This window comes from Calliphora vicina, chromosome 1, assembly GCF_958450345.1.
Source record: "Calliphora vicina chromosome 1, idCalVici1.1, whole genome shotgun sequence".
Taxonomy (NCBI): domain Eukaryota; kingdom Metazoa; phylum Arthropoda; class Insecta; order Diptera; family Calliphoridae; genus Calliphora; species Calliphora vicina.
The window spans coordinates 46,534,172-46,599,110 of record NC_088780.1 but is presented as its reverse complement, the minus strand read 5'-3'; the positions used below and the strand labels follow the sequence as shown (position 1 = coordinate 46,599,110).

General features: G+C 30.1%; 4 protein-coding genes across 6 annotated transcripts; 1 reads left to right on the top strand and 3 right to left on the bottom strand.

Annotated features, from left to right (window-relative positions):
* Positions 1–33,154: 33,154 nt before the first annotated feature.
* Positions 33,155–34,453, bottom strand: RpS3 (ribosomal protein S3). The gene is made up of 2 exons (XM_065510901.1): positions 34,295–34,453; positions 33,155–34,002 (listed from the first exon to the last, which is right to left on the bottom strand). Exons 1-2 carry the CDS (start codon positions 34,322–34,324, stop codon positions 33,307–33,309), a joined length of 726 nt encoding a protein of 241 aa, XP_065366973.1. The 5' UTR covers positions 34,325–34,453; the 3' UTR covers positions 33,155–33,306.
* A 1,897-nt stretch (positions 34,454–36,350) lies between these two features.
* Saf-B (Scaffold attachment factor B) lies at positions 36,351–44,930 on the top strand. Of its 3 annotated transcripts, XM_065510890.1 has the most exons (9): positions 36,352–36,614; positions 36,679–37,171; positions 39,699–39,828; positions 39,902–39,930; positions 41,952–42,425; positions 42,489–42,930; positions 43,429–43,581; positions 43,647–44,069; positions 44,127–44,930. In XM_065510890.1, the coding sequence occupies exons 1-9, from the start codon at positions 36,495–36,497 to the stop codon at positions 44,482–44,484; spliced, it is 2,622 nt and encodes an 873-aa protein (XP_065366962.1). In that variant the 5' UTR covers positions 36,352–36,494; the 3' UTR covers positions 44,485–44,930. The 3 variants fall into 3 exon arrangements, with proteins under 3 accessions (XP_065366955.1, XP_065366962.1, XP_065366946.1); XM_065510883.1 differs by having other exon boundaries at positions 36,351–36,614; positions 41,952–42,930; positions 44,130–44,930; XM_065510874.1 differs by having other exon boundaries at positions 36,354–36,614; positions 41,952–42,930.
* Positions 44,931–49,155: 4,225 nt separating this feature from the next.
* niki (nimA-like kinase) lies at positions 49,156–54,473 on the bottom strand. Its single transcript, XM_065515997.1, has 15 exons — positions 53,980–54,473; positions 53,733–53,921; positions 53,515–53,653; positions 53,329–53,457; positions 53,178–53,246; positions 52,993–53,078; positions 52,732–52,929; positions 52,516–52,640; positions 50,692–50,809; positions 50,355–50,621; positions 50,122–50,290; positions 49,871–50,059; positions 49,528–49,653; positions 49,352–49,464; positions 49,156–49,291 (listed from the first exon to the last, which is right to left on the bottom strand). Exons 1-15 carry the CDS (start codon positions 54,471–54,473, stop codon positions 49,156–49,158), a joined length of 2,547 nt encoding a protein of 848 aa, XP_065372069.1.
* Positions 54,474–58,031: 3,558 nt separating this feature from the next.
* On the bottom strand, positions 58,032–64,458 carry RabX4 (RAS oncogene family member RabX4). Its single transcript, XM_065498456.1, has 5 exons — positions 64,254–64,458; positions 58,789–58,988; positions 58,620–58,712; positions 58,415–58,528; positions 58,032–58,350 (listed from the first exon to the last, which is right to left on the bottom strand). Exons 1-5 carry the CDS (start codon positions 64,375–64,377, stop codon positions 58,237–58,239), a joined length of 645 nt encoding a protein of 214 aa, XP_065354528.1. The 5' UTR covers positions 64,378–64,458; the 3' UTR covers positions 58,032–58,236.
* Between the last annotated feature and the right edge of the window lie 481 nt (positions 64,459–64,939).

Sequence of the window (64,939 nt, the reverse complement as noted above, 5' to 3'; positions counted from 1 at the left end):
GAAAAACTAAAGGAGATGTTTTGTTCATTGTTAAATCTCACATTGTGACTCGTACTGCATTTGAACATAGAAAAATCATGTTAACATTTGTTAAGAATGCACTAAAGACACTATGTCTGTTGGTTTTATGAGTGGTATTGGGTTTTGACCAACAATTGCATGCCGAAATCTAAAACTCACATGCTCAAATTGTTGTAATTTCATAATCTTACAAATACAAATAATAAAATGTCATAAATGTTTTGTTTTGGAAAAATGAACTATAAACTAGATACTGGCATGACATAAGCAAACACATGTCTAAACATTAGAAATGGGTGTTTTAATAAAAGGAGTTATTTGTTAAACTAATATTTTAATTTGTTTTTTTTTTTTGGTATTTACAACCATTCATGAACTTATTCTACAGAAGCTTTGAGCACATAACAAACGTTACATGGAACGGTTCTAAGCCAGTTTTTTGTTCGAAATTGTCATACTTGTAACTAGTTCCAGAGAAGCTTTGGTGTGGTTGCTCTCTAAACACATTTACAACTACCCAGGAAAAAATGTATTAGTCGTTCTAGTCTAGTTCTACGACGATTCCAATGATCTTTGCTTGAAATTTCGGAACTATTTCTAGAGAAGCAGATTGCTCACGTTACTTGGAATGGTTCAGGAGCCAGTTTTTTTATCAATGATTTTTGTTCGAAATTGTCATACTTGTAATAGTTCCAGAGCTTTGATGTGTTTGGCTACACACATTTTCTTTAGAATCTTTCAAGAACTAGTTCTTCCATCAGTATTTTTTTTTTTTTAAATTTGAATCGATCGAAACCAATTGTAGTCGAAACGAACACAGTCTGGAGTATAAAGCGGGTTAGGCAAAATTTCGAAACCACTTCATTCTAAATACTTTTTTAACAGGTATTGTGATATGTGACCGAGCATTGTCATGATGGAATAGTACGGTTTCATGCCTGGCCGGGCGTTTTTCGGCCAATGCTCGCTTCAAACGAATCAGTTGCATTCGGTACAGGTTCGCTGTGATGGTCTGGTTTGATTTCAGCAGCTCATAATAGATAGCACCCTTTTGCTTATACCAAATACAGAGAATTAGGCTTTGCTGCCGATTCGTCTGGTTGGCCGGGCTTCACATACGATCTCTTATGCTTCGGGTTATCGTAGTGGATCCATTTTTAATCGCGAGTAATGGTTCGGTTCAAAAATGATTTTCTTTTATAGCGTTCAAGCATAATTTCGGACATGCAAAATCGTCTTTCAATGTCTCTAGGCTTCAATTCATATGGTACCCAATATCCCTGGTTTCGGATGAATCTTGCTGCTCGAAAACGTTTTGAAATTGCTGCTTGATTAGCTCCCAAAGATTTTGCAAGCTCTTGTTGAATTTTACAACCATCTTCATGCCTCAAATTCTTATTCTTCAAACTTTTTTGGCTGGCCAGGGGATCTTTGTCTTCCGTGTCAAAATCACCACTTCTGAACCGAACAAACCATCTTCCGAATTTGGAAATCGATGGAACACAATCACCATAAGCTTTGCTGAACAATCGGACTGCAAAGCAAAACTTTCCGCATATGACGCTTTGTTGGTACAAAATTCTATATTTTCAAAGCAAAAAAAACTTTGTTGTTTACACTATAATGTTCAATAAATAGGTTAAAATAAATGACAGATATGTACCCCTCAAAATGACACATTTTTAAGTCATTCGCCTAATATTACGATATCTTAATCCGTTTGAAATTTCTGCATCTTGAAATTTCAATTTTGTATTGTAAATATTATTCTTATCGGAAACATTTTTTCTTTAAAAAGGTAATTCTCAAGTTCTAAAGTTTTCCATAATAATTTTTTACAAACGTTGCCTTCTCCTAACAATTTTAATTTTTTAAATGCATATATGAATATATTCAAACTTCAAATCCGATACGACAAGGGATAAAGTTATCCTGAACCTAATATTTTGCAGAACGAGTTTCTACAATCCAATGAACAATTCTATTTAATCTACTATTCCTCTAGACAAAAGTAACAACTCATTTAGTAACACCCCCACGCTATACAAATAGATTTGAATACTATGTAGTCTATAAAGTGAGCCGCTTTTTGCCACCTAATGCTCATTGTTAGTACATTTGGTAGTGGCAAATGAATTTGTGTTTTTTTGTAGCAGGTTTTCCCTCCAGCATTTAGGGTTTCCAATCACCGGGAATCAAATAAATATTAAATTAACCCAAAAACTAAACAATTTTCTAATAAATGGTCTAAATAAATAGATTCTTTTAAACAAATAAATTCGCTATAAATGATATCGCTGGCTTAACATGCAAAGGCTCTAAGTCCACTTTTTTTAGAAATTGAGATTTTAATGCAGTAATGTACAATAAGTAAAAATACATTGATTACAAAGAAAAAAATTGGAGTTATCTCGCATTTTGTTGTTGTTTTGTAGTGATGAGCAAAAGCGCTTAGTCCAATATATCACAAGAAAAAGCTCTAAGTCCCTATAAAAAGTACAGTTTAACCATTTCTGTCAAATTGTTCAATGACATGTATTCAAACAAGTAAGACAAAAAAGTAAGACAAAACTAAAAGTTTTTTAAAATTTTTGTTTTTTTGTTTTTTAAAATTATTAGTGAAAAACAAACAGGAGATCTATATTTGGCTGTGCCGAACCTTATATACCCTTTTTAAAAAAGTTTTTTTTACAAATTTTGTAAAATTTTTTTTTAATTTTTAAAAAATTAAAAAAAAATTTTGGATGAAAAAAAATTCTGGTTAAAATATATTTTTCCCGATTTTGACCCATTTAAGGTCCAACTTACTATAGCCTTATATTGCAATGGACTTTTACATATCTATCATTAGATACCCATATTGTCTATATTAATGACTTAGTAATCCAGATATTGATCAAAAATAGGCCAAAAATCTAGGTTATCCTGGTATTTTCCTTATATCTCAGCCATTTGTAGACCGATGTTGTCGATTTTTAATAGCAACCGATCCGAAAGAATTCCCGATATATTGATGTATGAATCATGTATGTAAGCTATTTAAGGGCTACGGAAAGTTGATTTCATCATAGAGACTGACAGACGAACAGACGGACATGGCTATATCGATTTCGCTTTCTGCAACGATCCAGAATATATATTTTGTGGGGTCGCAAATGAAAAATGTAGAAACTACAAAGTTAATGACAAAACATGGTGAAGGGTATAAAAAGTCGTAAATAAGGAAAGACAAGTTCTAAGAAAAAGACCTAAGTCCATCAAAAATTACAAACTAAGCAATAGAAAAAGCTCTAAGTCCAAAAAACCTTTTATCTCGGCAAATACTTATTTTATCATTTGGCTTTTACGCGCATAGAAAACAAAGAAAAATACAAAAAAAAATTGCGTTTACAGAAATCAAAAATATTTACGCAAAAAAAGTTTGAATGTTTTTTGTCTCTCCTGTAAAATTTTAAAATATGGACTTAGAGCCTTTGCATGTTAAGCCAGCGATATATTAAATATAAACATATTTACTCAAAAAAGCGTAACCATTATTTATAGCACAAATTTATTTGTAAAAGTAAACTATTACAAGAAAAAAAAATAAATAATAATAAAGTTTGAAAGACTTCTTTCAAATAAATAAAAAAATTTTACCGAAAAACTTTCACATAATTAATCAGAAATTTCTCAAAATCACTGAACGATATTGAAACCTAAACATTTTTAAAAATTAATAATTTCCGGAATTTCAGCAATAATTTTCCCTCTTAGAAACCCTAAATATCACTTGTGCTTTAGTTTCAAAATACAAAAATAACAATACAATATTGACAGAAACATAGTTTGAACATAAATTATTACAATGATGTTTTTTTGTCTACTTCTGAGCAATAACTTTTTTTATTGTTTCTCATAAAAATATGCTACAGTCTGTTCACACTGCAACTGTTTTCATATTTATGTATAGAATTTTTTAGAACGTAGATCAAATTCTTTAATTCTAAAAACACTAATTCGTGAAAATACTACGAAAAGCTCTTAATTTTTATTATCTATTTATTAATGGATATTGATGAAACTCTAAAAAATTTATCCTGAGGTTTGTTTCCCAAATATACGTCACAGTTTTAAGAAAATGTTTCCGTTTGGTCGTAGAACCAAAAAGTATATATAGTATGGGTCCTTATAAAATTCTAAGATGATCTAGCTATGTCCCTCTGTCGGTTGAAGGCACGATAGAGCCTATAAGGAAGAACATAGGGAGATATAAATGTGCCACAACCTCCAAAACAGTTTAAATTTTTAAAAATATTTGATATTTTCTTTAAATATTGGGTGTATGACTTTAAAATGTTGGATATACAATAGCTGGCGTATCTTTTGAACGCGAGTTTTGTTTCTAATAATTTATATGTCATTTTGAAGGGTACAAATCTGTCATTTATTCTCACGTTTTATTAAACATTATAGTGTAACCAACATAGTTTTGTACCAACGAATCATTTTGCTTTACTTCTTTAATTTGAAAAAAATCGGCCAAAAAAAGTTTGAAGACCAAGAATTGGAGCTATTATTCCATTAAGATTGTTGTAAAACTCAACAAGAGCTTGCAAATTCATTGGGAGCTACTTAAGCAGCAATTTCAAAACGTTTGCGAACAGCAGGATTCACCCAAAAGCAAAACAAAAATTGGGTATCATACGAATTGAAGCCGAGAGACCTTGAAATACGATTTTGCATGTCCGAAATGATGCTTGATCGCTATAAAAGAAAATCATTTTTCTACCGAATCATTACTTGTGATGAAAGATGGATCCATTACGATAACATGAAGTGTAGGAGATCTTATGTGATGACCGGTCAATCAGCCGAATCAACACCAAAGCCAAATATCCATGGCGCTAAGATAATTCTCTGTATTTGGTGGGAGCAAAGGATCCTACTATTATGAACTGCTGACATCTGACCAGCCCATAACAGAGAACCTGTACCGATCGCAACTGATTCATTTGAAGCGAGAATTGGCCGAAAATCGCCCAGAATATATGGCCAGACATAAACCGTAATAGTCCATCATGAAAACACTCCGCCATATGTTTCAATATCTATTAAAAATGATTTAGAATGAAGTGGCTGGGGAATTTTGCCACACCCGCTTTATAGTCCAGAACATGCCAAGACAGACTACTATTTGTTTCGATCGATGCAGAAGAATCTATCTGTGTGATACGCTTCACTTTGCAACAGAGTATCCGATATTGGGTTGATTTCTTTTTTAGAATCAAAAGATGAGAAGTTCTTCTGGCTCGGAATCTATATGTTGCCAGAATGATGGGAAAAAGTCATAGCTAACAATGGCCAATACTTTGATTAAATTTATATTGTACAAATGTTTTAAACTAAAAGCTAAACATTTTTAAAAATCCCGCATTTCTAAGTCATACACCCAATAAATGAAGTACATTTTGACTCCGAACAATAAGGGTGAGACTTTTCAAATTTTAGTAATAATATTCTGAAATTGTAACAACTGGACAATGGATAATGTGTACTGAAGTTTTTCCCCTTTTTACACGTTTGTAATCGAATTTCAAATAGTGAGTTAGTTTTTGAAGGATTTTAGAATTGTCTGTTTTATTTTATAAGTTCGTTTAGGTTTAGGTTACGTGGGTTGCTCGCAAGTTAGCGAGTTCACTCGGAGGCCTTGCGGCCCATTGTGGTACCCTTAGAAGTACTATTCCCTTATGCTGAAAATGTCATACATAAAGTGAGAATAGTTTCCCTCCCTAGTTTCGTCTATTATGTGATTTCTGTGGTCCCTATGGGAACCAGCCGGTACTTCTAATAAACCCAATCATATTCACTAGTGACACATCTCTGAGACAGTCCAGATCATGGAAAAGAGCTCTACCAAGATGTAGTAGTCTATGCTCTTGTAAGGCTGGGCATTCACATAGAAGGTGCTGTACCGATTCCTCCTCCTCTTCATCTAAACAACTTCTACAATAGCCATAACGTGGGTAACCCATACGTTCCGACATATGTCCAATCATGCAGTGCCCAGTAATTATACCCGTGAGAAGTCTAATCGAATTCCTACTAAGAGACAAAAGAGTCTTAGTTCTATCCTCTGTCAGATTGGGCCAGAGCATTCTGGATATTCTACAAGTGATGATATTTGACCACCTGAATTCCGTCTCGCTCAAAGCCCATTCATCTATCAATTTTGATACTGTCACCAAGGGAGTGTGAATATCCCTTTGCGCAAGAGATACGTCCAGGGACGACCCGTTGGTTGCGCACTCATCAGATACTTCATTTCCACGGATGCCCGCATGTCCTGGAACCCATATCAACTCCACGTGATGTTGTGTCAGTTGTGCCAGTGATTTGATACAATTGAGAAGACATTTCGACCTAATCACGTTGGAGTTAAGAGCCTTGATTGATGCCAGGCTGTCCAAGTAGATATGTATGGTCGAATTTTCGAGATTCAGTTCCCGGATTCTTCTCGCGGCTGTATCAATAGCATAAATCTCTGCTTGGAAAACCGTGCAGGTATCGGGTAATCGAAGAGACATCAAAAGGTCCAGCTCATCTGAGAAGATTCCCGAGCCCGTGCCTCTTTCTGTCTTTGAACCATCAGTATAGATTGAGATCACGTCATCTCTTATAAGTTCGTTAATGTTAGATAATAAATGTTCTGTTTTACCTACTTTTTTTGGTCCTTTTTTGTCCCCCGTAAAGAAATAATTTTCAAAAAAGTACCTATTAATTATTAGTAATATGTACTATTTGAAAATAATAGTTCATGGAATTTTTATTGAGAAAGTAAATTTTGATAAAAAAAAGTACCAAAAAGAATACAATTTTTAGGCCTTAGGATTTCGAATTTCAAGAAAGTACCAAAAATTTCTAGTGTTTATTGATCTGAGCCAGATGCATTTAAAATAGTATTTCTATGTTTATTTATGTAGGAGATATACATGTTAACAGAGGGTTCTACGGGCATTATTTTTACCCCATATGGTCACTTGAACTTCGAATTTAAAAAAAGTACCAGTCACCTGTCGGTTCTTTTTTTGATTAAAGGCGGACGCATTTCAAATATTATTTCTAAGTTTATTTGTTATGGAGATATAGAGTTACAGGTTTTACCCGTTTTTGTCCCATTTGTCCCCCTTAACCACCGAATTTCAAAAAATCCCTTCTTAGTGGATCTACATGTTGTAAAAGGACTTTCCAATTAATATTCTGAAATTGTAACAACATTATTACTTCAATTTCTTATATTTCATTTTTAATTCTCATGCATTATGCAGCATTTATGAAATTAAATTTTAAATATCCATTCCTCACCAGCTCAAGTCCAGTGTGACTACGTTTCAAAAGAAATGTTGCAACAATTTTTTGTTTGTTTATTTCGTTTGTCTATTTAATTTTTGTTAAAAAAGAAAAAAAACTGTTGTTGCATTATTGGTGCTTGTGTTGCTTGACACTGTCAACCTTGCGCTAGATTTCCATATAAAAACAATTTCAATACAAAAACAACAAAACTATAATTTTGTTAGAGCTTTTTGTAGCATCCACATACCATTAGTACAAGCTCTTCATAGAGTTTCAGTGGTTTCTTTTTAATTTTTTTATAAGAACTGTTTACATGGTAATAAAATAATAATTGGATTTCAATATAAAAATCGAAAAAAAAACAAAACAATTTTTTGGTAGTTTCTTATTTGAAATTAATGGATTTTTGTTTTTAGCAAAGAATATTAACCCTTAAATTGAGTGGGAATAAATTAGTAAAACAAATTAGACCCCTTCAGCCGTCATAGGTTTAACTCATTGTCTGTGTTCTTTATGTTCTCATCATCATTATCAATAACTGAGGATATATGACCAAAATAAGTCTTGTACATATTAAAAACTGTATTAACTGTAGTAGTGTTATGTATAAACTGTAGTAGTGTTATAAATAAAACCGCATTTTTTTTAAAATTGACCCTTCTTCTAAATTCGCTTGTTCTATAATATTTAGATCTTATTCAAATTCCAAAACAAATTAGACCCCTTCAGCCGTCATAGGTTTAACTCATTGTCTGTGTTCTTTATGTTCTCATCATCATTATCAATAACTGAGGATATATGACCAAAATAAGTCTTGTACATATTAAAAGTGCACTTTATGTCAATACAAGAAAATATAACCGAAATAAAAACGATTTTTATGTTGATTTTGTAACTACGAATAGTTAAGAATTGTTGTTAATGAACAAAAACTAGAATATAGTAAATAGATGAACGTATTCTCGATTTCAATACAAAGTTGTGACTCCATTCAACAAAAACTCATTGATCAGAATGGCAATGAGACTGATGATAATAATGATGAGATATTGCATGAATAATAGTTTTCCTTTTTCATGCGTACATCAAGTTCTACCTTATACGAATTGATGTGTACGAATATATAAATATGTTTGTATGTAAGATGTTAACATGAAAACAATTCCATGTTAATGTGTGACCATTGATTTGATGATGTTACATGCACCTAAGAAAAAAAATTAGTCATTTTATTAGCAACAAATAGTAAAAACTAACTACAGTTCTTACCCAGATTTAGGAGAGTATTAGTCCTTTCATGGGACAAAGAGGATCAGTTCATTCAGGATATTCTACACGTGGCAATCGTAGATCAGTTCATTGATCATATTTTACATAGAAACCAAAATAATATGCTACATTTTTATTCCACACTAGTTGACCACCCCCGGCTTCGCCCGGTAGCATTTACTAATGTTATTTCTTCAAGTTTCTGCAACCCACATACACCTGCCTGTTCTTATTTATTTGCAAATAAAATATCTAAATTTGTACTGCTACTTAGGGAACCTTTTTATTACAGTTGACTGGAATCAAAAAAAAAATTCCGAGTTTTACCCGGAATTTTCGAATTTTTTTGTTTCTTTACAACCCATCGCTCCAGCCGTTCTCACGTGATGCCATTACATACATGGACCATTTCATTTTTATATATATAGATTAGTCAATATTTTCATTGCCCTGGATGTCCTAGCTGGGCCATATAAATTATTCAATCTATCGACCTAATTTCGATCACACTACTTCACTGCAAGGCTGTATACGTACATATCAATGGCTAACGACTCTTAACGAATGTTTTTCGCACCGGAATCGAAAACATAAATTTCCATCTGCAAAACGGTACAGACTGAGAGATACCAGAAGACCAAGATCATAGGAGAAAACCAATAAATAATACCGAACCAGTGCCCTTTTCCGTCATTGAACCATCAGTGTAGATTGAAGTCACATAATCCCGATGGACTGATTTCCTGTCCTGTTCTTCCTAGTTGGTATTATAATCTTAAAAGTCTTGTCAAAATTACTACTACATAATCCGATTTTGAAGATATCAAGGGCGTCTAGCATTTATATAGCTGATATTTTAAAAATAAATTTCGACCCTCTGTGGGCCTGCCATATCTAAATTTAAAAAAACTAATCAATAAAACTGAATATCCCTTCAACTATCAGAGATAACCTACATATGTAAGGGTATTTTTGTTTTGTAGATCTTCTCAAGGACTATTTATATTTGGAATTTTGGAGATTTTTTTTTAAAAATTGGGGGGTTACGGACTGGTCCCCATTAGCGCTAGGAAGCTGAACAAATGTAAATCAACTCGAAAACACCTCAGGTCCAACCATGTGAAATTTCGTAGCAATTTCTCTAATAGTTCCCGAGATACCGAATTATTTCCAAAAAATTATCGTAACGGATCCATTTTTCATCGCAAGTAATGATTCGGTGCAAAAATTATTTTCTTTTATAGCGTTCAAGCATCAATTCGGACATGCAACATCGTATTTCAAGGACTCTCGGCTTCAATTCGTATGGTACTCAATTTCCCTGCTTTTGGATGAATCCTGCTGCTCGCAAACGTTTTTAAATTGCTGCTTGAGTAACTCCCAATAATTTTGCAAGCTCTTGTTGAGTTTGACAACAATTTTCATGTAGAAATGCCTCCAATTGTTGGTCTTCAATATTTTTTTTGCGGGCCTAAGCGATAATTGTCTTTCGTATAAAAGTCACCACTTCTGAACCGAAAAAACAATCTCTCGCAAATTGAAAAGCTTTGTATACAAATTTAATAAGCCAATTTTGATTAAATTTTTAACATTAGTTTCAGTTCTAGTCATACAAAAATTAACTAAATGGCTGTAATTTAGAACTCGAGTACGAAGGAGTAAATTATACCAAACAGTTTGATACTTTTTTGAAACATATATGGGGGATTCAAACGGGCTGCTATTAAGTCATTTTGTCATAATGTCCTAATTTATTATGATATTTTAAACAAATTTTTTTTGTGCTTAAACAAAAAAAGGGTATTAAGAAAAAAACCATAAACATAGTTCAACAAGTCTTACTTGTTTAGAACTTCTTTGTTTGAAACACAACAAAAATTCGTAATATATTAGGACATTATGTTAATATGACCTAATAGCAGATCGTTTGAATCCCCCAAATGTGTTTAATATAAAGTTTTATTTAAATCACTGACTTAAAACTACCAAAAAATCAAATTTTTTGTTAAAAAAATCGTTCACGATTGGAATAGCGAAGAGAAGAAGGTTTAGTCTGTTAGAAATGTCGTTTCTAAAATACTCTACTACATAAAGATTTTACATGAGAAAAGTATCTGCTTCTATTGTGTTGATTGCAAATAATCGAAATATTTAGATGCGCTGTATTTTCAATTAAATATAAACAAGTTTTGAAAAGAATTTTTAAATAAATTTTAACTAACTCAGTTTTTTGGGTGTAAATATAAGTACTTACTGATGATATATTGTAAATAGTTTAAGTTTTAAGTCCATAGATAATTGAATTTCATAAAAATGTTAAAATTTTTATATTTTTACATAAATTTTATTTAGTCATTATTTGCAAGTTAATAGTAAACTAATAAATACAACTAACTAGTTTGTTTGTTAAATATGCGGTTCTTCTTAATTAATGTCATAAACAATCATTTAAATTGTTTTCAAAAATAAAAAACTTTAAATCAATTTGACTAAGTACATACGTTGTACGAACTCGTGGAATCATTAAAAATATTATTGATGAGAATTTAAAAGACTATTTAAATGAAAAACCAAACACTAATTGGAAACATTACAAAGTTAATAAAACAAATCGTTAATGGTTGTTTTTGATATCAACAGTAAAGATTGTATAGTTTTAGTTAAACATACATCTGCATATATTAGTTCTTTCATAACCAATATTATGTATTCCCACAAATTCTCCTATTATTTCTACACTACATAAAATCAAAATGTAAAGTCTAAGTATAACTGAGACCTTAAAATATTTTCATGATAAAATTAGAAAAAATATTAAAAATTGGTTCAAATTTATATGATTAAGAAACAAAATATTTAGCAGCTCAAATCTGTAAATTATGTGCGACATTTAACTCTTTTCTCTCCTTATAAAGAGTAAAACTAGCTAAACACCTCGATCCTAAAGATATTTGCAGCAGAAATATGTACGAAAACTAAATTGCTTTAAATCAGGGACCGTAAATAACGGTTATCCAGAAAATTTGAAATCAAAAAATCTCTATGTTAGAGTCAACGGAGACATATACTGTTATATACCAATATATTCGTATTGACGTGCTCTTTCAGGATCTATGGTGATTTTAAAAAATGTTCTCAACTCCACAGTTAACAGTTATTTTTCAATGTAAAAAGCCGTCATAAAAAAAGCTCATTTGAGGACTTTTATTTTTTCCGTCAGAAAAAAAACTCATTTGAGGACTTTTATTTTTTCCGTCATAAAATAAAAGTCTTTTGAGGAGTTTTATTTTTCCCGTCAGAAAATAAAACTCTTTTCGTTTATTTTCCACTTTTTTCAGTATCTTTCTTTATTGAGTCTATCTGATATAATGTTTGTAGTAATTTATTTGTTTAAGAAAAAAAACAACAACTTTTGATAATAGGAATCAAACAATAATATTTTATTTTAATGAAAAATTATTCAATTGCAATGCAAGTAGCTTTACATATTATAATGAACTGACCAGCAACAAGCTTTAGGTGCCAATTTACATAAAATGAGTTTTATTTTCTGACGGAAAAAATAAAACTCTTCAAATGACTTTTATTTTATTACGGAAAAAATAAAAGTCATCAAATGAGTTTTTTTATGACGGCTATTTAAAATTCTTTTTTTAAAAGTTTCATGCGAACTTTTATTTTTAAGTTGAAAAATAACTAGATGGATTTTTATTTTTAAAGTCACAAAATAATTGTTATAAAATAACTTTTTTGATATCCCTTATAACCGTTACGGTCCCTGATTTAAATTATAGTCTGGGGTATAATTTGTTCTGTTTTGATCGGCTACAACTTTCTTACTTATTTATACTTAGCTATTTTAAATACAGATGCATCAGACTCTGTATGCATTTAGAATAATGGATTTATGTACATAAACTTTTATGGATATTTCATAATAATTTGTTAATAAATTGGTTCGTGCTCTTATAATAACATCATATATCATCGCATCACACATTCTGTTTCTCTATGTATGTTAAAGTCTAATAATTTTGGCAACATTGTTAACAATGATCGTTAACATGTATTACCATTATGTTATATTTAAGTCATATTGTTATTACTAATAATTTGTGTACCCCTCACCATGATTGGCAAGGGTATAAATAAGTTTGTCATTCCGTTTGTAATTTCTACATTTTTCATTTGCAACCCAATAAATTATATATATTCTGGATCGTTATAGATAGCGGAGACATGCCCCTCTGTTTGTTGATATCAACAACCCTAAATTCTTAACCCCTAAATAGCATACATAGATGATTCGTACATCAATATATTCGCTATAGTCGCTGTTCGGTTTCTATTTAAAATCTAGAAAAGCGGCACACAAATGGCTGAGACATATGCAAAAAACCACGACTACCTTGATTTTTTACTATATCCAGACCTACAATAAGTCAAAATCGGAAAAAAATATTTTTTAACCTGATTTTATTATCAACAAACATTTTTTTTTACTATAAAATTGTTATCACTAATAACATTTGTTTACCAAAATTTGTTTACCAAAAATTTTTTTCAATCTTTATCTTAAAATTTACTTTGTGAATGGTATATAATATTCGGCACATGGCTCTCTTACTTGTTATATTTTGTATTGTTTTACCTACAATACACGATGCCATAAAACATGTCGTCAATGTGTCTAACAGATACTCATAGCTAAAATAATCCCATTTAATGTATTAAACTTTGCTTTATAGATATTTTAGATAAAAAATAAAAGAAATATGATTTAACTATGTATCTTATGAAAATTAAGTAAAAGTCTTTAAAAATAATCTTAATTTTAGAAATGTTTTTGCAACGCTTTTGTTAGAATCCTTTATATTCTTTAAAATTCTTAGACAAATTTATAATTCTTACACAAAAAAAGCGTAAGATGTTTCAGCTTTAAGCTTATAGTGCAACAAATTTTGCTGTTGAAAATTTAAAATGTTTAACAAATATAAGGATAATTACACTGTCCAACAAATTTAGACTTTTTGATTGGAACAGAATAGCGACCCTATAATTCTGATAATTTTTTGTAAAATAAACCAGCTGGTCTGAATTTTTTTATAGTGGGTCAAAGTTTGCATTTTTTGGTCGAAAAAAATCTTGAAGGTTAATGTCTGAGAGAATTCTTATTATCAGAGTTATATTGTGAAATTTTATAGGGATCATTTTTGTGGAAAATCTTAACCCTCTAGCTTCTAACTTTAGGGGTCAATAGACCCATTTTTCGAGAACATCAAAAAAAGTCCTTTCAATAATATGAAATATGTGCAAATAAATCTGAAACTTCTAAATCGTTAGATTGGTTTGAATGAAATTTCACATGCGCAAAGAAGAAGTGCTGTTGAGTTTAGAAGAAGTGCTTCTCCTAATCGTAGCTATAAATTACGTCTTATAGCTTAGGAGATATTCGCATTTGAAAATTAAATTTTCAATACTTTTACCCACCCTACTCCAGTTTTTTGATAACAGCGTATCCAAATATTTTCCGATTTTCTCCAGTTTTCTTTCATTGGACTAACAATATATGTACGTGTCAAATAGAAAAAGAACTGTTTAAAAATAATGACTAAGTCCAAAGTTATATACATTTGAATTTAAAAATTTTAAAAAGCCGATTTTTCGCTAATTTTTTGGGAAAAAAGAACTGTTTTTCTTTTTAAGTTATCACAACAAATTTATAAGAGGATGTATAAGGAATTTATACTTTCTGAAAGCTAGGTTTTCACAAAATATTTTAAATGAAAAAAAATTTAAAATTGTTGTTACCCAAGGGACCAAAAAACACGTATTTTTTTTTTAAATTAAACTTTAGGGCAAAAATTCTCAAATCGCATATTCGATATCAAAATATAGTAACCGATTTTAGATGGCCCAATATGCTTTTAATTATTTCGTAAAGGGTTCCGATAACTCCGACCCTGGTATGGATATTATAGCCAAAAAACTAAAAATGTCCATTTTTTCAACAATTTTTTGGGAATTGTTTGATTGCTGATAATAAATTTCAAAATTCGTTTTTATTTTTCCATTTTGAATAGATAATTTTACATAACTGTGAAATTTCATTAAAAACTATTCTTAAATAACAATTTTATTTCAATTCGAAATATTTGTGTCTATGCAAAAATTCAATAAAAAACATTTTTTGTCATATTTTTCAATAAAGTATTCCATAAATTTTTAATTGTCAATAGTTATACATATTTTTGAAAAATAGACAAATAGCTTGAACGAAATTATATTATATCGCATCATAATATTTTTAATTCAATGTACAAATTTCAAAATAATCGAAAAAACCATCTCCTGTAAAATTTGTGTTTTGTCGCTTACGATAATTTGGCGCTAAGGGCTCGATATAGATCAAAAATCGTTTTTCATGGTTTTTTCCCATCTGTCTTTTTTTGATTTTAAGTAGGAACCGAACCGGGTCTATAGCACGTACATACATATATTGATGTATGAATCATGTATGTAAGTAATTTGGGGGCTACGGAAAGTTGAATTCAACATACAGACGGAATGACGGACATGGCTATACAGACTCCGCTATCTAGAATATATATACTTTGTGTGGTCGTAAATGAAAAATGAAGAAATTACAAACGGAATAACATACATACTAATATATAACCCAGCCACTCATGGTGAAGGGTAGAGTTTCCAAAAATCCGAAGAATTTTAAAACCGCGGTTTCGGTTTTAAATTTTCCGGTTTTGTGATAATTTTGTTAAATATTAAGTGTTATAGAAACAAATTCAGTTAATAATTGATAATATAAGAGGATAAAGGAAAATTGGTACTTTTTCTTTTAATGATACTTTTTTAACTTATTACATTAAAGTTGGCTAATATGCTTCTCAGTAAAGAAATAATCAAGAATAGGGTGCTCTACCAAAAATGGAGAACTAAACCTAACCAATTAGTAATTTTTCGTTCTTCGAATAGTACTTTTTGAATTTTCTATAATATTAAACCTAGAATCAGGAAATTACTTTGAAATTTCAAACTTAAAGGGGGTCCAAGCGTGAAAAATTTTTACTTTTTCTTCTAATGGTACTTTTTATTATATTAAATTATTTTACTTATATACAAAATAGTTGCCTGATATGCTTCTGAGTAAAGAAAGTATCAAGGATAGAAAGCTAAATGATATTGAGGTAGCAATATATTGGTATTGAGGTAACTAAGTATTAGTAATTTTCCATTCTTCAATAATTTATATTCGTGAGTGATTTTCGGAAGTGGGCCTTATATGGGAGCTATGACCAATTATGGACCGATCACCATAAATGTCTATATGAAAGTTATTTCTGTTGAATTTTGTGTATATACCAACATTTTTAAGTGATTTAAGCAAGTTAAAGTGATTTTCGGAAGCGAGTCTATATGGGAGCTATGACTAATTATGGACCGATCGTAACAAAATTTGGTGATATGAATTTTGTATATATAAAACTTATTTGGAGCGAAATTTGTGTAGATACATATATAAATTAAACATTTATGACCGATAAAGTCCAATTTCGAGAGGACATTTGTATGGGGGCTAGGTGAAATAATGGACCGATTTCAGCCAGTTTCAATAGGCTTCGTCCTTGGGCCGAAACATTTATATGTACCAAATTTTATCGAAATATCTTCAAAATTGCGACCTGTACTCTGCGCACAAGGTTTACATGGACAGCCAGCCAACCAGCCAGTCAGACGGACGGACATCGTTTAATCGACTCAGAAAGTGATTCTAAGTCGATCGGTATACTTTAAGGTGGTTGTTAGACCAATATTTATGGGCGTTACACACATCTGCACAAACGCATAATACCCTCCCCACTATGGTGGTGTAGGGTATAATAAATTTTCTTTATTGTAAGAGGAAAAAATAATAGATTTTGTGAAAAATAATGAAATTATATTTAATATGCGACATCCAAAATTAAAAAATAATTTCGTTTCTGTTTTATGACGCAACGCACCCAACTGAAACGAAAACAATTTAGAAACGAGACGGAAACGAACACCACCGTTTTTCAGATTCAGTTTTCGTTATCGGCGCCGATTACTGTGTATGCGGAAACCCAGCTTAAGCAGGAAATTAAACACACATGATCCTGACTGAGTTAGAATATATAAAATGGACTTACAGGCACTTTTTTCAACTAATAGTACTTTTTGAATATTTTATAACGATGGTCCTAGAAACACAAAATTAAGCATTTATGGTGTATTGAATGCGAATTCAAAAGGGATATTTAATGGTACTATTTCTTTATTGTATTAGTACTTTTGAATATTTTCATTCTTTGTTAACAGGTTTCCTTGCCTAGTCTGCAAAAGTTAGCCTGCTACATTCTTTAAAAAATTTAAAGAAAAGATTTTACATCGATTTGTTTTTAGAGAAATTGGATTTTCGGTTTTAGGCCTTGAAAGACCGTGGTTTCGGTTTCGATAAAAGCCGAACACGAAACTCTAGTGAAGAGTATAATAACAAAACAAAGTTTTAAAACCAAAAAAAATCAATAAAACAAAAACTACTTTAAGTTCATTTTAATAACATGTATGAACAAATTCATACTCAGAATTACACAATTTTGGGAATAAATTCAAATGTTCAATTCATACAATTTATGTACTTATAAATTGCGAAATCGATATAGCTATGACCGTCTGTAAGTTCAAATCAATATTCCGAAGTCACCAAACATCGGGTATGGTACCAAATTAGTCGGGAAAAATCAATTCATAAAAAGCAGAGGATTATAACCGCATAATATAAAAGAACCGATCAACGAAATTGAGAGATCCACAGTTAATTATTTATTGAATATAAATGACTAATTTCGGAACTATTAAACACGTTTGTTACAATAATTATCCAAGCCCACTATTTGTATTAAAATATTTCTCACTTTTAGCAACTTTCTCCAATATAGACGAACAAATTATTAATATATTTAAATTTTGCAAACATCAAAACAAAAAGCAATAACTAATTTTATTAATACTCATTTTAAAGCAATAAATTTCTTTTAATTATACATTTGTAACTTTTAATACAGGCACTAACTCCAACACTGTGATCATCCTCAACATCATCTTGATTCAAACATAAATAAATGTTGGTTTTTGTGCAAATGTTTGCTCGACAGCCTCAAATTTTTCCCTCACTTAAATACAGTATTTGACATAAGTATGCCTACATATGTACATAAATAGTTATTCTACACACAAACTGTTCATTTTCAGATTCATATAATAGCACAGTGAACAAATATGCGAACATACGACGGCATCATAATGTATCACAAAATACTGTGTTTTATGCGATTTTCGTGAGTTTAATGTATTTTGCATGATTTTCAAATGAAACTGACAGGTAACAATTTTTGGATTGTTTTCATTTTTTATAGTTTTCTTCCTAAGTTTACTACTTTTGTAGGTTGATGGTGAAAATTGAAAATGAAACATATGAATGGAAGTATAGGCGACCATATAGTAACGTACATCTATAATTATAATATCAAAATTAGTGTCAAAATAATAAAATTTCATAGATATATAAATAACAAGTAAAAAAGTATGGTCGGTCAAGCCCGACCATATAATACCCTACACTTAGTAAATGAGCAAACATTCGTGAGAGATTTTCGGAAAAATGAAATAAAAAAACAAGCAGAGTCATATTTGAAAAAGTTAGAAGTTCACCCAAACCCACTTGCACGAACATTAATGAGAAGTAATGAGAAAAATGAGAAGAAGAAGGAATCCAACAGACCTGCGCTGGTGATAGGATATATAAATTAAACATAATTTTTCGTCCAACTGTGGTGGGACATAAATAAAAATTAATATTTAGATTTAAGATTTGAACAAATTATTGATAGTTCACATTATTTTGTGAAGATACAATAAATAAAATATGAAATAAAACAAGTAAAAGTGCTATATTCGGCTATGCCGAATCTTATATACCCTTCACCTTTGTTGTGGATGCATCCTAAATTTATCAAGAACACAAAAAACAACAACAACGCCAAACGAAACAAAACACCAAAAGAAAAAACAAAATACACAAGCCAATGAAACCAACACACATCCAAACATACGTTTAATTGTATAAAAAACAACAACGCCAAAAGAAACAAAACACAAAAGAAAAACAAAATACGCAACGCATGCACATCCAAACATACGATTTGTTGCTTTTTTGTAAAAAAAACCAACACACAACCAAACAAACGGTTAGTTGTATAAAAAACAACAACAACGTCAAAAGAAACAAAACACAAAAAAAAAACAAAATACGCAAAGCTTGCACATCCAACCATACGTTTTGTTGTTTTTTTGTCAAAGCATGCAATACATTGTGTTTTTTGATGAAATTTTCAGAGGTTGTCTCGGATTTTTGCTCATATCTCCGTTATTTATGGACGGATTTTGCTGATTTTAAATAGCAAAATTCTCGAAAGTATGTCTGACAGAATTGTTGAAGATTTGGATCCCGGAGATATCTGGGGCCTTCAGAAAATTGATTTCAACAGACAGACAGACGGACAGACAGACAGACAGACAGACAGACAGACAGACAGACAGACAGACAGACAGACAGACAGACAGACAGACAGACAGACAGACAGACAGACAGACAGACGGACATGGCTTAATCGACTCCGCTATCTATAAGGATCCAGAATATATATACTTTATAGGGTCGGAAATGAAAAATGTAGAAATTACAAACGGAATGACAAACTTATATATACCCTTCTCACGAAGCTGAAGGGTATAAAAAAAAAAATTTCGGAAGTGGCCCTTATATGGGAGCTATGACCAATTATTGACCGTACACCATGAAATTAGGTGGTGTGATTTATGTCTATATGAAGGTTTATTTATGTTGAATTTTGTGTGTATACCAACATTTTTAAGAGATTTAAGCACGTTAAAGTGACCAACCAGCCAACCAACCAGCCAGACGGACGAACGGTCGATCGGTATACTTTATTATACCCTACAAAATTATGGTGGTGTAACGTATAATAAATAACTGATTTCTGCAAATGTTTATTTAATATTTAGGTCAATAGTATAATATTATATACTAGTTGACCTCCCCGGATTCGCCCGGTAGCATTTACTAATGTTAGTTCTTCAGGTTTCTCTAACCCGCATACTCATGCCTGTTCTTATTTATTTGCAAATAAAATATCTAAATTTGTACTGCATACTTCAAGGAGCTTTTTTATAACAGTTGAAAAAAATCCGAGTTTTACCCGAATATAAAAAAAATCAGCCAAATCGCTCCAGCGGTTCTCACGTGATGCCATTACATACATGGACCATTTAATTTTTATATATATAGATAAGATAAGAAGATAGATAGATGAGAGTAAATTCAATTCTTACTAATGACACAAAATGCATTTGTGAAAATTCTGAATTGGTGTAGGGTGAAAAAACTGCACACTTTGGCAACTAATTCTATGTTGTACTTACTAGATTGTTATTGTTTGTAATAGAGTTTTGTTTTTAAAGATTCACTAAATAAACAGGCTAATGAATTTTCTTGTAGAACTTTATTATAGGTATGTAATTGTTGTTTTCCATTTATTTACACAGCAAGGTAGACAAAATTCATTGAATTCTAAAACACATCTCACACTTATGCATACACATTTCTAAAGAGTTAAAAAAGTATTCCAACGTTTAGAAATAAAGTTTGTGGGACATTTTTAGTAATCGTATCAATATGAGGTCGTGTGAGGAACAGTGGCGTGTTAAATAGTTAATTTATTTAAATAATCCTAGGGGAAAGTAACTGTTATAAAACTAGTTACGCCTACTTAAGAATACCCCACAAGCAAAAGTCTAATGGGGTCAAATCGAACGATATCGGTGATCCGTTCACATCACTTGGTGTCCATATCATCCAAGTCAGACCAAAAGAAGTTTCGTAATCATCGAATTATTGCGCTCGTCGTTGACGGTGATGGCCTCGCCAACTGGCCAACGTCGTTCTCAAAGAAATATGGACAGATGAGTCCACCAGCGTCATTCACAAAAAACATTGACTTTTTTGTTTCAAACAGAACACTATTTTTTATAAACAATTTTATCACTTGCATCATGCTGTCCAACGGTATATCCGTCCATGGTTATTTGGCAAAACAAACAGAATAATTTACAGCGAATTCGGCAGATGTAGATTCAACAATATGGCGTAAAAGCTAATACCAAGGTGCATTTAATAAGGTGTCATCGGGAGCACAGCTGATTATAGAAATAGTAAGCGATAATGTCAAACTACACATATAAAAAATATTCGCCGGTACGCATTTATGTCAAATTCCATATCAAAAAAATTAGTGAATTCGCTTGTATTTATATCAATTCGCCACTGCTTTCACCTTGTTAAATACGCCTTGGCTAATACCTTGTAATTTGTCAGAGCCGGTAAAATCTTTTTCGTTCATTACTAGTGGCGCAGGAAAATACACGAGATCACAACATTGAATATTTTTAAAAAGACCTAAATCCTTGAAATGACGATTTGTAAATAAATTTAATCAAATTCTAAATGGCTTTCAAATTAAGGATTGTAAATCTTTCTGTTGACCCATATTTTTAACCTAATTTGTTATATTATTTCAGTTTTTATTAAACGCCCCTGGCTATTTTATAGCACATAGTAACAATTGTTATATTTATTTTGGTAAAACATTTTTCTCAAGATTTGTCTATTTCTGCTCTTTTGGAATGCTCACGTTTTTATTAGATTTTTGCTACAATTTTAGTGTTTTGTTACAACAAACCATTTTTTTACTTAATTTTTTATGTTGAACACCGACGATCGCTTTAAAATGTAAAACAATAACAACAGCAACTGCTATTGCAACAACAAACAGGTGCCTTTTAATGTTACGACGACACAAAAACAACAATAAGGAATTTCTCTTAAGAAACTAAAAACAACAACGAATAGTGTCAGAAACAGGATCTTTTTAAAATTAAGGTTATTTTATATTTGTGCAATTTTAAGGCTTAACACTTTCTACAATTTCATGATATTAGGAACAAACCAAAAATATTGTTACAAAATTACATTATCAATTTGAATTTAACGATCTGAAACGATCATGTTTATAAACATTTCTATCTGTAGAAACTTCTACTTATCAACAATGTTGATATCATGCTGTTATTAACAATGTTTATAAGTATGACAGCATTAACTATAAAGCAGCTCTAAATGATCATTGTTGAAATAGAACATTCTAGTATTTCCGTTACTTAGATTATTCATGAAACATCTGTGCTGTGTATATAAATAGTAACAGCGATGTTTCATCAATATTGGTGGACAATAACATACTTAAAAGTGTACCACAAAAAAACGTACGGCCTATTTATATATAAGATAATTTCCGAGTTATAGGCATTTCAAAATTGAAATTTTAAAATTTTGCCATACCTTGGTCCGCTTTTTTAAAAATATAGGTCGTACTTTTGGACCGAATGGACTTTTTTTTGTTAGTTAGACAATTAAATTACGAATAACATGCTAAAGATTTTAGAGGAATATCAATTATGGATCCAAAAATAAACGATTTTCAATTTAAATACTCTAAAAATAGTTTATTTTTGCTGTTTTTTGGACGAAAATGAGACTTATCTCTTTTTTTATTAAAAATAAACATTCTTTAAGAACATACTTATAACAATTTTATATTTTTCTGTAAGGTATCTTTACGGATAACATTTGGGTATAAAAAACATGTCCTATTTTTCGAATATGTCGCCCCTACGCCATTCGAAAAGTTGAAATTTAAAAAACGTTGAAAATTTAATTGAGTTCTGTTAATAAATAAAGATTTTATTACATATTGAGATTCTAAAACTAAAATTTATATCAAAATTTCAATAGGATTGCAAATATTAGGAACAATTTGATCCACATTTATTCCGAACTTTTTGTTTTGGTTTAGATAAGTTAATTTTTGGTCTTACAAAAAAAATTTCAAAACTATTTTTTTTTATGGATCGGGAAAATCTACTTCCGAAAATCACTCAAATACTCATGAATCTCTTGCCAAATCCAGCTAAAAAAAATGTCCCTCCTACGTTTAAAATACAAGGATTTTAAATAGGTTGAATTGGTAAATAGTTTTGGATAAAATTATATGAAAAACTTTGTTCGGATCACAATACGTAAGTATTTTGATCCCAACAACATTTAAATGCATGAATGTGAAATTTACCACTAATATTTTTTATTAATAGAAAATATACAAGATTCGTTCTTACTAATAATTATAAACATCACATACCATAACACCCTTTTAATACTAAACTTAATGTCTAACGGAATGCTCATAAAGTAATGAATCCTCTTGTAGCAACCAATTTAGATTTATGACTATGTTCCATCGATATTTGATGCGTGATCTTGTAGCATGTACTAACCAATAGCAACTGCAACAAAACCCAAATATCGTAATTGCTTGTGTTAAAAAAAAACTTAATAAATGATTGCTCCTCTTTGGTTTAATACAAAGTATGAAAAATTGCATTTGTTTTTTGGAAAGATTTTATATTTTAGTATTTTTTTAACAGAAGTGAAACTTATAGTCAATTTAAAGTAGAGAAAACTAAAATACCTAAAAATTCAAATCACAATACTGATTAATGTATATTTAGTGGGGGGAAATCATACGTCCTTGCATTATGGCAATTTTAATTAAAGAATGTATCGAGTTAGTTTTAAAAAAAATCACTTCCAGGATGTAATTAATTGTGGTTATCCATTTCTTTCGCGTATGTGCTTATAAAAATTTTTCTATATATACATATTGTTACGAAATTGTACTTGAATTCAAATATAACGATTTTAATATTTAAAAGTAGCATAATGCTTTCAAATAACAGTGCTGTAATAGCAAACTGTAACATATCTGTGGGCATTATTAAATAAAAGCTGTCAGTTGATTTGATCGTAAGTTGGCAACGCTGTATTCGAATTCGAATATTCAGTTAAAGAACATTGTAGAAAGTACACCACAGATGGCGTATGTATTAGTAAGATCTAGAATATTCGAATTTTGACAGTTAAAGAACAATCTAGAGTACAGATGGCAGTGTTATAAATAGTGGCAGAGGTTCCAGTCGTGAGTGAGTTTATCAGAGACGCTTTTCGAATAAACATCAACTGAGTGCCTTAAAGTGTGTTGTGTTTTTCAAGTAAATTCGTGTACATCATAGCTGTAACTTGTGAATAAAATACAAAATATAAATATTTTTTATATTATTTTAGTTTTTGTTTCCAATTATAAATATTTATATTCCAAATTATTTATTAGTTAAATAAAGTATTTGTCTAATTTATTAATAATATTTACAGTTAAATTTATCCATATTTATATCTTTTAAAACCAAATAAATTATAAATATAATCATTTTATATTAGTTTAATTAAATTATATTGATATTTTTTTAGAAAATAGTAAAAGTTTATATATTCAAATAAAACAAAGTTGAATAAAATTTAAATTTATTTTATTTAGATACAAAAAAAATCAACTAATTTCTTTGGAATATTTATTCAAACAAAACACAAAAAACTAAAATTATTCAAACAAAAAATGATTGAATAGAAATAATTCTAATAAAACTTTAGAAATATTTTTATTTCTCACAAATTTGAAACAAATAAATTTATTTTTCCAAAAATTACTGAATAGAAATAATTCTAATAAATGTTAAAGAATATTTTTATTTCACAATAATACTGATGTAAAATGTCTTCTGATTGCATTCTGAGTTGAAAAACGAATTACAAATTTTTTTTCAGACCCTAATTCTCTGATATCTAATATTCTATTTTTAAAAACTACTACTTAATCATTGATTATCACTAAAATATGAACACAGATTTATGGTTTCAATTGGAGGTTTATTATTAATTTAAATTGTGAAGAACAAAATTCTTGAATTATTTTTGAAAACTGTTTTTAAAGTAACTAGTTGTTCAAAATGATCGTCTGACATGGCATTTCTCCTAGGGCTATTTATCGTTGAATTATTTTTGAGCATTGTTTTTATTTTTTCATAGCAAACGAAGGATGTTTTTCATAATCATCGGATGAAAAATCTTCATCGTCCGAGCTCATTTTCACACACAAAAATATTTTTTTATAAAATTTTTCAAAAATTTGTTGTTAAAATATTTGACTTTATTTTCACAAATAAAATTATTCAAAGAAAATTTCTATGAATAAAAGTATTCTAAATTTTTTTGTTGAATATTTAAATATTTTTCTTTTTTTTGGAGAAATAAAATTATTCAAAGAAAATTGCTTTGAATAAAATCCATCAACAAATTTTCGAATAAGTAAAATAACATTTCATTTATAACTATTTGAATAAACTAAATTAATATTTAATTTTGACTATAAAAATATAAATTGAAAATAATTACATATTTTCATATTGATTAAAATATTTTAAAATCTATTCATTATATATTGAATAAAATACAACTTATTGTTACTAAAATACAAATAATATTAGTATAATTTTATGAATGTTTATTCAAAACTTTTAAGTATAATTTATTTAATATCGTATTCTATTTAAATCAAATAATATTTATTGCTTTATATTATAAATATATATATATTAATTAGTATCCTATTTTGAATAATATAGAATGATTTCAATACAAATTTATTTTTTCAAATATAACTAAAATTCAAAAATAATCGAGTTTTTGGAAATATTTTGAATAAAAATATTCACAATTTACAGCTATGGTGTACATTATAAATTGTGTCTGTATTTCTGCGAATTTACAAACGTGTATAAAAAACATTGAGTGACTATTTAATTCTGTTGTTGTACATTTGAATAAATAAAGAGTTGTTACCATTTTCAAACTACTAAACGGCTTTTATTTGCAATCAAAAGTATCCGGTTTATTTAAAGGAAATAAACCAAACGTTTTGAAAAGGTTAAAACGTAACAATATAAAGAAACTTTCATTACACCTACCGTTTCGTAAATAACTACAATTACCGTCTCTTCTAATTATATTTCAGAAAATTCCAATTATATTTCAGAATTTTCCATTTATATTTCAGAAATTGCTAATTGTATTTTAGAAATTTCCAATTGTATTTCAAAATTTTCCAATTGTATTTCAGAAATTTCCATTTGCATTTCAGAATTTTTAATTTACACTTAAAAAGTTTCTAAATGTATTTCAGAATTTTCCAATTGTATTTCAGAAATTTCCATTTGTATTTCAGAAAAGTCTAATAGCAATGCCAATGGAAATTTCTGAAATACAATTGGAATATTCTGAAATACAATTAGAAACTTTTTAAGTATAAATTAAAAATTCTGAAATACAAATGAAAATTTCTGAAATACAATTGAAAAATTCTGAAATACAATTAGAAAATTCTGAAATACAATTCGAAAGTTCTGAAATATAAATGGAAACTTCTGAAATATAATTGGAATATTCTGAAATATAATTAGAAAATTCTGAAATATAATTAGAAATGTCTGAAATATAATTGGAATTTTCTGAAATATAATTAGATATTTCTGAAATTCAATTGGAAGTTTCTAAAATACAATTAGACACATCTGAAATACAATTGGAAATGGTGTAAAAAAAATTTAAATTAAAAAATGTTGCTTTCCATAAATGAGTTCTTATGAAATTTTATATTTTTTAAGACCATAATTAATGAAATTTTTAAAATAGAAAACAAACTAAAAAGTATTGCAAAAACAGTGGAAACTTTTATTAGATATCCCTTCTTTTTTATTACAGCATCCCAGTGACGATGCATTGAACCAATTAAAGATTCAATCATCTTCTAAGAATTATTTTGCCATTACCTAATACCGCATCTGATAAAGCTTTTTTCAATGTATAATTTTTAGTCCGTAGTTTGTGATCTACAATTCCCCATAGGTTCTCTAAAGGATTGAGATCTAGCGATTGGACAGGCTACTTTAAAACACGAACCTCATTGGATTGTATCCACTCGCTTACAATCATAGGTGATTTTTGGGATCTCTAAACTAGGGACATATTTTACTCAGTATATACATCGTTAAAAATGGATCTATATCCTATTGCACTGTTATGAATTTCTTTGAAAAACAGACCCACCCCAAAATATTGGGGTCCAGTCTCGTTACCTTCTGAGGTTTTACCAATGTTCTCCCAAAACAGCCTCTTAAATTGTATTTGGATTCATAAGAAAAGAGAATAGTATTCTAGTTCTGTCTCGACCAGTTTAAAGGCTCTTAGCTAATTTTATACGAGTATTACGGTTTTTTAGAAACAAGAGGTTACTTCGCAGTTTGATAGCACTCAATATCGGCATCATTTGTAAGCGACTTACAGTTCGAGAACTAATTTCGTATTTTAAATTATTGATGATAACCTCTCTTTTGCTATTAAATAACTTTGTCTGGGTGTAGTTTTACGGTGACTTTCGGGCAAATGTTCTGTTTGTTTATTATTTTTGAAACTGCTAATTTATTAATTGAATAGTTTTTTCTTCAATCCAACATTAAAATCGTTTATTATTAACCATTTTTACTAACTTCTTAATAAACTTATTGTGCCGAAACAATTACAAAAATTAAACTGAAATTACGTTGTAATATAGTTTTCGAAAAAGTTTCCATTGTATTGTCACTCACTTTATCACCAATTCCATGTTCCTGCCTAAACAATTAATACCTTTCAATCACTGTGCTTAAGGACAACAAAATAAGAGTAACTAAAAACATAAAATTAAATGCTTGTAAATATGATTCTCCATAGTACCTTTCATTCATTAATTGCATTTACATTTCCTTTGTGATCTTGCTGAATATGTGGGTCATTCCGGATTACCCCACAAAATACCAAAAAAAAAATATAAATAAACAAAAAATAAACTTGTCAAAGTGTTTTTTAAAGAACACATAAACAATTTCTTTGCATTTTTTTTTTTTTTTTTGAAAAATAATCTTTCTTATTTTTAGTAACCAGACATGATTGTACACATTCACAAAACATGGCCGGTAACCTAAGATGACATCCAAATCAAGTATTGTATTGAACGCTACGTAATTGTAATTTAACAAGAAAATAACTTAAATATTGTTGGTTGGTGTTGCTTCTTGCTGCACATTCATTCATTTGTTTCCTCGTTCGTTTGTCATGTTTTATGTAGATGATGATAATCAGTGAATGTTTAACAAGTTCCTTAATAAAAAAAGGGATTATGTTGTATTCACTCAAAGATAAAAAAGACAAAATTATATTATAAAATTGGTGTTAAAATTCCTTTTGTTAGTACATTTGCAATACAATTAAGGAGATCACAGTTTATGTTAACTTCATTTATAATAAAATTTTAAATGCATATTTAAGGGAGTATGTTTAATGCGATCTACACTAACGTAGGTGGTATTGACTTCGTAATTTCAAGAAAATGTAGAAACGGTATGCGTTACTATGAATAAAGGTCATTATAAAAATTTAACTTAATAACGTTGCTGAACGAACAAGGATTCGTTTTTACATTTACTCCATGAATATAGCTAATATTTGAATACAGGTGTTACATACAAAATGATACATTCAGTATTACTTGTATTAATAGAAAAACTACGCCTTGAGGTATGCTAACTTTTTGTAGTTTCCATTTAACTCGCTATGTTTTCAGACAATTTTACATATTTAAACCTTTTTTTTACAAAATGTTTTTACATTTTTTATATCATATAATTTGAAAGATATTTAAGATATGTATTCGCAAATATCTTCGGCAATAGTTAACAAAAAAGTTTCTAAAAATATTACCTAATTTCTAACAAACTCCCACTAATATGTAAAGAGTTTTTTTGTAATATCTCGAAGCGTCTAGTCGTGTTTAGGAAAAATGACAAAATTTTGACAAATCCCAGTAAGCACCAAAGCCCCAAAAATTAAAGCACTTGAACATTTTGTTGGAATTTGATTTGAATGCAAATGTAATTATACTTTAGACATGAAAAATATTTGAAAATTTATTTATTTTTCAAACAAAAAACATATGGCTTAAATTTATGTTTCCTTTTTACTGGAGAATGCTATTGAAATAAAGTGTAATACAACTGTAATTCAATTGTTTGACTATAATTCAAGGCACATGCTTTCAACTTGAATTCCAGTAAAAATGCTTATTGGGATTGTTAATTGTTTTAAATTTTTCTCAAAGATTTTTAAAAAAAGTAAATATTTGTACATATTTGATAAGTAATAACATTAGTAATAATCAACTCTTAAATCGATATAGACGAGCACCCAACTTCAAGCAATGGTCGGAAATACAAACTGAATTCAAAGTTCAGCATTAAAAAACAAAAAAATCACATGGAGTTTTTCCAATTTATTTATTATAATTTATCTGTATTTTAATTGTTACCCGCCCGATGAAAATTTTGGAAAGGGGAGTAGATATTTTATATATTTTTATTAATGTTTCTCTATCCTTACCTTCTATGTATTTATGCAATGGTCAGTTCTATTCTAGATTCACAGCACACAGTGATTTAGAAATATTGGAGATATCTTAATGAATTTATACACAGTCAGAGGTGTGTTTGAATTAATTTGTATTTATATAGGTTCGTAGTTGAAATTGTGATTCATAGAAAACACACTTTTCATATTCAGGTTCTAATCAGTGATGTACAATTCTTAAACTAAATATTTGGTTGAGCTTGATGTTAAAAGCTTTATGCCATATCCCTTGGCAATATATGAAATATAATCCCCACATATTTTTTGTTATTTTGCTATAATTTTATTCAATCTTTCTACTTCTATATCAACAACTCAAAATAAAAATTCAATACAGAAATTAAAATTAATTTCTTTGTTTTAAATTAAAACAAATTACCTAAAATATGTATAATTTTTCATAAAATTTTCTAAACAAAAGATAACTCGATTAAAAATATTATTCCTTGATATTGCATAAGTATATTACAATGAAAATAACACTTACATAGATGCCCCTCTAAAATTGGTCATCGCAGGTCTAAACAATTTTAAAACAACCACCAAAAATATATTTATTATCTCAATGTCAATAAATTTTGTATTTAGATTGTTCATTTGAAAGTTCAAAAATTATTTTTTTTAATTTTTGACGGACTTCTTTTTGGTTCTTTTGCTGTGACAGATCTACCTATGATCAGAAATTGTTATAACTTTACCCTTCAAGAGACCCAAAAATCTTGTCTTCTCTTGAAATTTTTAACGTTTATTAATTATATGAAGAAAAATACCTCATAAAAATATTTCGTCACCTCAATAAAACAATAGTGTATAAGCATATCGTTACCTAAAATGCAAAATAACGTAACATCATTTCAAAAATGTTTAAAGTGATAGGCAAAAAACCATTGCAAAATGAGAAGTATCTCTGATATAAACTTTATTTCTCATATTTAATCTTTCCATTCAATTCTACCCATTTCTAAATAAAGATTTTGTTTTTTTTTATTATTTTTAAAGTTATTCATCATTATCTACATTCGATTTTGGCATTTTTGTTGTTACGTTGTTTTGCATTTTAGGTGACGATATTTATTATTTTTTTTTTATTGCATAATAAGAATATATGTACATAACTGATTCTATGTGGTCAAAATTTGGTGAAATTCTACTTCCACAAAGTGGGTCAAAAGATCAATTGAAATATTGCTTTTGTTCTAGATGTCCACTAACTAGAGTTTTTCTTTTCCCAGGGAAATCGGGATTCATTTTGAAATTTCCCGGGATCACGGGAATTCCCGCCTAGAACAAATTATTCAATTTTGTAGACTTCGTTAAAATCTAACAAATGCCTTTGGTTTTAAAATTTAATTGGATACAAATAAAAAAATCCAGTAAAAATTTAATATAAAGAGATAAACTGACACGATTTTTGGTTATACACAAACATGTCGTCACCATTTGTATCGGAATGGCTTCAATTTCCATTTATTTAAATTTTGTAGACTTCGTTATGTTCGTAGATGTTAATTAAAACTGGAAGAAAATCCAATAATATTAAACAAAATTCAATTCCACGGAAGATGGTTTTATTACAAAAATTATTATTACTCTTTGTGAAAAAGCAAAATACTAAAAGAATTCCATTTTCGATCGGATAGAATTTTGTGACTGCCGGGAGTATTTTGAATAATGAACTTGTTATTGGTCTATTTGGGTTTAATCTTTTTTCTTGTATGAATATTCTGCATTTTTTTTTGAGCTTTAAGCATTTTTTAGAGAAAATCAAGTTCAAAAAAATCACATAAAACTAAGGAAAATAATTCCCGGGAATTCTCGTACTATTTTCAGGGATTTCGGGATTGAAAATTTTGCTGAATACCCGGGATTTCTCGTCCCGGACTCTACTACTAACACAAAACTTTTAAATTCAATTATTTCGAAATGGCAAACAAAATTATACACTATTGTTTTATTAAGGGGACGATTTATGTTTTATGTTAATAAAAATTGTATAAATAAGTTTATAGTCCTTGTAACAGTCCAAATATTTTGTAATCATAATCCAACAACTATTTTATTGCACCTAGCCCACATACAAAAAATGTCCTTCCGTAATTGAGCAGATTTACAATATTAAAAAATTATAAATTCCACAATTAAAGCGTAAATCACTTTACCAAATTCTGTGAGAATCGTTATATTAAACAAACAATAAATTCTTTAAAATGTTGTTATTTTTGACAAATTTATATTACCATATTAACAAAAGAATTACTTCTTACGTTTAGTTTCAAAATAAGGTTTGAAACATGGTACAATCAGTTACCAGGTACAATTATTAGAGAGAGTTTTCATTATTCAACCCTAAAACGTCAAACTATGTGTTTAATTACTTACCTTTTTTCAATTTGTTACCACGATATTTTATACATTTTTAACGTTTTAATTGAAATTAGTACACATTTATTTAATAAAATATAGTTTTTCTTCAATTATTAATGAATTTATGGTTGAAATTGAATTTTTTCGTAAAAAAAATTTAAATTCAATTATTTTTTTTTGGCATTTCCTTTTTATATTTTTTAATTTTCTTTTGTTTGACGTTATAGGGAATGTATAATTGAGAGCATACTTTCTAATAATTGTACCTTGCTAATTCTACAATGGTTTGAAATAATTAATTGTGAAATTTCTAAAATCATCTCCTAACAATTAAATTAAAATAAACGTTACGAATTAATTATTAGTACTTATTAATTCGTTAGTAAATTAAATAAATTTACTGAAGTCTTTCAGTTTATTCATTTAAGCTAATGAAATAATCATTAGCTTAATGTGCAAACGTGATAAGTCAACTATTTATGAAAATGCTGATTTTGATACTAAACGCTAGAATAAGTAAAAATAAACTGTTTGCCTAAACAAATTTTACAATTAAGTATTTCAGTTTTTCTCGTTGTTATGCTGTGGTATGCAATCGTGCTAACTCCTTCTTGTGATATGCAAACATCCTTTCTTTGTCAAAATTGGAAAATTATTGTATCAGTCAAATGGAATTAAATATAACTACGTGATTAAATATATAGTAGCGTGAAACTTGTTTTAATTATTGGTTTATTCATTTAATTTCAACCAAAAAACGTAAATCATAAATTTTTAATGAAATATTCATTATCATTTTGAAAATTATTATCATCTCGACATACATACATATAAAAATAAAGAAAAATTATTATTATAAAATGTGCTAAGTGCGCTAAAAAACAAAATAAATAATAGAAAATGTACTGAGTCCCAAAAAAAGGACTTAGTCGAATGATTTATAATCAGCCCAATTATGAATCAAAATTCCCCGGGAGATTTTTACTTTACCTTTTCTTATTTTTAACATTGAAAAGTGAATGAATTCTTTGCTTTTTAGATAAAAGCTTTTGAATTAGGCTAAAGTACTAGTGGTATTTGAGAATGATTTTATGAAATGAATTGCTGATATTTTTAAATTCTTTAATACGGATTTAACACAAATTCGACAGACGAAAGGCTATTGACGATCTTTTTCGCAATCTGAGTACCAAAACGTAAACAATGATCTTTCAGTCAGTTTCAAAAAATCTCAAATGGGTAAACAAAATTTTTAGTTTCAAAACAGATTCCTTTCAGTTCCTTTGAAATGAAAAGCAGTTTGTAACAAACAACGCCACGTTTGAAAAAAATATGCTATAGTATTACCCAGATGTAATTGAGTCAAATCGCAAAAAAAAAACTAAATAAAATAAAAGCTTAACAATAATTACTTTCATACGATAGGAGTGTTTATAAATTTAGATAACCAAGCATTGTACTATAAATTCCGACAATCATCAGTGTAATCAAAACATTAGTTAAATAAAAAAAAATAAAGTCCTATAATAAAGAAAACTTTTTAGAATTTGTTTTTAAATAAATTTTACATTTATTTCTATTTTGAATTCACATTCAAAATATAAGTTGTCTTATAAAAAAAAACAATACATGACCCTCACATACGCTTGTGATTCTTATAAAGAATTGTTGAATTAAAGTATTAAATAAACACTGCTACTTTAGATTTCAGCTGCTTCATCATAGATGGGCACAACAGCGGGCATTTTGTATTCTGTTTCAGGAGTTTCATAGATTTTCTCATCTTTGGGTTCAACAACAGATACATTGTCGGGCAATGGCTTCTTGGGGCCAATCTTGTTCTTAGGATCGTAGGGCAACATAATCTTGACCTTGATACCCAACACACCTTGACGCAATAAAACGTGACGGGTGGCAGATTCAACGTAATCGTTGACGGGATCACCAGAGTGGATCATGAGACCATCAACGAATTTCATGGATTTAGCACGTTGACCACGCAATTTGCCGGATACAACGACTTCGCAACCCTTGGCACCAGATTCCATGATGAAACGCAAGACACCATAGCAGGCACGACGGACAGCCAAACCTCCGGTCAACTTGTAACGGAGAGACTCAGCTTGAGCGATGGCGCACAAACCACGGGTGGCGACCTTTTCGGCGTACAATTCAATACGGCCAGCTTCGAAGTTGAAACGCTTTTGAACCATAGCGGTCAATTCACGAATGCGGCGACCCTTTTCACCCAAAACCTGTTGGGTCTTGGTGGCCATGATGATGATTTCAGTACGGGCGGGGGTTACACGTACTTCAACACCGGAGTAACCATCCTCGGCGAGTTCACGAGTCAAGAACTCGTTCAATTCAGCCTTGAACATGCCATCGGCAACAAACTAAAACAAAAAAACAAACACACATCATTAAAAACGTTATCACTCATAGTTAAATTATTAAAAAGAATCACTAATTTCAATCTGTATACATTTATTTTATTTATCTGTAGCCACCTCCTACAAGTTGACGAGCCAACAAAATTTGACACTTGCACATTTTGAGGTTAGTTTAAGATTTTCAATGTTTTTGTGGAATTTTAACACTTTTCACATTAAATTTTTACACATTTTAACATGCCATTACAAATACCGTAAATTATATATAATTTAAAGGCTTTTTTTGTAAAATTACCTTGCGTTTTTTGGAAATTGTGAGGCTCATGTTTATTTCATACGACTCGCAGAGAACGTGGTCAGAAAAAGAAAGAAAGAGCAATATGGCGGCCAAACGTCATCGTAAAAAGTGTGACCAAGTTATTTTTTATTAAGTTATCGATTTCAGTGATACCAATCGAATAATCATTTATATTCAACACGATTACTTTTTTTTTGGCGTTCTCCCCAGACTGCAGTGTTGTATTTTACATTAGTTGGAAAGTTTAATGATGGTTGTATTTTTTGATATAAACAAATAAGAAGAGTACTACCAAACAAATACAACAAGCTAATTAGAAAAATAAATATTATATATAATTTTTTGATGGCTCTTATTTTTTAACTATTAAAAATCGTAATATTTGTATTAATAATTGGTATAAATCAAGATCAGCGAAACAGCTTGCATTTTTATAATTTCTTTGGTGTTGATAGCTCTCATAATTATAAGCACAAAAACGTTAATATTTTTCCCTGCTCTCTCTTAGTTTAAGAGTTATATGAATTTAAAGTCAATACATATAATAGTACATTTCTCATATATTTGGAAAACAAACTGATCGTTATGGGTATCATTGAATAGTGCTTCACAATACCTTTAATATGATATATAATATGGTACAGTTTATTAATATTGTGAACCAAAAATTCCTTTTTGATTTTATATGACAGTACTTCAGAAAATTTTGATATACAGAAAAAGTGATTTTAACGAAGCCGGTGTTCGATACACCCCAGAGTTAAAAGTCCCTTCACCCGGCCGAAGGCCGGCAATACTGAAAATGTGAATGTTAACAGAAAAAAAATTATGAAAATATAAACTGTTACGCGGATCTTGATTTGTTCCTAATAATTTTGTATTAGTGTATTTTTTAATTATTTAGCGGATTTGATTTCTAAACTATAATATATGTATACATTTATGCACTGGAGCAAATATAAATACATACATAATTACCCTTTTCGGATGCAATATATACTATTTTTTATATTTAATGATTATGACGTCTGATATGATCTGATTTACTTAAATAAAAATTAAGTAGTAAAAATTCTTTTAGACGTTTGTAATTAATTTTTGTTCTCATAACCCCCGTCTTTTTACGCAATTATTATTTCCTAATATAACCCCATATCATTAATTGTTATGATAAATATTTGTCAAGAATAGACAGAGGTAAGAAATAACGGAACTTTATTTCCAACTTTATGTTCAAGATGTAGAGAACACGTACATATATAAGAATGTAATTTATTTTTGTATGTTTTTATTTTTATGGCTATTTTTATTTATTACTTGATTTTTGTGCTTAATTATTACTTTTGTCCCGTTTTGTTTATGTAATGTAAAACTTATTAATATATCGCAGTTGCCGCAGCACCTTCGAACATCACAGTTTCGTAATAGATTAAAGAAATATTTTGCATCTTAACTTTCATCTATTACGAAACTGTGCATGGCGTAAAACGCCTATGAAAACCTCGATACGAGTGATTATTTCTCAGCCACAAAGCTTAACCTTTATTGTGATGTACGAACACACGTGTTCTTCAAATAACATTTTTTTACGAATATAAAAATATCCAAGCTTATGTTACGAGGAGAAGGGGGTTATATTTTTAATATATGTAAACATTTTTTATTAATTATAAATGAGAATAATTATAGTAGATAAAGTTGGCTTCTGTATCCGAATAAATAATAAACATTTATCTAAACTTAAATTTTTAAAAACCACAAGTTTGATAACTATTAATTTTTTTATTATAACTAAAATTTTCTCATATAAGTTTTTTTTATAAATTTTTATTAGCTTGAGGCACAACTATATCAATGGTGAATATGAACAAAATTGTAAATTATATAAATTGAATTCATTTAACTTTGTATTCCTTAATTATTCGTATTTTTTAATGTTTGTTCCATTTCATTTCATTCCAGTTTTGTATGATTCACATTTAAATCAACTCTAATTGGGCACCACTATTCATCAAATACGCCATTTTTATTCTTGAAGAAAAAATTTTCCATACAGCATTGCAGACATAAAAAATATTAATTTAATTTTCTGAATTTAATTTCAAACTGCAAAAGTTGAACACTGATTAAGCAAGCCATAACCTATTTAATCTATAAAGAGTTATTAATACAAAAGTAAAAAAGACAATTTTATAAAATGTCTGAAACAGGCAAAAAATTGAATGAATTACGTGTATGTGACCTTAAGGAAGAATTAGAAAAAAGAAAATTGGACACAATTGGACCAAAGTCTGTTTTAACAGAACGATTAGAGAAGGTATGTTTATATTGATAAATTCAAAATAATAGTTTTGTCTTTATTATATTTAATATTATTTAAGGCTCTTAAAGGGGAAGGCTTGGATCCGGCAAAACATGTTTTTATTACGGGCAAGGGTACTCCTATGAAAAAGGCGGCCGCTCCTAAATCTGTTGCAGCAGAAATTAAAAATGATAAAAATAAATCTCTAACTAAAGAACCTATAGAGGAAGTTCAAATAAAGGAGGAGCCCATAGATCAGGAAGAAGAACCACAAAATGATGACTATGAACACGATGATGATGAAGTCGATCAAGTAGGCGATGTTGATGATGAATGTGTCATAGTAAATGACATAGATGATATTGAAGATGATGTTGAAAATGATGAAGAAGCTCATGAAGAGGAAGAACAAACCAATGAACATAACGATTCGGATGAATTATTAAATAACGAAGATGAAACTAATGGTGATGCTGGCAACAACGACAATGAAGAAGGTATTAATTTAACAATTGGTGAGGATGAACAGCAGCTGCTACATGACGAGGCACCTGATGACAAAGAGAAGACGGGTAAGTTATAATTGGATTATTTGATTTTGAAGTATTTTTGTAGAAAACTTGGCAGTGAAATAAATGTTAGAACAGGCTAATTCATTTTGCGAAAAAGATTAATTACAATTGGCATCATAGCCGCAGTCGCAATTATGTTTACATGTATTTTGCATGTACATGAGTATGTAATCCAAAATATTGCTTTGTGGCTGAACAATGCGGCAAGCAATGATAATGTAAATATGTAACTAAAAATACCTAAAAACACTTAAAAACATGTTTGACTGTTAGGTTACTTTTTATTTTTGTTGTATGTATATTAGGGTACTAATCCGCAAAACTTTTTAAAAAATTCAAGGTGAAATTTTTTTGTTGTTTCTTTATAAATGTTCGACTTAAATTTTCAGATCAAATATCTATGTAGATACATTAGATTCGATGTGATTTGTTCCCAATCGAATAATTCGATTATATCCATAATTTTTATCACAATTGAACAATTCAGTCATGTGAATACTGAAGTTGTTCAGTCTTCTATTTTGACATTACTGTAGATGTTTGAAAGTTAAATGCGGATGAGTATGAGGATTGTAATAATAAATAAACATAAATAGGGTAACATACAGACGTAATTATCAAAAACCTAACTCTTGCAACAACATAATACTTGTTAGTCAATGTATTTTGTAGTTGTATGAGACATACACATCTGCTCAAAATAATAGATACACCTAATTGGAAAAAATTTAAATGGCGGTAACATTGAAAATTTCCTCGCAAGCGTTAAGAATACATCATATTATTAAAATTTCTATCTGGCAATGTCATGTCAGTCAAAAATCTGGCAACTATTTGCTTTCATGTTGATTTTTAAAAACGAATTTATTTGAATTACAAAAAATTATTTGCTCATAAAAATAGATACACATCAGTAATTTGTAATTTGTTTATATACAATTTTTTTTTTGTGCAATTTTTTGTTCCTATTTACGTGAAACAGTAAGTATAATTTAAATTTTAGCAACAATTTTATAAAAAATAGGACTCTTTTGAAGAAAATGGTACGAAATCATCATTGTACCGAAGATGAGAAAAAAATTGTTCAAACGATGAGAAATCAAGGAAAATCATTACGGGAAATAGCAAAGAGCATAGGAAGATCTTTACATTTTGTCCAAAATGCTTTATGTAAAAAACAAAAAAGAGAAACTCGCGGTAGACCAAAGAAAACCAGTCCAGAAACAGATAGGCGGATCGTCCTTATGGTTAAAAAAGACCCTTTCATATCATCGAAAGCTATTTCTGCGGAGCTATGTAACGAAATCAGTCCACAAACAGTTCGTCGTCGTCTTTTACAAGCTAAATTGCCGGGAAGAATTGCCAGAAAAGTGCCACTAATGCGCCAAAAAAATATCAAGACAAGATTAGAATTTGCTAAAGAGCACTTACAATGGTCCGGGTGTGAAGGCGAAAAAAAATGGAGAAATATTTTATGGAGCGACGAAACAAAAATAAATTTGTTTGGAAACGACTGCCAAAGAAATGTACGCCGACCAAAAGGAAAAGAATTCCACGTTAAATTTACAAAAAAGACGGTAAAACATGGCGGGGGAAACATAATGGTTTGGGGTTGCTTTTCATGGAATGGTGTTGGTCCGATATTCCGAATAGAAGATACCATGAATGCTAGTGGGTATAGAGACATATTGGAAAACGTAATGCTTCCATATGCATCGGAAAATATGCCATTAATATGGACATTCCAGCAGGACAACGACCCAAAACATATTTCAAGATTAGTTAAAAACAGGTTCTTGGAGAATAACGTACCTGTTTTAAGCTGGCCCAGCCAATCCCCTGATTTAAACCCAATAGAAAACTTGTGGAGTGAATTAAAGATAAGGCTTTCGAAGGAAGTTTTCAAAAATAAAGACGATTTATGGGAGAAAACGCAAAAAATATGGTACGAGATTCCATTGGAGAAGTGTCAGAACTTGATATCCAGTATGCCCAGAAGAGTGGAGAAAGTTTTACAAAACAAAGGTGGATATACTGGATACTAGCTTTACTTTAATAATAAACTAATTTTTTTAAGATAAAATTTATTAGCTTTTGTTTAATAAGAATTTTTAAAAATGTATCTATTATTATGAGCACCAAATTTTTCGAAATTTAAGAAATTTAATTTACTTTATAATATTTATTATTAATTATGAAATATTTTGTTTTTGTTTTTTACTCTCCTTTTAACTATAAATAAAAATCGACTGAATTTTTTTTATAATTTTACAATATACCATTATTTTTTTTCGTTTTTAAAAAATAAATTTTGTTGTATCTATTATTTTGAGCAGATGTGTATGATTTGTTGTTGTTGTAACAGCAGTGATTGATGAGTTGACAGCCCTTGGCTGTCGTGGGAATGGCATATGATTTGTTGTAATTATGTTTGACAATACGGAGTGACTCGTCCCTATTTATCTTTATTATTAAGAGAGCAACGCCAAATTAAATAACAATGTACTATTTTTATTTTAATTGTTAGCTTCTAATCCAAAAGACAAATCATCCTCAAAGGATGGTAAATCAGAAAAATCCAGCAAAGATGATAAAAAATCTAGCCACAAAGATAATAAAGATAAAAAGAATGATAAATCTAGCGACAAAAAGGAAGAGTAAGTTCAAAGTATATTATGTTAGCCATCCAAATATTTTTATAAAAAAATAATTTGTTTGATTTCTTTTCAGTGATAAGTCGAAGTCAAAGGAAGATAAAGGTAACTTTTATTTACAAGGATGAAAGGAAATTTAAACAAAAACTTTAGAATTTTTGTTTGAAGTTGTTAGAGTATGTATAAATATTATGTAAATCAAGAACAAGTGACAGTGTTTAACAATCAGGTTTAGAAAAAAAAAACAAACGAAAATATTTTTTTGCAAGAAAGTGTGAATTTATGTGATAACTAAAACAACAGAGAAGCTGTACGAAATGTTGAACTTTCAGTGGTAAATGGCCACTATAAAACTGGATCTAAGGCGAAAAAAGTGGAAGAGATTTAATAACACAGATATGTCTATGTAAAAATATAATACATTTTTTGGAAGGTGTAAGATGAATTAAAAATGTATATCTCGATGCAACAATACAGAACAATTGTTTCGTAACTAAATACATACATATCAAATACGTATACAAGTGATAATGGCTCATTGATAACTAGTTTGCAATGTATTGGAATTTTTCGCATTTAATTCTTCAAATTTTTAGAGAACATTTTTATAAATGATAAAGAGTTTCTGTTTCGATTGACGCCAAATAATACAGCAGTTATACATACGGTTCCATGACTGTTACTGGAGTAACTTAAAAAAAACAGAAAATAACTAGAGAATAGTAAATATAAATAATTTGCATTAAATACGATTTTGATATGAGCACCACGACAGAGACCAACAAAGCTAAAGTGAAACTTTTGACCACTTTTTTGATCTGCTGAGGCCGTAACTCGACATTAAAAATGGCACTGGAAAAGTATGCTACAATGTTCACAACAACAAGTTAAAAAGAGTACATTGACATTTATAACACCATTTCGCGAAAATATACATCTGCAGTTTTCACCAATAAAAGTTTACGAACACTTCATTCATTGTTTTTAGACTGGGGTCTTTAAAAATGTTCACAACATAAATATAGCAGACAATATAAATTCCGGCAGCTTTATGTGCAGCATGTATTAAGATCGTAATCTTGCAGGTTTATTCAAAGAGATTGACTCGTAACTTGTCTCGAAGGTATATTTCATTCATCATCATTCATTAGTTTAGTCAACTATAAAAGGATTCTGAAACCAGCATGTTTTTTTCGAAAAGTGAATGTATTCCATAACTTTAAAATGTTGGTACTAAAGGAATCATAAATCAATACGCATTTTCTAATTAATTGAGAGCTGCTTATAAAAGTGATACCAGTTCTGAAAACATTACTCGAAATAACACATACACTAAGCTTTGCAGTCACTGAAAATGTTGAAATAATAATTAATTTATTGGACTTTCTGCATTGGCAAATGAAAAGATAAATATTCAAATTTGGAGTAATTTGGTTATATCTTCAAGCGCAAAAGGGGCCCTTCTATTGAATACCATAAAGTTGGCATAATCGGAAACGACAAGTCAAAGGAAAGTATTTAAAATATGATGTAATAACTGAATGCAGAAACATTAGACAAGTCGAAATATTCAACAATCAACCATCGAAACGTTAGATAAAAAACGAAATAATCTATTTATTCATATTTAAACTATATATTAATGAAATATTGGAACAAATATGCGAGTTAGTAGTTTTAAAGATAATACATAAAAATGTGGATTTCGATAACTACAAAATGCAGATGGAAAATACAACTCATCATGAGGCATATGCTAAACGTAAAAGCGACAATAATTTCATAGATCATGTCTCATTCCTTCTCAGCTGTAATGGCAGTTTATTACTATCAACTAAATGTCAACATCATCAACATAAAATTCACACTTTCTTGCATAGACAGACAATTTTTGTCCTAATAAACAAAGCGAGTGTTTAGATTTAGTTTAAAGTATTTAAAACAAAACACAGATAATATACACACACAAAAGAAAAGTGTTTCAGTAAAAGTGCAAGTTAAAGTGATAAAAATCTAATTTAATTTATTCCAAAAAAAAAATAAAAAATAGTAAAAAACCAACACAATTTATATATAACTCAACCTTCTCTCTCTCTACTCTGTTATTATTTATATGGAATTTCCAGAAAAATCATCATCCAACAATGCCACCAATTCAAAATCAGCCAGTGGTAAATCATCTTCATCGAATACATCACGCAACTTGTGGGTATCCGGTTTGTCATCGTTGACACGAGCCAGTGATTTGAAAACGATTTTCTCAAAATATGGTAAAGTGATTGGAGCCAAGGTAGTGACGAATACACGTACACCCGGTACACGTTGTTATGGCTATGTGACAATGTCATCATCGAGTGATGCCAGCCGCTGTATTGATCATTTGCATCGCACAGAATTACATGGACGTATTATATCTGTGGAACGTACAAAAAATGAAATTGGTGGTAGTTCAGCAAATTCTGCAAAGGATGGTGGTGGTGGCAAAACTTCTGGTTCATCGCGTTCAGAGTCCAAAAAGCAAGAAGATGATAAGAAATCGTCCAGCAAGGATGGTGGTGGTAAATCATCGCAAGATGATGGTAAACGTAAAAGTGATGCGGGTAAGAAAGATGAAAATGGTGTTGTTAAAAAAGATGATAGAGATAAAACTTCACGTTCCAAAGATGATAAAGACAAGAAAGATTATGCCAAAGATGCCGGTCGCAGTGAAAAGGCCCGTTCCGAGACTTCATCTACAAAACATCGTTCAATGCACCACAACAATGATCGTCAACGAGAGCAGCGTCAACGAGAACGCGAGCGTATGCGTCAAAGGGAGATACTTTCGTATAAGAAAATACGCGAAGAACGAGAACGCCAGCGAATGCGTGAACGTGAGCGTGAGATGCGTGAAGAAGAAGCACGTCGTAGAGAATTAAGAGAACTAAGAGAACGTCAGCGCTTGGAGGAACAACGTTTAGCAGAGGAGCGTAGAAAATTGGTTGACGAACGTAAACGTTTGGAACAAGAAAAAGCTGAATTGTTGCGTTTAGAACGCGAACGCCAGAAGTTGGAGCGTGAGAAACTTGAATTGGAACGTCTAGAAATTAAACGTCAACAAATGAAGTATGCTATGTTGTTTAATCAAATCAAACTACTATTACGCGCGTAAAGTGCACACTACATTATTTTTCCAAGAAGTATTTACCTAGATTTAAGAAATGATTCATATATTTTTTTTTTCTGAAAAAACCAGTCATTCCAAATTTTTTTCCAATAACTGTGAGTTATTCATCAAATCTCTGCGCAAATATTTTTTATTGTTTCTAATGAAGACATTGATATCTCTTGTTCCTTTCAAATATTTCATTCCAAAATTCCCCCAAAAAAACTAATGATCCTCGTTGGTTTTGACGAGTTGTAAAAAGTTGCTTTAAATGCGTGTGTTTTTCGTATTATCACCCCTTTGGAATAAGAAAATAAACTGATTCCGAATTTAGTTTGTGGGGTTCTTAGAGTTATGGTCACGGAAAGTCATTCACTAATATTGATTTATTTTTTCTCTTCTACATTTTCTATTGTGTATGCTGTGTGTTTTGTTGGATCTTGTTTTACTAACTAAAGAATTATGGAGACTCGCGATGATCCTATTAAACGTCTAAACAAACGTGGTGGTGATGATCGTTATACCGATGATCGTAAACGTACTTCAGGAATAGATCGTTATGATGCCCCTCCTCCACCAAGATTTGATGCTTCTTTAGCTCCCTCAAGAAGGTACATACAAACACAATGATATAAATAAGAAATATTTTGAAATTCACTTTGCTTCCATAATTTAGTACTCACAAAAGAGATGATTATGTCAGCACTTCTACCAACAAACGTATAGATGACTACACTCCATCTTCATCGAAGAGAATTGATTACAGCAGCAGTGGTGCTGGTGCTAAGCGTTCGGCTATTGATGACTTTACAACAGTTCCAACCAAACGCAGTACAGATGATTACACTAAACGTGGTTCTGATTATATGGCTTCATCCTCCTCTAAACGTGGTCTAGACGATTATAGTTCGGGAAGCAAAACGTCACGCGACGACTATAAGCGTGAAGTTGAAATACGTCATATGCCTTCATCTAGCAGTGTTGTTGCGGGAGGCAGCTCTTATCATTCCAGTTCCTCACTGCATAAGAGTTCAGGTGGTAGCGGACGTTATGATGATCGTAACTCATCACATACTTACAGACGTATGGATGACATGAGGTAAATTGTATTGAAAAATTGTCATTAGCAGGCCGTAAAACTAAATCTTAATTTCAGTAGTGGCAAACGTTACGACAGTTCTGCTGGTTATGGCGCTAGTTCAAGTGGCAATGCTGTTTGGGCCTCATCTTCATCATCGCACATGGGTGGTGGAAGTAGTTCATCTATGAAGTATTCCAGTAATGGCATGCCAACAGGTCTTCACAATTCAGGCTCTGGCTGGCCTAAATCCAATCCAACAGATGATAATAGTTGGCGTACCATTCCTTCATCACAAGATCGTTATGATCGCACCTATAATGAGCGTTCCAGTGGTGGTTATCCCAGTGCCGGTGGTGGTGGTGGCATGTATAATAGTGGCGGCAGTCGTCAAGGGCAAGATCGTTATGGTGGCCCAGTATCATCACGCTATTAGACCCTCATCCGATTAAACACTGAACAAGAAGCCATTTAGCAAACGTTTAAAACGTGTTTTTATGTTTTTTGAGGAACTCTTTTCAAATGGTCATTTCGAAGTTCCATTTTCATTAACGTTTAATTAATTGGAAATTTAAATTTTTTTAACTTTGTTTTATTCATGAATTTTTATTTTCAAAATAATTTGGCATTACGAAAATAGGAAACAATGTTAAATTGTTTTTACTCTTGTTTTTGTTTATGCGTTAATTTTTTTTTAATTATTATTTGAATCATTACTTTTTTTCATCTGAAAAAAAAACACAAATCCTTGATACCCAATTACAACATTACATACATACATTTTATATTGTATGTTCGTTTATGCTTATGTTCTTAGATGCACTTTAAACGTCTATTTCGCATTATCCACAAATAAATAATAATTTTAGAATTAATAAAAAATACGGTCTTATTATTAATTGGTTTTTCATGGGTTAATTTTTTGTAAAACAAGTCTATTTTAAAAGTTTACACTAAATTAAAAAAATGTTTTTTTTATTTAAGAGGTGTTGTAAAACACGGTTTATAGTCCCACTCATTAGGGACTCACTAACAGAAAAAATCTACATACAGTGGTCGACATAAGTCTACGTACGACCACAATTTTTGCCACTTTATTAGAGAAAACCCGGTAAATAAAAAATAATAATGCAGTTTTGTTTGAAATCTATTTTTATTGCTATGCACCAAGAAAAATGTTGTTGCAATGTAAACTTGCAAAATTATTCATAAAAAACAATAAAAAAAACATTCACAAAAGTCTACATACGACCACAGCATGTCCTGGTTTTTTTGAATACTAACAGATAAGCATGCAATTTATTAAGCCTACAGTTCAAACAATATTCAGTAACTTTGAAAACACTGGTAGATATAAAACAAGCTGCGAAGTGGTCGCCCAAAGAAACTACATCGTAGAGATGTAATCTTCATTTTAAAAGAAGTCAACAAAAACTCAAAAGTAAATACCACAAAATTGGCCAAAGAACTCGCAACAAGATCAGAAGTTATTGTTCCATCCACGAACATTTCAAAGAACCTTAAATAATAATGGTAATTAAAGTAGAACTCCTCGTAAATTAGCGAACGGATCGCAAACTTCGTTTGGAATTCGTCCAAAAGCACTTTGAAAAGGACATGGAATTCTGGAAGCGAGTTTTGTTCGCTGATGAGTTTAAGTATAACATATTTGGAAGTGATGGGAGAGATAAAGTAAACCAATACAGCAATGGATCCGAAAAACTTACTCGCTACAGTTAAGCATGGTGTTGGCAGTGTGATGGTTTGGGGTACTGTCGCTGCTTCTGGAGTGGGAAAGTTAGAGTTTATTGAGCATAATAAGGATCGTTATCAGTACAAATCCATTTTGAAACAAAATTTGATAGCATCCGTTGATATTTTAACTCTTGGTTAATGTTGGATTTTTCAGCAAGATAACGATCCGAAACATTGGTCTCAAATTGTCAAAGATTGGCTACTCTACCATGCCATGCACCAATGTTAAAGGAGAACCTTCCAGAAGAATTGCAAAATATAACGTCCGCAGAACTGGAAAATTTGCTTCGATGCCCAGACGCTTGTTGATGCCCGTGGTGGCCCAACGAAATATTGAATTTAATGAAAATTTGTATTCGCTGAAAAATGTTTATTTAGTGTACAGATCGTAAGTAGACTTTTGTCAACATATTTTTTGAATTTTTTGTGAATAAAAGTTAAATTAATTATAAATTTGTTATATTACTAAAAATGCATTTGAAATAAAACTGCATCATTACTTTTACTTATTATGGTTTAGAAGTCCGCGAGTTACGAAAATAATAGTCGTATGTAGACTTTTGTCGGTCACTGTATGTATTTAATTTAATTATCAATAATCTTATAATTCAAAAACAAAGCAAACTCAGAAAATAACACCACATACACCCATTATTTACTAATAAACCCCAACAAGAAATCACCAACATATCCAACAAATGTTTGTAAAATCAAAAATTTGTCAATGGGTCAGTCACACGCATATGCATCTCTTAAACAACTTTACCGACATTTTCACACATTCTATCATTATGCCCGAATTTAAGAAAATATCAATATAAATACCAAGCTAATAATGGTACTAAATTACTCAAGGGTCCTTCAGTAAACAACTATAACTAACATTATTTTAAAATTAAAAATCAAAATTTAAATAAAATAAAACATGATATTAATGTCACCTGAAATGCAAAAAGGCGTAACAATCAAAAAATTCAAAATTGAGTTTTTAATGGATATTGTACAGCGCATCAAGGTACAATGCTTTTCACTTTAAAAAATAACGACTTCATTAATGAAAGAAAATGATATTTCTAACCACAACACTTTTAATTTTAAAAAGCTTTTCTCCTGTAAAATTTTAAAGTGATGACAGGCCCATTTTAGGTGACGCTATGCTAGTAACTTTAATTTTGGGCCTTTTCGGAAATGTATCACACAAGTTTTTGTATAAAAAATTATTTTATTTTCCAACAGTCTTCATTGATCTCAAAGTGCATTGTCCAACGCTTCTTTAATTTGTATATCCCTTCCAAAAAATAAGATTTGTCGAGGTCATCAAAATAGGTATTTTTTGTGAGTTGGAGTAAAATCTCTTTCCGCCGATACATTTCTTCAGGTTTGGAAACAAGAAATGTATCGGCCCTATTCCAAAGAATAGGGCGGAAGAGGGAGCATTTAGTAAAATAATTCATGGATATTTTCCATGGAAACTGCACATGTGTGTAGCCTTTAGTGCACCCGATCTTGCGGAAAGCCACTGAGCCATGTAAGATGCGCATGGCTTCCACAATCTCCGATCTGCCAACACCATATCGTGATTATTTTCAATTTTTTCGGGTGTAGAGACCTCAACTGCGCATCCAGAACTTCTGTAATTGTACGGCCACAACGAAATTCAGTAAATCACTTTTTTACCATTGAAATTTATGGTTTGTTTGATAATGATGAATAACTTCAAGTATGTATGCCTGGGTTGATTAACAATTTTATTAATTTGGGCGAAGATGCTGGTGGAGTACCAATTATACCTCAAATCGGAAATTGGTGAAGTACTATTTATAACTAAACATATAAAATCGATTACGATTATGGTCGAAAATCGATTTTCATGGTCTAAAAACGATTTTTTCGTGATCGATTATATACTCCGATTTTTATGCTGAAATCGATTTTTGATGACGATTAATCGAAATAGAAATAAAATTCCGGAATTTTTAGCATTGTATACTTTTTTGCTTTCATAAACTTTTACAATATATTAATCTTAAGAAATTTGTATAAAAAGTGCTACGAAATTTTTTCCACAAAATTTTTGTCAAATGTTTGCGTTTATAAAATGAGCACCTCTCAATAAATGAGTTATAATACTCATCCAAAATATGATTTTTAGCCGTAATTATAGCGTATATGGGTCATTTGCTATAGTTCATTTGCTATAGTATGCAGATCGATTATTAAAAAATCGAATATTGGGTTCGATTAATCGACTGTAAAAATCGATATGAAAATGGTTGATCGAAAATCGTTTATTAGCTTTTCATACCATTCACTAATATGAACTGGTGGAGCACCATTATCACTCAATATTAATCAGAAGGTTTAAGCTTCCGATATTAAGTTATAGGTCGACTAGGACCATACTTGAAACGACGTTGAATAACCTGGAAAATTGTGAGTCGTTATACTCCTCTAACACATTTCAAATACCAAACAAAATTCTTAATTTCAAAACGTGTTTGCCATTCTATTTGAAGTTTAAATAGGAGAAATTAAGGCCCAAATTTTCTAAATCACGATGCCAACTGATGGTGGACTATATCAAATATTTGTTTTTGTTTTCAATACAAATTCTAATATTTATACCTACACCACCATAGTGGGAGGGTATTATGCGTTTGTGCAGATGTTTGTAACGCCCAAAAATATTAGTCTAACACCCACCTTAAAGTACACCGATCGACTTAGAATCACTTTCTTTCCGTCCGTCCGTCTGGTTGGCTGGCTGGCTGTCCATGTAAACCTTGTGCGCAGAGTACAGGTCGCAATTTTGAAGATATTTCGATCAAATTTGGTTTAATTTATAAATGTATCTCCATTGCGCTCCAAATAAGTTTTATATATACAAAATTCATGTCACCAAATTTTGTTACGATCGGTCCATAATTAGTCATAGCTCCCATATAGACCCGTAAACTTTGATATAGACATAAATCACACGACCTAATTTCATGGTGATCGGTCCATAATTGGTCATAGCTCCCATAAAGGGCCCACTTCCGAAAATCACTCAAAAATATAAATTATTGAAATTTTAAAAGAAAAATGTTTTTGCTCTTTTACTTAGTGTAGGGTATTATATGGTCGGGCTTGACAGACCATACTTTCTTACTTGTTTTAAAAGGCGAATCAACGTCAAAATTACGACATCAAGTGGCGTTAAGTTTATATCAGAGACATTTTGCAATTTTTGTTGATCACTTTCAAAAGTGTATAAAAAATATATTCCGAATAATACTCATAAATCTGAATAATCGAGAACAAAGTATAATACATTTTTAAAATTAAATAATGAATAGTTTTTATTATCAATCTATGACAAATCCTCTATAGATGCAATTAAAGGTGTTGTAGTATCTACCAATACTAATACACTATGGGGCAAGGGGAAAATGTCATTTATCACCACGTAGTAACCCTTTTCCAATTGCTCATGGGAGGAATATAGTCTGAAATTTATAAAACTATTAAGTTTTTGAAGATAAATACAAACAAATTGTGCAACTTACCCTAATATATCCTGTGGATCTAATACCAATTCCGATTTATATACAGACGCTAAGAAATTTGTAAATGCCGCCGTGTTATTGCCCAATTCTAAATCCATTGGCTGATGTTGTACCTTTGAAAAAATTATAACTATTTGTTAAACAGAATATTTACAATAAAAAATCCCATTAATTACTTCGGCTTCTTGAATATCTGTTGAACTGCCTTCTCCTATTTCGGGTATACCATTACGTGTACCCCAGAATGTTATTACATGATTATCCGAACTAACTATACAGCACTGGTCATTACACTTGCATTTCTGGAAATAAATTATTGAAATTTCATTAATATTAATCTTTGTTTATAAAATTTCCATAGTGCTAAAAACTTGCGACATTTTAGTACTATTGACAAAAAGCTGATATTTGACCTAATGCTAAATAGGGTCAAAGGTTAGTAGTAACTGGAATGTTACTTAACTCCATCTCTTTTAAATTTTTGTTAGAAAATAAATTTAGTTGAACACATGTACTTACTACAATATATCTATCTTTTATGGACTCTACTAATGATACAGATTCCATGACAGTATTGCAATGACCAACTCCTCGTTGGCCAGAAGCATTTGAGCCCATAGTAATAACATAACCTCCTTCTACCAAGAATATTGAAAGCGTCGATGAAAAATTCGCTTCCACTATGAGATACGGTAATTGTAATTTTTTCTGTAAACATTAATTTAATATAATTAAATGGATTTACATATATTTTTTAAAATAGTTTTTACCAATGCCATTATTTTCGATGATTTCTCAAAACCCAATTTATTGTAATCGTTACTACCACAAACATGCATTTCACCACTTTCGAACAGTACTGCTGAAGTATCAGGCCCACAAAATATATGCCTAACTTTGGACTTAACATGAGAAATAAGTATTTTTTGTGGTGTTTTCCTAACAATCCACACATATTAATGTTTAATGGATATTTATGTCAACTTATATTAAGAAAACTTACTGTTGCGTCTGTAGACTGCCTAAGCCCAGTGCTCCCTGTACATTTGTGCCCCATGTATAAATGCAACCATCTTCACTTAATGCTAAAACATGTGTTGTGCCTGCTTTTATTTCCTTGATGTGTACATTTTCCAATTTCTCAATAATTTTTGGACTATGATATGTTTTGTTATCAACGTGGCCCAAGGCATATTTACTGTTATCGCCACAACTTAAAATGGAACCTGTTTGAGTAAGTAGTATAGTAAAGCCCTCACCGGCACAAGCACTATAATAATGTTAAATATTGTGATATGAGTGTGTCATATGTTTATTTCAATATATTACATATATTTTACCTTATAATGTGATAATTGCGTATACTCTCCATACGACTGGGATAATGTTTCCATGCTTCCAAAGAACTTAATCCCAATTGACCATGTGTTCCTTCACCCCATGTATAAACAGAGCCATCTATTTTGAAATAAGATTGAAATTTATTTGTTATATATGTACATCGAATTACACTGTGTTACAAAATAGCATTTTTAACGCTTCAAAAGAAAGTGTACAGTTTAGGGAAATTAAAAGCAAAAAAGAGTTTAGTATTTTATTTGACATCCTTTGGCTTTTAAAAGTGTTTCAAGCCTCCTTGGCATTGTTTCTACCAATTTTGACGTCACCTCTGTTGGGTTTTTGGACCACTCTTCCTGCAGGATTTAGAGAGTATTTTCTGGTAATATTTCTTTTTCTGAACTGTCTGTCCAAATACTCTCACAGATGTACAATGGGATTAAGATCCGATGTCTGTGGGGGTGGTCCAATTGTTTCGGCGTATGATACAACAAGTATTCTTTAACATATTTAGAGGTATGCTTCGTATCGTTGTCCTGTTGTAAGTTCCAGGTTCGGTCTAGATTTTCTAATGCTTGGTTCCAAGTTTTATTTTAGAATGTTTAGGTAATCGGTTTTTTTGATCAAAATATTAATAAATATGAGTTTTCCCACGCCACTTGCCCCCATACATCCCCACACCATCACCGAACCACTAGCATGCTTTACGGTGGATAGTACATTTTTTGGTCGAACTCTTGATTTTTGCTTTTCCAAATTTTAATTTTTTTTTTTACTTCCGAAAATCTCAAACTTTCTTTCATCCGTAAACAGCACATTATTCCAAAACGATTTTTCTTGGTTTTTATACTTGTTTGGGAATTCTCGACTTCGCTCTTTATTTCGTTTGGAAATGTGGGGCTTTCCTCTCGGAACTCCACCATATAGACCATTTGCGTGTAGCGCTCGGGGAACCGTACTGGCACTAACTCTCACTCCAGACGAATCTGTTAATTCTTCGCATAATTTAAATGCACTTCACTGATATCAATCACAATTGATCGTACTTCAAGGTTGTTAAGGTGTTTTGGTCTTCCGGCACGTAGCTAATCTTTTAAACTTCCAATTTTTTTTGGTTTGTCTATGATTTTTTTACAGTATTATGGTTTCTTCCTATTATAGAGGCGATTTCACTTAACAATTTGCTTTCATTTTTAAATTTTATGAGTTACTCTCTTGTTTAAATTTTCCCATTTTGGTTTTAAAGTTCTCGCGGTCATGCAAGAAAAGCTACTATCTCAAAATCTCATGAGACTAACAGCAAGAAATTTTTAACCCACTAAATTAAAATTAATAGCATAAACGTTTTAATATTTTTTGGATAAAAACAAGCATCTGTCTGTTTTTATATCCATGGACGAAGCCCTAAACCGAATAAAAGTAGCGTTTTTAAACAATTTCACATTTTTGATTCTGTAAATCGATTCCACATGATTTAGTCGTTTTACTTTCGAATAAACAAACCTGTAGCAATGTATAAAATCTTGCGATTTGCAGAACATCAATTTGCCATACATTCGTTTTTGAAATCACTCGATTTAACGAACAGAGGGATATAACCTCAATAAGACTGTGACTTTATAAAATTCTAAGTCCATCTGTTGAAGGTATGATAAGGCTGAGATGGAAGAACCCCAAATGTTCCGTTGATAAGAACTGTTTGTTAAGGAAAATAGCCAAAATCGGCCCAAGCAATTAAAAATTTAAACAAAATGTCCTACATATATCTGTCGTCAGTCTATAAATATCTTCATATTATCCCAATAATACATACTTATGTTACGTACCATTATTTACCACTACGAAATGTGTTTCGCTTGTAGCCACACACAAGATACAGGATTTTGCGGGCAATTGTATGGGATTCATACTAAAACTATTTCCAAATGATTTGAGTTGATATAACACAGACCTATAAAAAGTTTAAATATATAATTACAAGTTTTTAGAGCAACTAAAGCTATGGACACATAACTGAAATATTAGCCAATCATAAAAACTACCTCTTTTCCACAGTTTCATTAGGTTGTGCTGTCTCGGCTTTCATTATTTCCTTAGTTTCAGTCTGTGCCGTAGCTAAATCGACTATCGTGGATCGACGAGAACTGTTTTCTGGTATTGCTACTTCATCATGTAAAGACAAGACTTTCGAACTAGCAGTGGAATTTGCTGTTGAGCTCATATCATCTTCATAAGAATATCTGTTGTAGTAAATGAAGAATGAGTACTGTATTTAATTTAAAGGTTAATTATCAAGTTTGTACCCTTTATGTTTGCCTAGATTACGAAATATTAATGGTATCCAATATTCTAATATTTCTGAAGCTTTAGGTCTGCGAGTGGGATCCACCTAAGAATATACAAACCAATTATTTATTACATTAAAAGCACTTAAAACTCTTCAAAAAGTATATGTCTTTAGATTACTAATAAATAAATATTTACATACCTGCAACAAATTACTAAGCAAACTTTTTAAGCCTGAAGAATATCCTTTGGGCAATGGTGTATAAGAACCCTTTAAAATAATAAAACAAATTGCAAATAATTTTCATCATTTACTTATTGTTATATTACATACATATTCCAATTTTACTTACACTCATTATTTTACCAACAAGTTCCGAAAGATTTGTAGCCGCAAACGTTTTGCGTAGACAACACATTTCACCCAATATACAGCCCAAAGCCCATATATCACTTTTATGATCGTATTCCTTCCCCTCGCACTAAATTAATGAAAATAAAGTTATTTATGTGGAAAGTAGTCACTTACTTTTATATACCATTTCGGGACTGAAATAATAAGGAGTGCCCAATACAGTCTGAGCATGAATTTTTGTGTTCATTATTTTCGATATTCCAAAATCGCCAATTTTCACAATGCCTCGTTTATTTAAAAACACATTGGCGGTTTTTAAGTCCCTTTTAAATTTAATATGGGAAAATTTTTATAAATGTAAATTTTAAAAAAATTATTTTTTGTTTTCTTCACAATACTCACCTGTGCAATATATTTTCAGAATGCATATAATTAATAGCACTTGATATTTGTTCAAATACTGCTATAACATAACGCTCTGGAAAGTAGTCTCTCATTTTACGTTCGCCTATAACTTGAGCTAAGGTGCCACCATCTGCATACTCCATTTCAATTAATAAAGTATTATCTTTAATAAAACTTCCCAAGTAACTGAAATTAAATAAAAAATGAAGTAAATTTTGTTTATTCAAAGTATTTTCTCAAATACCTTATAATATTGGGATGATGTAATTTTGAAAAAACTTCCACCTCATTCATGGCCAAATCTCTTTCCGACGGTGTTAAATCATTTAGATTTATCTGCTTAAATACAACTTGATGATTGTCATTTTTACGGCGATACAGTACGGCAATACCAAAAGAGCCCTGACCCACCACTTTAATTTTCTCATAATTACTTAATTCAGTACCAGCTATTCCCAATGACTTTTGTGTACTTTGGGCGGTCTTTTCTGAACTGCCAGCATTTATTATAATCACATCGGCCTCGGCAGAGTCTAAAGTTTCTTCGCGATTTTGTGTTAAATTATTGGCTGAATTAGATATTGAAAATACGGTGGGTTTAAGGAAACCATTAAATGTGGCACGTTTTTTATTATTTGTTGCTAATATAACGGACGAAGAGGTACTGGATGTGGATGAATCCGATACACGACCATTAAACATGGGTAATGAAGATGCTTTTGCTTTAATTTTCTGCATTTTAATTTAAATTTTTGTATTTATTACTTAGATTTTTTATTAGAAAAGTTCTAATGTCCTTATTGGTATGCAACGAATAGAAAAATATAAACCACCATTAAGTTGTGGTCATTTTAATTGCCTTTTGGTTGCCTAGCAATGATGCAACTAGTGAATATAAACAACTGTTTTATGGACTTTTCGGCTTTATTGTTCAATGATTAGCTAACAGTAATTTTGTATGTATGTCAATATATATTGCGATATGGGTTCGTTAACCTAAAGGCACACGCGAAGAAATTATAGTATGATTTAGATTTGTTAAATATTGTATCTAAGTGTGTGAAATATCATCCACATTTTTTAGTCGTTTGAAAGGCCCATCGATGTCATTATGTACGGAATATAACATCGTACAAATGTCCGCTGAGGTTTCGCTTGGCTGAATTTGACCAATGGCATGGGATATGTTGGCTTTGTGCGCCACTTTTGTTTGTGGCTTATTCGCATAGACCTGTGAGTTAAGAAAACCCCACAAGAATAAGTCTAACGAGGTCAAATCCGACCTCGATGGCCAGTTCAGTGACTTTTTCGGTACGCATTGGACGCTCTTGGATCTCATGTGGATTGGTATCGTCTCAAATTCGACACTTTTGTTTGTTGACGTACCCATTCATCCAAAATGGGCCTCATCGCTGAATCATGAGTTTTTGCTGGAAAACGAATAGAACATCCATTTTGATAAAACAATTTTATTATTTGCACTTGTTGTTGAGCGATCCATTCATGGTGATTTGGAAAACAAACTGAATAAATGATAGTCGATTCGACAAATGTAGCTTAAACAATATGCCCGCTATTAACTGTCAAAGTTCGTAAGTCTCTGTTGGAATACCATTTATATACTCTATAAAGTATTGGTCAATTCTCAAGGTTTTTTATCATATCATTTTGTCATAATGTCCTAATATTCACAATGGTTTTTTTTTTTTTTTTCAAGCAAAAAATTAGGACATTATATACTACTTACTCTGCATGCTATGTTTATTGTGTTATCGTAAGTCCCCTTTTACAATGCAGAAATTGAAAGGCAGACATTTTTCTCATTCTCTTTTGAACTAACCTAAACCTGTGTAATACACACTCTACCTCTTCAACCCCTCGCCCACAAATTCGTCTGTCTGTCTTTCAATTTCTGCATTGTAGAAGGGGACTAACCAACCAGAAAAGACCTGCGCCGAATGCCTTAGAGTCGGTTAAGCCAAGTTGCCGAGTCGTGATATATTACGACATTATGATAATATGACTGATAAGAGACCTTGTGAATTGACCATATTTTGTAAATTGTATTCCAACAAAGACTTACGAACTTTGACAGTTGATAACGGCCATATTGTTAAAGTTACATTTGTCGAATCGGCTGTTCAGTTTTTTTTGCCACTATCTTTTTACAATGACAAATATCAATTTCATCCCATATCTGATATATTTTATCCCAATGTTTTAATCATCTCACTAGCATCTAATCTTAATCTAGTTTCTACTTGATAACTTGCATGCATCGTGATACCATATAAACCAACCAGTATGATCGAAATAAATTACATCTATTAAATTGTGTGTCCTAGGGCTTCATCATAGTACATTTTAATGATATTCCGAAATTTCCCGGGAATTACTAAGAAATATTTGGGGAAGTAAATTTTAGAAAATTGGAAGTATAAAATGGACCGGAATTGCATTCTTGCAAAAAAATTATAATAAAATTTATTATTTTCAACACTTTTGAAAAATCATCTACGCCACATGGTTTTCGTATAAAAAAACACCACTGCAATTTAAACAAATTAAATAGTATTTCTTTAATTATTGTATTTTATTGAAATGTTTTACAATTATATAGTATATATATATATATATATTTTAGAAAATTATCTATGTGACACATTTGTCATAGAATTAATAAAAATCTCACTTATATATTTAAGATTATATAGAATTCATTATGTTTATATACTGATTTAATAATTTAATACTTCATTTTTATTTTGCATGTATTAAGATATTAAGTTCTCATGATAAAATATTAATTGACCATAAAATAATCTGTCAAGAAAAGTTGATATTTACATACTATAATTAGTAATTTCAAAAACAAAAATTAGCAAAATAAATTTAAATGCAGATAGACTGAGTTAAAAAAGAAGAAAAATATATTTATAAAATAAAACAAAATTTTACTTTTCGAGTAGTTAGTAAATACGAGTACATATAATATAATAGCATTTAAATGAACATAAAATTGTTTTCTATAATTCGATGGGTTTTGTTTTTATTAGCAATATATATATTTTCAATATAGCGAGAAACTGAAATGGAATGTTATTCAAATCAGGATACCAATTGACTAGATTAGGACAAAAGTTTTCTTAGCAAAAATAAATATACGCCGGTAATTAATCCTATTTTTATGGATTTCTTTTATTGTATTAAGTTTTTCTAAGTACATGGATTCAAGCTCAATTATATAAATTTAGCTTAAAAAAGTTTTCTTATTTTAATTTCTTTTTTTATTTAATTATAAAACTATGTGTTGTATATCTACAAAATTTTTATGCTGTGCTGTGCAATTTTCTGAGCGATTTTTTATCAAATATTTTGAGTTGTTTTAATACCATAAATTTATTATTTTTTTTTAATCTAATAGAAATTAAATTATTGTAATTTTTTCTTATTATTGTTAATGAGAGAAATAGGTTCCAATGAATTTTCGTTTTTTCTAAGAGTTATAACAAATTAGAAATGACATTTTCCCACAGCTAGTAAAATTTGCCGTAAAACGCGATTTTCATAGAAGAAGTAACCCACAAATTATAATTAAAGATGTACAATTTATTTCAGAAGTAAACTATTTTTCAGCTATAATTTCGCGTATGAAATTATAAAATTTAAGAAATGTGAAGCCGTGAATCTTTTGAATTGGGATGATTCGTCATCAGTCCATGATCCTCAAATTGGTGCACAGCAAATTTGTAATGTGCAGGCTATTAAATACTAAATGTCCTAAGGTGTTAAAATAGTAATAATGAGCTATTTTATCAGAATTGATTTGCTTTGCTAAACCAGTTAATATTTCATTCAAAAACATAACCAACCTTGTTTAACTTAAGTGACAGGTATTAGGCGCTCATTTTATTGGCATGAAACTATATTCTGAACTAAATATATTAAAGATTTGAAAACATTGTGTTAGGAATTAAATTAATAAGCTCTTATTTTGTGAAATTCGTGTCTAACTTAAGATATGACAAAGGGCGTTTAACTAAAAATAATTTTGAAACACTTTTTGATATATGATTTATTGATCTCATAAATTTTGAAACATTTTTCTAATACTAAGTACTTTAACTTTTGTGGCATAAATTTAACTATTGTATAATAATATACAAGCTATTTAAACTTTTCGCTAAGTGTAATTATCAAAATTTTCACAAAAATTATATGTATGTTCAATTTTAAAAAATTACATGAAAAACAAACAAAAAAGTTGTGTTTATCAACTATGTTAAAAAAATGCATTATCTGTACGTTTGAAGATTTAGATATTTTTTTTTGGTTTTGCTAATATTCATTATTTTATAATCGTATAATACATGTAACATGATAAAACTTGCTAACATAATATTTTGGACATAATTTGTATACCTCTAATCTTTGCAGGTGTATTATAAGTATTTGCTTAAAAAAATATTTGAAAGTTTATGTTACTTAATGCTTAATTAATTTAACAGGAACAGCGATTTGCTTCCGATAAACTGGCAAGACTAAAAGTACCCAAACCGTTTGAACCAGGCGATTTCTTCTCTTGAGGTTTATCGTCATTGTCAAAATTTTCTCCCTAAAATACAAAATAATATCTGTGAAATACGTATAATATTTAAATGAAAATTTTATTAAGTTACCCTTCTTTCTCTTTGTTCTCGAATTTTGCGAGCCAACGATAGAAAAGCATCTTCGATATTGATATTATTCTTACATGAAACCTCAAAGAAAGGCATATCAAAATTTTCGGCAATCTGAAAATAAAATTTTATAATTTCATGTTGAAAAAGCTCTATACAAACAATAATACAAAGAAATGACTCATAATATTTAGAAAAAACTTACCTTTTCCCCTCTTTCTTTATCAACCATTCTTTGTGTGGCCGAACATTCACATTTATTACCAGCCAAAACTTTAACCACATCCGGTGAAGCATTCTAAATAGGAAATATGTAATTTAATAATATACATTTTATATAAATTTATTATATTTGGAACATTTCGGAACATTACCTCTTGTATATTTCTTAACCAATACGATAAATTATTATAGCTTTCTAAATTGGTAACATCGTACATCAGTAAAATACCCATGGCGCCTCTATAATAAGCTGTAGTTAAAGTACGAAATCTTTCCTGACCAGCTGTATCCCAAATTTGCAATTTTATAGGTACACCGTCCAAATTAATAAGTTTTTGTTTAAAATCGATACCTGTGGAAATAATTTGAAATCATGTTAATTCTATTGTAACTTCTGTAAAAAAAATTAAATGTCAGATTAACGCCTCATTTTTGTATGATTGTATGGACGGAACAAATTTCCCAACTCCCCCCACTAGAATTGTTCAATCTATTGTAAAAACACGTTGTGTAAAATATTATGATCATAGGATAACGATAACGGGTTATGGGAAATTTTTTTTAGATTTTGTAAAAATTTAGCTATTAAATAAATATTTTTCCAATTTAATTTAAAAAATCTAAATTTAATACGTAATTGTCGTTCTAATGAGATATAAAAGTCAAAAATTGGTTAAAAAAGTTATTAAAAATTTCCCAGGCCATTAACGTGTCTCAGTCCACTAGAACAAGAAATGTAGGAACAAAATTAACATATTCTGAGAAATATTAAAACAAAAACCAAGTTTTACTTAAAATATATCCATATTTACTTGTATTTGAGTTTTTTTTTTGTAAGAGGTATGACCAAAAAATTTAATTTTTTTCAACGACAGTTTCAAAACTCCATTTTAAAATTTTTAAAAATTTTGTTAAATAAATTTCCGAATTTTTTTACCAAAACATGGAGAAATTTTTTGGACATATTTTTTGGAATGAGTCCAATTTCCATACTGTTATGAATTTAAAGTAAAACCTATACAAGATTTTAGTTTTACTAAAATCGGAAAACGTTAAGCCTTAAATCGTGAAGGTTAAAGGAAAACATTTTCAATATTTGGAATTTTTAAATGTTATATGTTTTTGGGCAGATTTTAATGAAACTTAAGAAAAATATTACATAAAGTCTAGTATTGACAATAGAGCACAAAATTGGAAATTAAGCATTAATAACAATAGAGATTTTGGAGTTCCTAGATTACAGCTACTTTTTTGCCCGATATGTTTTCTCAATAGTATATCTGCCAAAGTTTGGCTACATTTGTTTGTTAATTTAAATATAACGTTTTTGTTTCTTTTAAGAAAAAAATTTAAGTGAATAGGGTGGGTCAAATTGTAAGGGGACGATAATATTTACAAAGGCTCATCAGGATTTCTGTTCTATGGGTCGTCATTCCAAGAAAATTTGCGGAAGAAACCATCGCTTAAAAATTAATTTCATCTAAAATTGTTGTTATATTAACTAAAAAACTTTGTAAATGCCATTCTACTCTTGCGCTTAGTTAAATTAATTTTTAGGAAATATTACCTATGGATATTTTGTGTGTATAGAAATTAAAAATTAAATTTTCATACTGACGTCGCACAGTGGCGCCTGTAGAACAAGTGATGTTGCAAACAGAAATATTGAATAAACCTATTTTCAGTGTTCAAAAAAACAGACAATGTTTATGTAATTTGGTCCGCTTTCAGATACAGAATAACGAATCGTCATTCTTTTTGATTCTATCGATAGATCTATTTATTAAGAAAATAATAAAAACAAATTGTACCGTTTGCTTTGTTAGTCCAGGTAAATCGATATTTACCAATTATCAATTTTTTCAATATTTCTCAACTTTGATGGAAAATAAAAAAAATTATAAATTTCATATTTTCAAAATAAGTGAAACCCCATTGGAAATACCATCTTTTACGGATTATGAGCAATATTTTACAAAAAATTTAAAATTAAATTAAAACAAGTAAGTAAAAGAGCAAAAACATTTTTCTTTAAAAATTTCAATAATTTATATTTTTGAGTGATTTTCGGCCTTTTATGGGAGCTATGACCAATTATGAACAGATCACCATGAAATTAAGTCGTGCAATTTATGTATATATTATGTGTTGTGTTGAATTGTGTGTGTAGACCAACATTTTTAAGCGATTTATGCACGTTGAAGTGATTTTCGGATCACTTCAATCCATAAAACTGGTTTTATGGACCGATCGTAACAAAATTTGGTGATATGAATTTTGTATATATAAAACTTATTTGGAGCGGAATTTGTGGAGATACGTTTATAAATTAAACATTTATGACCGATAAAGTCCAATTTCGGAAGGACATTTGTATGGGGGCTAGGTGAAATAATGGACCGATTTCAGACAATTTCAACAGGCTTCGTCCTTGGGCCGAACAAATTATATGTACCAATTTTTTTATGATCGGTCCATAATTAGTCATAGCTCCCATATAAGACCCGCTTCCGAAAATAACTTTAAAGTGAACAAATCTGTTAAAAATGATGGTATACATACAAAATTCATGACAAATAACTTTCATATAGACACAAATCACACGACATAATTTCATGGTGATCGGTCTATAATTGGATTTGTAATCCAGTTATTGAGCAAAAAAGGTGAAAAACTGGTTAAAAAATTTAAAAAATGGGCATTTTTGCGATTTTTAAGGCACTGGGTGCACCTTTTTCGTGTTGTGTGCACCTTTTTCGGGTAGGAATGTTCGGTAGTTTTTTTCTACTATTCAATATCTACAACTTTGCTTCAGCCACAAAAGAGATATTCCGTGCGGTATACGAGATATAACCGTGCTAAAATACAGAAAAAGTGATAAAAATCCACCTTGAGAAAAAAAATTCGTATGGTCATTAAATTATTACGGCAGCCAACTTGACAAAACTAATGATGCAGAAGTTCTTATTCTTGGGGCTACTTTCACGTGCAATTGTCAGAATTGAGTCCCAAAGCAATGAACTGAAAAATGTTGTACTGTGTAATCTATCATATGCCGTTTAAATTTTTTGATTATCTGATTTGGTTCAAGAGTTATGAGTTTTGCAACGAAAAAACTCAAATGGCGCCACTATGTGCCGTTAACCGCCAAAACTGGTACATTTTCAATAGATCCTCATAGAATTTGATGAATTGATATAATTTTATACAAGACTTACATCCATTTTCTCAATATCTAGTTATCGTTTTTCGCACAGATTATTACAGATATGAAACAAATGACAGTTGTCAAAAAAGTTCTGAATGGTTGTGATTTGCAGAGCGAGAGAAAACAAGTAAGAGTGCTATATTCGGCTGTGCCGAATCTTATATACCCTTCACCAAATTATACTTCAAAATTTTAAATATTTTTAGGTAAACAAAATTTAATTTTTTTTTAGTTGTTTTTTTCATTTTTTGGAAAAAAAATTATTATAAATTTTTTTTTTTTAAATTTAAATTTAAATTTTTTTTTTTTAAAATTTTAAAAAATTTTTTTTCGTTTTTAAAAATTTTTTTTTGAAAAAAAAAATTCGGGTTAAAAATTTTTTTTCCCGATTTTGACCCATTGTAGGTCCAACTTAATATGGTCTTATATACGTCGTTGCAAATGTCTTTGAAATATCTATCATTAGATATCCATATTGTCTATATTAATGTCTTAGTAATCCAGATATAGGTCAAAAATTGGTCAAAAATCGAGGTTGTCTTGGTTTTTTCCTCATATCTCAGCCATTTGTGGACCGATTTTGCTGATTTTAAATAGCAAAATTCTCGAAAGCATGTCTGACAGAATTATTGAAGATTTGGATCCCGAAGATATCTGGGGTCTTCAGAAAACTGATTTCAACAGACAGACAGACAGACGGACAGACAGACAGACAGACAGACGGACATGGCTTAATCGACTCCGCTATCTATAAGGATCCAGAATATATATACTTTATAGGGTCGGAAATGAAAAATGTAGAAATTACAAACGGAATGACAAACTTATATATACCCTTCTCACGAAGCTGAAGGGTATAAAAATACAGTTTTCAATAGGCGACTAGGGTGAAATATAGTTTTCCCTCTTTTCAAAACACAACCATTTTGACATTTTCTTTTGTTATTTTTCTATGGAGACCAGCTGATTCATATCTGCATAATTTGTGGTTTTTCGTAACGATTAACATTTTGTTTGTATTAGAACTGTCAGTTTATCGTCACGATAAAAAAATAGCCAGAGATTGAGAAAATGCGGGTTATTGTTCAAGTTTATCTGGATGTTATTTATTTGCGAAAGTATTTTCGGGAGAGTGGCTTATATGGGAGTGATAGGCACTTATGGACTATGAATTACTGAGTTATAGGCAAGGGAATAATTTGAATCTGTCCTCCCAGGATTTTATTTATGTTTTTATGAAACTTATTAAAGCCGACCGACATTTATTACGATTCCGAGATTCATGAGCATTAAACATTTTCATGAGCATTCGCGATTTACAGCCAATAATGAACCGATCGATCCTCCCTGAATTAGGTACAGTACAGCAATTTCCGTTTCAATAAAATAAATGAATTTTATTATGATACCAATAATAATTTATATACATATGTATTTAAATTGATTTTAGGGAAGATGTATTACATACATATGGGGGTTAGGATCAATTACAAAACTTATTTGTGCCCAAGGGTCAATTGTGAACCGATTTTCACAAAATGTAATATAATTTCTGAGTGTTTAAAACTAACATATTCCTTATTAAGTCGTGATTGCAGCATAAATATTTAGCGTAATTTTTTCGATGTCTAACTTTCTTAACTGAAAGTCTATTAAAATAATTTTTGTATGAAAACTGTATAACTTTAGATTAAAAAATATGTAGACATTGTGAAAATAGGGGTTAACATATTAATGAGAGTTTAATTGAAGCCCAGTTCCGGAAGGATGGTAAAATTATGGTCCGATTTCAGCCATTTTCAAAAGGATTTGTACTAGGGACGTAAACAATTAATAGAATTTGTAGTATTTTTAGGGTATGAAAAGAGTAAAGTAGATAAGGGTTTTATTATAATAAAAAATATTTATTTGTGTTAAGATCAAATTTGACGGAATGAGTGATTTCACTTCGTTTAGGGAGTGACCACAGCAATTGTTTTCGTGGCCAGGTCCAACTTTTTTGTACATAATATTATTAGTTTTGCAAACATCTGCACGAAGTTATAACAGATTAGAAATAATGTAGGGTATATTAATGTACAATTATTTTCATAAATTTGTTTATACAATCTACGTATGTATTTATACAAAAGAAACATCAAAAAATTCCACTCGCCCATTCCTAGTTTTATAATTGGTTACAACATTATCTGTCATTGCTACATATAAAAAAACATTATTCATTTATCTTCTCGAATTCTAATTAAATTTAATGTCAATAGCACTACATAGATGAACACAATAAAATTGCAAGGAAATCCATAAAATTAAGAATATAAATTAATTATTTATTTGCACAGTGCAACTTTGTATGCATAGGATAAAAAGGACAATTGAAAAGCTGAAAAGAAAAATAAGTAGGCTACTCACCAATGGTAGAGATGTATGTGTCATAGTATTTTTCATCACAATATCTGTGTACGATGCAAGTTTTACCGACATTGGAATCACCAAGAACTAAAACTTTATAGGTGGCTACAAAATCCAGTGCCATTGTATTTTGTTGCTATTGTTGTTGTTGTTTTACGTCACACAGAATTACACAAATAAAACACTTTTGGATATGGAGGTTACCGAGAACATACAATTTGTTTGTTATTTATATATCCAAAGTAGTTTTTTTTTTTTTGCTCAAAAACTAAACTTAAGGCTTCACTAAATTTAAAATATACTAATTTATTTTTTTGGTTTTTAATATTTAAGTAGTGTTTACTTTTATCTTATAAACCTTTTCATTAATGTTGTATGTATTTTCTGATAGTTTTTTCTTTGGAAATATTTAATTAAAATTGTTTTATTTTAAGAAATTATGAACTTGTTTTCTGCACCGCTTTAGCAAAAGTATGATTCAACTAAGATTTTTTTCTGTTACATTCGTTTATTGTCGTTTTCAGTGAAAAATCAATATCCTTTTTGATAGTTGAGAGTATTATTGACAATTTTTGTGAAAAAAAACTTAAAGGGAGGTTTTAAACAGATGTTGTTGTGTTGACTTTTTGTGGCAGTATCATTTTGTTCTTCCTTTTTGATCCTGTATTCTTATTTTTTTTTGTGTA

Coding starts and splice junctions, on each gene's coding strand:
- RpS3 (XM_065510901.1), bottom strand. CDS start 34,324: ATGAGCCTCACAATTTCCAAAAAACGCAAG. Junction 34,003..34,294: donor CAATTTCCAAAAAACGCAAG/GTAATTTTACAA, acceptor TTTTTGTTTTAG/TTTGTTGCCGATGGCATGTT.
- Saf-B (XM_065510874.1), top strand. CDS start 36,495: ATGTCTGAAACAGGCAAAAAATTGAATGAATTACGTGTATGTGACCTT. Junction 42,931..43,428: donor ATTAAACGTCAACAAATGAA/GTATGCTATGTT, acceptor TACTAACTAAAG/AATTATGGAGACTCGCGATG. Junction 44,070..44,126: donor AGACGTATGGATGACATGAG/GTAAATTGTATT, acceptor TCTTAATTTCAG/TAGTGGCAAACGTTACGACA.
- niki (XM_065515997.1), bottom strand. CDS start 54,473: ATGCAGAAAATTAAAGCAAAAGCATCTTCATTACCCATGTTTAATGGT. Junction 53,922..53,979: donor CATCATCCCAATATTATAAG/GTATTTGAGAAA, acceptor ATTTAATTTCAG/TTACTTGGGAAGTTTTATTA. Junction 49,465..49,527: donor CAGATATTCAAGAAGCCGAA/GTAATTAATGGG, acceptor ATTTTTTCAAAG/GTACAACATCAGCCAATGGA.
- RabX4 (XM_065498456.1), bottom strand. CDS start 64,377: ATGGCACTGGATTTTGTAGCCACCTATAAAGTTTTAGTTCTTGGTGAT. Junction 58,989..64,253: donor CACATACATCTCTACCATTG/GTGAGTAGCCTA, acceptor TTATTTCCACAG/GTATCGATTTTAAACAAAAA. Junction 58,529..58,619: donor ATAAAGAAAGAGGGGAAAAG/GTAAGTTTTTTC, acceptor TTTTATTTTCAG/ATTGCCGAAAATTTTGATAT.